This window comes from Bufo bufo, chromosome 1 (genome assembly GCF_905171765.1).
Source record: "Bufo bufo chromosome 1, aBufBuf1.1, whole genome shotgun sequence".
Taxonomy (NCBI): domain Eukaryota; kingdom Metazoa; phylum Chordata; class Amphibia; order Anura; family Bufonidae; genus Bufo; species Bufo bufo.
In genome coordinates, this window is record NC_053389.1 from 233635198 (window position 1) to 233707286 (window position 72089).

The 72089-nt window shown below is 45.0% G+C and overlaps 2 protein-coding genes across 3 annotated transcripts in view; one reads left to right on the plus strand and one right to left on the minus strand.

The window, feature by feature from the left end:
• The first annotated feature begins 18766 nt into the window (after positions 1-18766).
• On the plus strand, positions 18767-50234 carry SLC25A18 (solute carrier family 25 member 18). Of its 2 annotated transcripts, none has more exons than XM_040436811.1 (10): positions 18767-18995; positions 33608-33672; positions 34496-34618; positions 39172-39227; positions 44261-44351; positions 45303-45421; positions 45966-46119; positions 46385-46539; positions 49209-49284; positions 49363-50234. In XM_040436811.1, the coding sequence occupies exons 2-10, from the start codon at positions 33656-33658 to the stop codon at positions 49502-49504; spliced, it is 933 nt and encodes a 310-aa protein (XP_040292745.1). In that variant the 5' UTR covers positions 18767-18995; positions 33608-33655; the 3' UTR covers positions 49505-50234. The 2 variants fall into 2 exon arrangements, with proteins under 2 accessions (XP_040292745.1, XP_040292746.1); XM_040436812.1 differs by lacking the exon at positions 18767-18995 and adding an exon at positions 25133-25287.
• Positions 50235-60869: 10635 nt separating this feature from the next.
• Positions 60870-72089, minus strand: part of ATP6V1E1 (ATPase H+ transporting V1 subunit E1) — a 12021-nt gene continuing 801 nt past the window's right edge. The window contains exons 2-9 of the mRNA XM_040436813.1: positions 66481-66546; positions 65102-65211; positions 64956-65022; positions 64166-64255; positions 64019-64087; positions 63327-63421; positions 61849-61936; positions 60870-61415 (exon numbers count right to left, since the gene is read on the minus strand). Of these exons, the coding sequence (XP_040292747.1) occupies positions 61353-61415; positions 61849-61936; positions 63327-63421; positions 64019-64087; positions 64166-64255; positions 64956-65022; positions 65102-65211; positions 66481-66546 (648 nt within the window). The 3' untranslated portion in view covers positions 60870-61352. The remainder of the gene's footprint in view (positions 61416-61848; positions 61937-63326; positions 63422-64018; positions 64088-64165; positions 64256-64955; positions 65023-65101; positions 65212-66480; positions 66547-72089) is intronic.

Here is a 72089-nt window from a genome sequence, read left to right on the forward strand (position 1 = left end):
TCACAAGACACAATTTTGGATAGCGTATTACCATCCGTTAAAAATGAATCAATTCTAGAAAAAGATTTATGTGCTTGTGAGAAGTAGCTATAGTCGCGTTCATCTGCATGCTGTGACCTCCATACATCAATAAAACCCTCCTTCTGTGTGAGATCAAATAACCCAGAAGGTTTGTTTGGTTTTGAGGGAGCAGAGGAGTCCAATGCTGGCCACATCAGGGAGTTAAAATCCCCCATTAGCACCAGGGAACCCCTCTTAACCTCGGAAACTAAAGTGAACAATTTACGTAAAAATTTCAGAGGACCTCTGTTAGCCGCATACAGTGCTACAATCGTGTGCAGTACATTGTTAAGTTCACAAGTAAGATAACATAGCGCCCACCCTCATCAATAGTGGAGTTTAATAACTGAAACGCCACAATCTTTAATAGCGATAGAGACCCCCCTTTTTTTCTTGTCTATCAATGTGGATGAAAAGATATGTGGAAACCTTTTATGCTTAAGTCTATAGGCGTCAGCTGTGAGAAGATGCGTTTCCTGGACCCCACTATATTTGAGTTGTCCGAGATGGCATCTTTCCAGAACTGAGATCTCTTAAAGGGGCTATTCAGCCCTTTGGGATTGATTGAAGTGAATGTAAGTACCATCTGGAATAGAAAAACATTTCGCTATCAATGATGCCGGTAGATTCAGAGTAATTACCATGAAAAACCTTTCAACCTTAGAAAAGCAAACATTACTGATAATAGGGAGGATAGACCCATTCACGGCTAAACAGACAATAAACCATACAAAACGTAATTAAAGTAAACCAATTTTGCAATAACATGTAGATTGGACGTATTGAAATCACGTCCCTGTAGAGGGTGTAAGAACATAAGAACGGCCGTGAAAGCCTAAAATGCCTTCATTCAGTGCAGTAAGAAATGGAAAAAAAAGGATATAACTTTGGCCATCCAGGCAGCTTAGTTCATGTTGCAGGGAATTGTCCGCCAGGAACAGTCGCCCATTCCTCCTCAATTCTAGCCGGTGAGGATGCTTTGGATCCCGTCGTCGTTGTTGGAGCCAAGTGCCAACTAACCAGTAACGCCATGGCGTCATCTGCACTAGAAGCTAGAAACTTCCTGCCCTTGAAGGAGATGAGTAACTTTGCTGGAAATCCCTATCTGTACGGAATGCCCTGAGAAGGAAGCAATTTGGCGGCTTCCTGGAATTCCCTCCTTTTGGCTAATGTCGCGGTAGATAGATCCGTAAATAGGGAGATTTCCTGGAATCTTTCTGGCAAAGTAGGATTGTCCTGAGCTGCCGCCATCAATTTCTCCTTAACATGATAGAAAGTGATTCGAGCTAAAACGTCACGTGGAACATCGCTCGGCAGCCTCTTGGGTTTAGGGACCCCATGTGCACGGTCAATATACAACTCGTTCTGTGAAATATCAGGTAGCAACGCTGTGAACAAATCTGTGAGGTATTCATGCAATTCCTCTTGCTTGACCACTTCAGGAATACCTCTAAAGCGAATATTGTTTCTGCGAGAGATGTCTTCTAGGTCAATTACTTTAGCTTCCAAAGCTGCTATTTCTTTTTTCTTTTTTCTTTTTTTCTTTTTTCTTTTTTAAATCTTTTTTATTCATCTTAATCAACACTTACAAAATTAGGAACAACAGGATACATACATTCCCACCAGCCACCCACTTCCCTCCCCCCAAAATGCCACCATAACCGGGGGGAAAAAAATTAAAAAAATTAAATGCACATAAGACTTTTCAGTTATTCTTTCACCCATTCCATGCTGCCCAAATCCTGAGCCATTTATCATATGAACCTCTCTGCCTGTACAGAATGGCCTCATAATCTCTGATTTTGTTGACTAAATTCAGCCACTGGTTCACATGAGGAGGAGTAGATGCAAACCAAGACCTGGAGATCAGGAGACGGGCCACAAACAACACCCTAATCAAAAGGCAGTGCTCTGGCTTCTGGCCATTTAGAACGGAGAGATCCCCAAGGATCCATAGCTGAGGCTGGCGAGGGAGCTCCACCTGTAGTCGCCGCACAAGAAACTCGTGTATTGCTCCCCAATAACCATCTAAAAGGGGGCGATCCCAAAACAGATGCAAATAGTCTGAATCCGGGCTTCCACAACGCTATCTTGTAATCCACGCCTCTGAAGCCACAGCGGCGTTACATATATCCTGTGCATAATATTAAACTGAACAACTATGTGATTAAAACTTAAAGAAACCAAACCCATGTTCCTCAATACACTCTCCCAAGCCTCAAAAGATGGGTTAGGATAAGTGAGTCTCCAGGACTTTTGTCCAGGCGAGAGACAATCCATAAAACGTGCCCTGATTAAGTGTTTGTAACAATAAGCTATATTAGCCTTAACGGAATTCTTTTTCCTTATTAGGCTGTGCAGAAAACTCGACGTGTCTATACTTAATAGTGTTGTATCCACAGTACTACAAAGTGCCAATCGTAACTGAAGATATCTAAACTAAACTATTTCTCCTGTGTTTTCCTTCTGCACGATCTCCTCAAGAGAGAGGATCCGACCATCACCAACTACTTGCGCTATGTAGTGAATATTCTTAGACCTCAGTACTGGAAGTCTTTGATTTTGCCATAGTGGAGTGCAAACCAGTGAGGATTTGATAGATAGCCAGCTCCTGACCAATTTCCAGGCCCTGGTAACAAGCTTAACAAAGCTTCCAAACTCCTGCCTCCGACTCATTAGGCATCCTGACTGTAATTAGAGTAAAGAAATCAAGAAAACCAAATTGATCCACAAATTTTTTACATAAGGGGCTGGCCTCCCACTCATTAAAAAAACATAACTGAGACGCAATAAAGTATCCCCTGAAACTCGGAAGGTTCAAACCCCCCCGTTCCAGCAGCATTGAAAAATAATCCAGTTTCAGCCTTACCCGCTTTCTTCCCCATAGCAAATCATTGATCATCTTCTCTATCAATTTAAAGAATTTATCCTCTATCCAAACCGGTGAGTTTCGGAGAACATAAAGCAGTTGGGGAAGAACTATCATTTTCACCAAGGAGACCCTATCTCCTCTCGAGAGTAAACTGATGCCATATTTTAATTTTGGATCTAATCTTCATAATGGCCGGAAGTAAATTAAGCTAAACATAGTCCTGAATATTAGCAGAAACCTTTATCCCCAAGTACTTCATGGAGTCCTCAATCCCCAGGTCCAGAGATAGACTCTCCACTAACAATTGTCTCTTATCTATGGGGAGGAGGGTAGTTTTGGACCAGTTTACCTCCAGGCCCGAGAACCTGGAGTACACTTCTACAATCTCCATAACTTTTGGCAGGGTAGTATTGGTCTGTTGCATAAAAAACTGAATATCGTCTGCATACAAGGAGATCCGATCATGATCTCCCGCCAGTGGCGTAGGGATCGCCATAGCAGTGGCTGGGGGCCCGTCCGGACCGCATTCATTATTATTTTTTTTTATTAACACACACACACAGGCAGCCAGGCAGTGGCGTAACTACCGGGGAAGCAGCTGCTTCAGGGCCCGGCGCCCCGGCAGCGTGTGTGACAGTTTATTTTCAAGTTAGTTAAATATCGATTCTTGTCTTAATGTTCAGGGCCCCTTCACAGCAGCAGTCTTAATGTTCAGGCCCCCTCGCTAATCTTACTGTCTCCTAAAGTCTCCTGATGTGTCTGGGATTCGAACCCACAACCTCCAATGTATCAGTGTATCAGAGGCAAAGCATTTACCCTCACAGCCATAAAGGAGGCATTGCAACTGATTGAAAAACTTCTACTGTTATAGCTGGCTAAGTGTACATTTATAAACATGACAGCTGCCCCAACACACCCAGCACTGCTATATCTCTATATGACAGCTGTCCCAGCACACTCAGCTCTGCTATATCTCTGTATATGAGCAGCTGTCATGTGTATAGATGTACACTTAGCCAGCTATAACAGTAGAAGTCTCATATTTTTTCAGTCAGCAGCAAGGCATCTCTTATGGTCTTGTGGTTAGGTGCTTTGCCTCTGATACAGAAGGTCGTGGGTTCGAATCCCAGCAGAAACTTTTCTGAAATGCAAGCACTGACTCCATATATGGACATACAGGGGGACACAATACAGGGCGGGACACAGGAAGAGGCTGCATCGCATCGCGGACATGGAGGTAAGTAGAACTCTTTTTTTAATACCCGACTGTTACTGCCATGGGGGGAGCGGGGGGGCACGTGATACTGGCACATGGGGGGAGTGGGGTTGGCATCTGATACTGGCACCTGGGGGGGGGGTTGGCACCTGATACTGGCACATGGGGGGGGAGAGGCACCTGATACTGTTGATGGCACTATTTAGGGGAGAGGGATCTGTGGATGGCACTATTTAGGGGAGGGGGATCTGTGGATGGCACTATTTAGGGGAGGGGGATCTGTGGATGGCACGGGGGGGGCCCATACATTTTTTTTGCTATGGGGCCCATGCATTTCTAGCTACGCCCCTGTCTCCCGCAATCCCAAATCCAAGAACCCCTGGGTCCTGTCTGGTCTTTATGGCCAAAGGCTCAAAATAAATGTTAAATAGGAGTGGCGAGAGAGGACATCCTTGACGGGTGCCTCTCTCCAACATCAAAGACCTAGTCAGGGTCCCGTTGATCCTAAGTTTGGCCAGAGGGGATTTGTAGAACAAACGAACCATGGCTATAAACCTTGGGCCGAATCCCATTTTTCCCATCACCTTCCAGAGGAAGCCCCACTCAACCCTGTCGTGGCGTCTAATGACAGGATCCCCAGAAGTTTGGATATTAGCAAACAAACTATGTATATTATAATTGGTACCCCTCCCAGGCATAAACCCATTTTGGTCTGGGTGAATTAGTGATGTAATCACCTTGGAGAGTCTATTAGCCAGGACCTTGGAGAGCAGCTTAATATCAGTATTGAGTAAAGAAATAGGTCTATAAGCACCCATCTCCAAAATATCCTTGTCTTTTTTTGGAATTAAAACTATCAGTGCCTCGTACATGGAGGTCGGGAGGCCTTCTCCCTGCAGCCCCTTTATAAATACTTCTGAGAGATATGGGAGGACTATATACCCATATTTCCTGTAAAAAGCAGCAAAGCTGCTATTTCTTCGTCTTTTTCGTTACTGGCATCCACTAAAACATTGTGCGCCTGGGCGTATTCTGCCATTTTACATTCCAAATGGGACGTTCTGCATCCTACAGCATTAATTTCTTTCTGTAAAGGCAGCAACATTTCTTTAATATCTGCTTGAAGGGATTTCCTCAGGTCTCCCATCAATGCTATTAAAAGAGCTTCCGTTACAGGCTGGCCCCCTCCTGCAGGGCTGTGTGCCTGCCCATGGCTCATGTGCTGCAGCGTTGAAGGAGACCTGCCCCGGACCTCAGTAAAGTACCCCTGGCCCTGGGGGTGCATATGTGTGGGCCCATCATTGCCTGGGTAAGTCTGTGGGGACCCTCCATGTACCTGAAGCAGGTGGGCTTGCTGTAAAGGCCACCAGCAGCCTTGTGAAGCTAGAGACACAGGTTGTGGAGTCGCGCCTGCTGCTGCGGATCCCGCCGCCTTCACTGAGCTGTCGGCGTGCACGCTACTCTTGGCGCCATCTTGAGTGCTGCCTACCGCCGTATAAAACTGTCAGCTTCGCTGACACCACTTTCTTTTTGATCCTGCCCATAGTCTGCAGAGGCAAGGGACCTGCAGGAAAGTCCTGGTGGCCTTAGGGTTAAAGTAAGTTGCTGTGAGCCGCTATTTAGGCTATTCTGGGCCAGAGCTCACTCACCGCCCGTCCAGCTCCATGCGCCGCCGGCCACGCCCCCTTGTCATATTGACTTTAAAACCTGACATTTCCCCAAACTCGATAAGCAGGCTTGGTTTGTACTGTAATTAAACAGATGTGCGCACCATAGGGTAATTCTGCGAGAACCAAAGGATATAAGAATAATAAATTGCAAGGCTCACCTTGTGAGGTTGTGCAAATGTTAGGCACAACTCTAGTAAAAGCTCATCAGAAGGACCTGAACACCTGGAAATGGCGGTCTGCAGCCACGGGATCAAAAGGAATCTTCTTAACGGAGATGCCTGGAATCCCCAAGAAGATAAGTAGTACATAGAAAACAAAGCGTCCCACGGCGCAAAGAACCGTCCACAGATCACCAGGGTCAGGAGTATGATGTTTTATTGCAGCAATACAACGCTTTTCTGGGAATCACTCCCCTTCATCAGGTACAAGGAGCTGATGAAAGAAGATCAAAAACTGGGAAAGAAGATCAAAAACCGCCTGTAACTCGTCCTGTGGTTTTGCTAAAAAAAAGTAATAAATCATCTACAAAAAAGCCTGTTTGAGGGAGAGTTTTCCAATTTGGATATCTGTGTAATCTTGTTTGACAGATAAATCGCCCTTGAAAGAGGTTCTAGCGCTATGTTAAATAGTAAAGGTGAGAGTGGGCAGCCCTGTCTGGTGCCCTTTTGTAGAGTGAAAGGACGGGAAATGAAACCAGGGATGGAAATTCTTGCCATTGGGGAGCTATAAAGGGAGTTGATATATTTTCTAAATTGGCCCTGAAATCCCATGATTTCTTTGATCCATAACCAGTTTACGTTATCGAATGCTTTTTCAGCATCAATTGTGCAGACCTAGAGTGCAGACGTGGGTTTATTTTTATCTCATCTAGTATTGTCAAAACCTTACGAATATTATAAACAGCTGATCTACCTTGTATGAATCCAGTTTGATGACTTGAGATCAATTTGGGTAAAAAGATAGATAATCTGTCATTATCTTTGAGAGATGTTTCATGTAGTTATCTATCAAAGAGATCGGACGATAAGAGGATGCCAGTGTATTATCTATACCTGCTTTAGGGAGGACTTTAATGTATGCTGTGTTAATGTCTGGTGGTATGGGTTGTCCCTTCAATATCATGTTGTACACCTCTGTGAGTGTTTTCGTAATCTTAGGTGCAAGTACCTTTATAGAATTCGTTTGTATATCCATCTGGACCTGGAGCTTTCCTATTTTTTGATTTACTTATTGTTTTCTGAATTTCTTCAGGAGTAATAGGTTGATTTAGTAATTCTAAGTCTTCAGGTGCTATTTTTGATAAGGGGATGTTTTTCAGCCAAGTTTTGCCTGGGGTAAAGCCTCCTGAAGGTGATTTTGTATAAGTTTTCATAAAAGTCTCTCAAAATCTCTATTATTTTTATTGGTTGATGGCATGTAATTCCCTGTGTGTTTTTGAGTGATGATATCAGCGAAGGTGGTTTGGACCCTTTTGCTAGGTTAGCTAGAAGTCTGCCTGATTTTATTTCCAAATTTGAATAGTTGAGCTTCCCTTTTTGTTCCATCTATCTCTTCTCTCCGTCTGATCCATTCGTCATATTCTGTTTTTGAATCTATCCATTTTTGTTTAGTATGTGGTGAGGGATGAAGTGTAAATTATGTATAGGCGTCTCTGAGCGTATTAGTTAAAGCTGTTAATTTCGTGAGAGTCTTTTTTCTCAAGTTTCTTGTGTATGCTAGTATTTTCCCTCTCAATACAGCCTTCCCTGCCCTCTGAGAAGGAAAGGAGATGACAAAGTGAAACCAAAACAAAGAACATCATGCAAGAGGTACAGAAGAACGTCTGCCAGACCTTCTCAGAGAGCTGGCGGTGACAAGTGTCCTATGTTTATATCTATAGCTCTCTGAAGAACTTTCTCATTTGCTAAAAAGTAGTCAAGTCGTGACCATGAATTGTGTGCTACCGAAAAATGTGTGAATTCCCGACCTTCCGGATGAAAGCTACGCCATACATCTCGTAAACCTGTTTCTACCAACAATTTCATCAGTACCTTATCTCTGGATCTAGGTAATATTTTTCTGCTTGTGTTGCTCCGCCTATCTTCTTCATGGGACATCACTGCGTTCATATCTCCCGCTATTATTTGTAATGAAACTTAGTCTCTGTGTATCCTGTCTCTCAGGTCTCCAAAGAAGCTAGTGTTAGTGTTGTTTGGCCCATATACATTATAATTGCTCAGAGTTAGAGTTGAGCGAACACCTGGATGTTCGGGTTCGAGAAGTTCGGCCGAACTTCCCGGAAATGTTCGGGTTCGGGATCCGAACCCGACCCGAACTTCGTCCCGGACCCGAACCCCATTGAAGTCAATGGGGACCCGAACTTTTGGGCACTAAAAAGGCTGTAAAACAGCCCAGGAAAGAGCTAGAGGGCTGCAAAAGGCAGCAACATGTAGGTAAATCCCCTGCAAACAAATGTGGATAGGGAAATGAATTAAAATTAAAATTAAAAAAATAAAAATGAACCAATATCAATTGGACAGAGGTCCCATAGCAGAGAATCTGGCTTCACATCAGCAGAGAATTAGTCTCTTCATGCCATAGCAAAGAATCTGGCTTCATGTCAGCAGAGAATCAGTCTCTTCATGCCATAGCAGAGAATCTGGCTTCATGTCAGCGCAGAATCAGTCTTCATGTCATAGCAGAGAATCAGGCTTCACGTCACCCACCACTGGAACAGGCCACTGTCACACATTTAGGCCCCGGCACCCAGACAGAGGAGAGCGGTCCCGTAACAGAGAATCTGGCCTTATGTCAGCGCAGAATCTGTCTTCATGTCATAGCAGAGAATCAGGCTTCACGTCACCCACCACTGGAACAGGCCACTGTCACACATTTAGGCCCCGGCACCCAGACAGAGGAGAGCGGTCCCGTAACAGAGAATCTGGCCTTATGTCAGCGCAGAATCTGTCTTCATGTCATAGCAGAGAATCAGGCATCACGTCACCCACCACTGGAACAGGCCACTGTCACACATTTAGGCCCAGGCAGAGGAGAGAGGTCCCTTAACAGAGAATCTGGCCTTATGTCAGCGCAGAATCTGTATTCATGTCATAGCAGAGAATCAGGCTTCACGTCACCCACCACTGGAACAGGCCACTGTCACACATTTAGGCCCCGGCACCCAGACAGAGGAGAGAGGTCCCGTAACAGAGAATCTGGCCTTATGTCAGCGCAGAATCTGTATTCATGTCATAGCAGAGAATCAGGCTTCACGTCACCCACCACTGGAACAGGCCACTGTCACACATTTAGGCCCAGGCACCCAGGCAGAGGAGAGAGGTCCCGTAACAGAGAATCTGGCCTTATGTCAGCGCAGAATCTGTATTCATGTCATAGCAGAGAATCAGGCTTCACGTCACCCACCACTGGAACAGGCCACTGTCACACATTTAGGCCCAGGCAGAGGAGAGAGGTCCCGTAACAGAGAATCTGGCCTTATGTCAGCGCAGAATCTGTCTTCATGTCATAGCAGAGAATCAGGCATCACGTCACCCACCACTGGAACAGGCCACTGTCACATATTTAGGCCCAGGCACCAAGTCAGTGGTGTAGTACAGTCGATATGAACCACATGAAGTTTCACCAAATATCCAGTCTGCAGGTTTGCAATAGGGTCATACCAATATACAGGAGCTGCAGCAATGATCACTTGTTAAATATAGTTCCATATATTTATAAGCTGTTAGCAGAGAGTCAGGACATGCTAAATAAACCTCTTCAAATGTGCTATTAGATAACTGAGGAAAGTTTTAACAGACAGAGTCTTTACAGTGGACTCTTCCAGAAAGCCCCCTGTGTATTCTGCTACTTGGTTTGGTCTCCTCAGTGCAGACATTTACTGTGAAGGAGGTAGGATCTCTGTCTAAGTTCTCTAAAGCTAAAGTTCATTTATCTATTGTAAAAAGTTATAATATATACCCATAATAGTTCTGTAGAATGTAAAGAGGTGACTGTATGTTTTTTAGCAGCCTTTAAACCCTGCAGCACATGCTAGGCTGAGTAGATGATGTACAGTTAAAGAGACATGTGTTCTTTCTAAAATGGCTGCAAGACATGCTGTATTCCAGGTCACCCTGCTGCAATATCTTTGTAAATGATTTTCTCTTGTTCATTTTTCTGTATGCTTTGTTATATCCTGTAACATGTATGTGGGAATGTAATATAATGACTGCCTGTTATGATATAGGTGGGCTGGTGACCTGGCTGTATACCACATAGTGGCAGTGTTTCCCTGTTGTATTACAGGCTCCAGCCAAGTGCACTACACCTCAATAAAGCTTTAAACCACAGAAGACCTGAGTGTCGTCCCTTAGAGTCCACTTAGAGTTTATGCCTGGAGGAGCTGGTGACCGAGTGAGTGTGAAAGCTGGAGGTGTCGCAGATGGTGCAAGGAAAAGAGGGTTACATTTGGTGCCGTGACTCGGATGTCATCATTCTGCTCAAAGTGACCAGTGAAGATACCTAAAGTCACCAGTGTGCGAGTTCTGAGGTGATTGTGCCACGGCGGAGCTGCTAGGCGGCAGATTGACCTTATTAGCTGTTTATATCCTCTCAGGAATAGAAGATGAGTGGACGAGCCAGAGCCCGCGGAAGAGCACATGCCAGGGGGCAGCCCAGCCAAGGACAGCCTGGACAGGAGCAAGAGGCTCAAGAACCTAGACGCATTGAAAGACCCCAGCAGCCACCAGCCGAGCCTTTGCTTGTGGGAAGAGGGCGCCAGAGAGGCCCGCCAGTAGTGGAGAGACCTCCGACTGATGTTCTGCAGCTTTCAGCTGGATTTCAGGACATATACCTCGGAGAACGGGGTGGCCGCAGGCGTGACTTCCATGACCTTGGAGTGAACACCCGGCAGACCATTGAATAGAAATGTGAGACCTGTTGTTTTTTTTTGCACTGTGTGACAGGTTAAGGTTTAATCACAGAATCAGACTTCTATCTGCACGGTAGCGTGTGTCTTAGGTTTTTCTGAATGACACTATCAGTACCTTCAATGTAAGATATCCTTTTTGGGATAGATTTCAAGTAGGCCTCAAATACCAGAAACTAGTTATTTTGAGAATGGCAAATTTGGGAATGCTTTTTCAACCCAGAACAAAAAGTCTGCTTTTACGGTCACTACAAATAACTTGACCAGCTAAAACTGTGCAGATTTGGTTGAATAGAGATGTGAGACCTGGTTTTTTTTGCACTGTGTGACAGTTATAGGTTTAATCACAGAATGACACTTCTATCAGCACGCTAGCGTGTGTCTTAGGTTTTTCTGAATGATACTATCAATAACTTCAATGTAAGATTTTCTTTTTGGGATAGATTTCAAGTAGGCCTGAAATACCACAAACTAGTTATTTTCAGAATGGCAAATTTGGGAATGCTTTTTCAACCCAGAACAAAAAGTCTGCTTTTACGGTCACTACAAATAACTTGACCAGCTAAAACTGTGCAGATTTGGTTAAATTGAGACGTGAGACCTGTTTTTTTTTGCGCTGTGTGACAGTTATAGGTTTAATCACAGAATGACACTTCTATCAGCACGCTAGCGTGTGTCTTAGGTTTTTCTGAATGACACTATCAATAACTTCAATGTAAGATTTTCTTTTTGGGATAGATTTCAAGTAGGCCTGAAATACCACAAACTAGTTATTTTCAGAATGGCAAATTTGGGAATGCTTTTTCAACCCAGAACAAAAAGTCTGCTTTGACGGTCACTACAAATAACTTGACCAGCTAAAACTGTGCAGATTTGGTTGAATAGAAATGTCAGGTCTATTTTTTAGGCGCTGGGTGACAGGCTCAACTTGCCCCTGATGTAATATATGGCCAAAAAATAACCACACTGTTGATGGTTAAATGCACTTGGGTGACACAGGCTCAGCCTGCAGCTGATGTAGTATATGGCCAAAAAATAATCAGACTGTTGATGGTTAAATGCACTTGGGTGAAACAGGCTCAGCCTGCAGCTGATGTAGTATATGGCCAAAAAATAACCAGACTGTTGATGGTTAAATGCACTTCGGTGACACAGGCTCAGCCTGCAGCTGATGTAGGATATAGCACAAAATATCCACACTATCGATGGTTAAATACACTTGGTGATAGCTCGTGCTGGCGCACCACAAGTCACAAAATGGCTGCCGATCACCCCAGAAAAAAAGTGATCTAAAAACGCTCTGGGCAGCCTAAAAAAAGTGAGCAAGTCAATAATAGCACTTCAATGATCCACAGCTGCAGATCGATCACAGAATGAAGTCTTTTGGAGGAGTTAATCTGCCTAATCTCGCCCTCACGTCGCAGCTGCAACCTCTCCCTATACTAATCATAGCAGAGTGACGTGCGGCGCTACGTGACTCCAGCTTAAATAGAGGCTGGGTCACATGGTGCACTGGCCAATCACAGCCATGCCAATAGTAGGCATGGCTGTGATGGCCTCTTGGGCCAAGTAGTATGACGCTTGTTGATTGGCTGCTTTGCAGCCTTTCAAAAAGCGCCAAGAAAGCGCCGAACACCGAACCCGAACCCGGACTTTTACGAAAATGTTCGGGTTCGGGTCCGTGTCACGGACACCCCAAAATTCGGTACGAACCCGAACTATACAGTTCGGGTTCGCTCATCCCTACTCAGAGTCTCTGATGGAGATTCTAGGATCAAATGTATCAGCCTCCCCTGTTGGTCCTGTGTAATTGATTTCACCTTGTGTATTAATTTCTTATGTAATAGTATCAACACCCCTCCTTTTGAACCCATAGAAGATGAGCCCTGAATTTCACCCACCCACAATTTCTGCATGCGAAAAAAATCTGACTCTGGTAAGTGTGTTTCTTGGAGCAAGGCTATGTCTGCTTTCAGGTGTTTGAGGTGTTTCCGCACCATTAATCTGTGGTGACTTTAGTCCCTTGACATTCCATGAAATGATCCTTGTCATGGTACCATGTTGTGATGCATAGTGGCTGATCTACAAGCTTTTCTAACGATTTCAAGCATATGTTTAAAACGAGATGTATATAACTCCCTCTTATAACATTTCAACAGAATACATTGAACTAAAAATTTGATTAACATCCTAAACATTTGCAAAAGATATATGATTCGGACATCACTTTTTTCCGACATGAGTTCATAACTTTTCCCAAGAACACACGTATCTACGGTGCTCCTGACTAACCCGCTCTCTTTTGTACTTATATAAATTGGCAAGAAGGCATTTCAAAAACTTATACTTTTGAACTTATTGTTATTTAGACCCCCCCTTTCCCCCCCCCCATTTTGCTGTTTTCTTCATATAATTGCAGCGTCCCACTACACGTGTGTGGGCACTGCTTAAAAGCACTTTTTACTCTAAAATTTGTACTATGCTGCATTATATGACTTTGTACTAATTTATCTGCAAAATCCCTGTTACCAGGCAGATTAGGTGTAATTTATACATCCCACCAATAGATGGGGATAAAACTTCTATATATACCTAGGTCAGGCCTAGTGAGGGGGAGTAGTGAGAAGGAGTTAGAGATTAGAGCAGATCTGAGTAGATCAGATTAGATTAGTGGGAGAGAATGTAGAGTGAAGACTCCACACCACGGATTAGTGAGTGGAGCCAACTTCGCTATGAGGTAGTACTAAGGTGTGAGGCGCAGAAGAGAGTTTTCCTTCTGTGGCCGGACTATATACTTGCATCCCTGACCAGTAGGAGAGAGTCTGCCTCCCTGGAATAGAAACAAGCTTCCTAAGGATTCATCGGTGATAAAAGCCATTATTTAGGGCCACAGACACCTTTGCGCATGGTGGTTGGACTTATAGCTTTTGGCAGCCACACCATACTTCTGGGAAACAGATGAGTTACCTGTCACAATGCTTAGCTTGTAGGAAAAGGACAAGGTATAGGACTGAGCACATCAACAGGAACAAGGTACTCCCTAACCACAGCTCAAAATCAAGCCTAAGAAAGCCTAGGAACAGTGGATCTGCAGAATTAACTCTAATACCAACCAGAGACTGTATTTTGTACTGCTGCAACCAAAGTCATCAACAGTAAAAGTTGTGAGTTGCATCTTACCACTGTCTACCTCATTATTACCACTATTGGTTGTACCACCATTAACGGTACTGGCGTCACGACAAAAATGATCAAGGGACTCAGCCGCAACAAGCACCCTAAGCACCCCTAACATCAAGGGCACCTCAACCACCATCTTGGCTGATGCTTCCTACCACAGAGCGTGCCCCGGAGGATTTCGTGCTGTCCACCTCAACACTGTGCTGCCAGCCCAGGGAGGCTTTCTGCTAACCGTGAGTAAACTGATGAACTGTGTGTTATTATTTGGCCACTCATCGGTCCACCGTGCACCTCACGTGTTGCCCCTGCGACTGGCTGGCTGCATAATCCCCCTAATTTTTTCTCTTTGATCTCTCTTTTAGGACCTATCCCATCAGGCAATATTATGTACCCCCTAATACTACACCAGGTTTAGCGCGATGAAAGTTCAACAATTTTCTTGAGATACAAATTTTTTCTTCTGTTCTATCTGATCCTGTCGTGCTCCATCACCAGCCGATTCGGTCTGTTGTTCCCTTCCTTGCTGGAGTCTGCGTCTCTTATGATCTGTATCCGTACGGCTTGAGCAGCAGATTACGCCATCTTGTAGAGCTTGCTTTGCCTTTTGCGGATCATGGAATAGAGTAGACGTGCCGCCATCGTCAAAAACTTTCAGGGTTGCAGGATATAGCAATGCGAATTTGATTTGTGAGCGATATAGCTCTGAGCAGATAGAGGAAAATTCTCTTCTTCTGCCGCTTGTAGGCTCTAAGAATGGAAGTTTTCTCAGAGAAGTCCAAGTATCGCATAATGACTTGTCTTGGTCTCTGTTGCAGTGCAGGATGAAGTGCAGATACATTTACATCATGTTGTGGGGTCATTTGTGGCGGGCCTATTCTGTGGGCTCTTTCCACTTTGCAAACTGTGGGTATATTGAGTGCCGCTGGAAGCTCTTTCTCACATATGGTCAGTAGATCTTGCATGGGTATGAATTCAGGGACTCCGACCAGGCGCAGGTCGTTGCTCCTGGAACGATTCTTCAAGTCATCGATTTGTCCCCCAGTCTCTTGTTATCCTGTAATAGCTTTGCATGCGTAGCCTAGAGTTGTAGATAGCTATCTTCTAAGGAACTTATTCTGCCTTCTGATGTGGTTATTCTTCGGCCATGTTCTGTAAGCTCCTGTTGAAGCTGCGACAGCGATTCAGATACTGTGGATGACAGTGACTCTTGTAGATCTGGTAATATTCTGGCTGCCACTTCCAATGCCAGCCTTTTGTAGTTCACTGTGATCTCTGAATTCATATCTTCACCATTCATCGATCCATCCTCTGGTGGTGAATGAGGAGACTCGACTGGCGCGAACAGGGGGGCGGGATCCGCCATGCTGTGTGTCTCAGCGGGAGCCTTTGTTGTCTTTTGCTGCCCCTTCTGCTTTGTTTTGCTGCCCATACTGACCAGAAACCGGTCCATAAAGTACAGGGTTGGGAGTGATTGTCGGTGTGCCCAGACCCTGCACTGTAACAAGGCCGGTTCGTCGTGGAGCGTTTGGTAGTTAGTCGGGTATCGCAGAGCTCTACACCGTGCGTCCACTCATGTCGGCGCCGGAACCGGAAGTCCCCGTTATTCTTTCCGTCATAATAGAAGTCTATGGCCTGCATAACGGATCCGTCCCGTTTCCGTTATGCAGGAGAGGTCTCCTGAACAGTTTATGTCACTAGAGAAGGAGACAGCTTGTGTGCAGCTGCCCCTCCACTGAGAACTGAGGACTCCTTAATGTGTATGGATTATATAAGGAAACATATACCGTATATAGCTCCATCCCTCAGTACCTGAGCTCTCAGAATTGTTATGTAATGGGAGCATTGAGTGAGGTTACTGATGTGGGTGTGGTGATCGCCCCCTCCTTCCCAGTCACTGTGGAAGGAACACCTCCTCAGACACAGAGAGCTGTTTACATTATGCTTTGCAGACCCTCAGTTGTACAGAGGACTCTAGCACTTTGTGAATTAACCCTTATTGCCATGTGGTTAAAGAGGACCTACACCTGTTTTGTGTAGCAGTTATACTCTTATACATGGAACTATATGTGGTAGTATTATAGTAGTTATATTCTTGAACATAGGAGGCAGTATTATAGTAGTTATATTTTTGTACATAGGAGGCCGTATTATAGTAGTTATATTCTTGTAAATAGAGGGCAGTATTATAGTAGTTCTTGTACATAGGAGGCCGTATTATAGTACACTGCTCAAAAAAATAAAGGGAACACAAAAATAACACATCCTAGATCTGAATTAATTAAATATTCTTCTGAAATACTTTGTTCTTTACATAGTTGAATGTGCTGACAACAAAATCACACAAAAATTAAAAATGGAAATCAAATTTTTCAACCCATGGAGGTCTGGATTTGGAGTCACACTCAAAATTAAAGTGGAAAAACACACTACAGGCTGATCCAACTTTGATGTAATGTCCTCAAAACAAGTCAAAATGAGGCTCAGTAGTGTGTGTCGCCTCCACTTGCCTGTATGACCTCCCTACAACGCCTGTGCATGCTCCTGATGAGGTGGCGGACGGTCTCCTGAGGGATCTCCTCCCAGACCTGGACTAAAGCATCTGCCAACTCCTGGACAGTCTGTGGTGCAATGTGACGTTGGTGGATAGAGCGAGACATGATGTCCCAGATGTGCTCAATTGGATTCAGGTCTGGGGAACAAGCGGGCCAGTCCATAGCATCAATGCCTTCGTCTTGCAGGAACTGCTGACACACTTCAGCCACATGAAGTCTAGCATTGTCTTGCATTAGGAGGAACCCAGGGCCAACCGCACCAGCATATGGTCTCACAAGGGGTCTGAGGATCTCATCTCGGTACCTAATGGCAGTCAGGCTACCTCTGGCGAGCACATGGAGGGCTGTGCGGCCCTCCAAAGAAATGCCACCCCACACCATTACTGACCCAATGCCAAACCAGTCATGCTGGAGGATGTTGCAGGCAGCAGAACGTTCTCCACGGCGTCTTCAGACTCTGTCACGTCTGTCACATGTGCTCAGTGTGAACCTGCTTTCATCTGTGAAGAGCACAGGGCGCCAGTGGCGAATTTGCCAATCTTGGTGTTCTCTGGCAAATGCCAAACGTCCTGCACGGTGTTGGGCTGTAAGCACAACCCCCACCTGTGGACGTCGGGCCCTCATATCACCCTCATGGAGTCTGTTTCTGACCGTTTGAGCAGACACATGCACATTTGTGGCCTGCTGGAGGTCATTTTGCAGGGCTCTGGCAGTGCTCCTCCTGTTCCTCCTTGCACAAAGGCGGAGGTAGCGGTCCTGCTGCTGGGTTGTTGCCCTCCTACGGCCTCCTCCACGTCTCCTGATGTACTGGCCTGTCTCCTGGTAGCGCCTCCATGCTCTGGACACTACGCTGACAGACACAGCAAACCTTCTTGCCACAGCTCGCATTGATGTGCCATCCTGGATAATCTGCACTACCTGAGCCACTTTTGTGGGTTGTAGACTCCGTCTCATGCTACCACTAGAGTGAAAGCACCGCCAGCATTCAAAAGTGACCAAAACATCAGCCAGGAAGCATAGGAACTGAGAAGTGGTCTGTGATCACCACCTGCAGAACCACTTCTTTATTGGGGGTGTCTTGCAAATTGCCTATAATTTCCACCTGTTGTCTATCCCATTTTCACAACAGCATGTGAAATTGATTGTCACTCAGTGTTGCTTCCTAAGTGGACAGTTTGATTTCACAGAAGTGTGATTGACTTGGAGTTACATTGTGTTGTTTAAGTGTTCCCTTTATTTTTTTGAGCAGTGTAGTTATAGTCTTGCACATTGGATGCAGTATTATAGTAGTTATACTTTTGTGCATAGAAGGCAGTATCATGGTAGTAATATTCTTATATATAGGAGGCAGTATTATGGAAGTTATATTCTTGTACATAGGGACAATATTATAGTAGTTATATTCTTGTACATAGGAGGCAGTATTATAGTAGTTATATTCTTGTATATAGGAGGCATTATTATAGTAGTTATAGTCTTATACATAGGAGGCAGTATTATAGTAGTTATATTCTTGTACATAGAAGGCAGGATTATAGTAGTTATATTGTTGTACATAGGAGGCAGTATTATAGTAGTTATATTCTTGTACATAGGAGACAGTATTATAATAGTTATATTCTTGTACATAGGAGGCAGTATTATAGTAGTTATATTCTTGTACATAGGGGGCAGTATTATAGTAGTTATATTCTTGTACATAGGAGGCAGTATTACAGTGGTTATATTCGTGTACAAAAGAGGCAGTATTACAGTGGTTATATTCATGTACATAGGAGGTAGTATTATAGTAGTTATGTTCTTGTTTATATGGGAAGTGTGAAGGTAACATGTTTAGTTTGTCATGACAACTGAATTGAAAATTTCTGATCAGAATTGTGTGTAGAGCAGTTGTTATTCCCTCTTTGCAGCTTATTTCTCTTGTTAGCTGAGCAACTATATTCAGATATATTTGGAACCATGTATGAGAAAATTTCAGATTAACTGGACAGATTTCCATTGGTCGTAAACAACTGTGCTATTACTCAGGGTGTTTTGTTATCAATTTCTTTATGATTCGGAGTAGTTGTATGAGACATAATGATCTGTGTTCAGCCCCAGTATTTCCACTGTATTAGGAGACTTTAGATTGATCCTTGCCTGTTATGTGACTTTACACTATTTTTGACAAATTCACAAACTACGTAAAGCATTTTGGACATTTACCACGTTGCTGGGTAGTAAAATTACATCTAACTGTAACAAGTCCTTTGAATCCTGCACTGTGTGTGAGTCCTCCTCCTTCTCTTCCTGTCCCTCCCAGAGGCCAAGCCCTGTATCCTGCACAAGAGAATCCCAGCTACTTCTAGTGGAGCAGACAGCTGTCTGAGGTGTGATACCTGGTGAGTGTCCTGGTGCAGCTCTCTAGCCAGCTCTGCTACATGTCCTAACTACCCCCAGACTGTAGAGCACAGGCGTCCTGCTCCACTACTAACTGGAAAGAAGTGAAATTACTTTTATGCAAGAAAATCTATCACTGCAGTAACACAAGCCCAGAAAAGTAAGTCAGTCATCTCTTTGTAAAATACCGTTTTTTCATTTGCTTATGACAGAAGTTGCAGAGAGAAGCTAAACTGAGCAGAATCATATATTGCTAGAAATTGAAATGAGAGGAGAGAGCGCATCTGCTGCTGTGACCAGAGGATTGTCAGCCCCATAGATCAGCCCTGGTTTTGCTCTAACTTGTGGTGGTCTTATTTAGAAGTCAGTTGCAATTTTACTATTGGCCTTTGTTGGGTCTGTTTTGATTGAGAAATACTGTGAATGGAATCTGAACGAAGTGTAAATGGTTTCAGCATCCGCGCCATTCTTGTGTATGTAACTGGCTGTTGAGACAGTGGATAGAATTTGGAGACCATTTGGACCCTTCACCACCTAATGAAGCCCGTCATGGTGATGTCACTTAATGTGACACTCTTGGCTGGGTAAAGTGAGGGGAACTTCAAACATATTCACTCACTCTTATTGTTCCATCTGATGCATGTCACAAAAGAGTCTCATCTTAATCGTGACATGTATCAGATGGAACAATATGAGTGATGCACGTTGGACGCAAAAAATCACTCTAATCGTATCTGCGCATAACGTTTAATTTGTATTTATAAAAGTTACGTACTCCTTCACTCTTGGTTAAGCACGTAGTTAAAAGGAAACACAATTGTGGATTGAATACCAGTAAAGCTAGTTATAGAGTTGAGCCTAATCCTCTGAATGGGGGATGGACTTGGAGATAATGAGCCATCTTATTAGTCTTCTTATCAGGTCGGGTAAATCATTAATGACAAATGGGCCCTTTTGATGTACGTTAAAAAAAAGGTTTGTTAAAGATGCAGGCCCAAAGCCTAAGGCTACACTTCTGAGAGACCCTACATGTCCCCTCCTGGTTCCTGTGAGGTGCTTACACACCAATATCTACATCTTGCCTGATCTGAGCATGGTGGATATGTGTGAACGTTGATGTGGATGCTGACACACAACATCTAACAAAAATGAGAACAGAGCATGTTGTCATCAGAATATTTCCTGTACCACATCTCAACGTGAAGGGTCTAGCATTGTTCTGGGGACAGTTTGGGGGAGACCACTGTGTGACTCTGCAGTTACTATGGCGGCACAGCTAGTCTAGTAAACTTATGCCTGAGAACCCTTATTGTCTGATGATGGCAGTGGACATTTACTTCAACGATATTCAGTGAAGGACAGGGTATGCTTATGCTTTTATTTGGCTTGGTACCATGTTGTGTAGCTGTGTAATCATTAAAATGAGGGGAACGTTGCCAGCAGTGAGCACAGAGACAACAGTGCAGAGATCTGAACTATCAAACAATGGCATTGAGCAATGTAATTCCAGGCAAATCCACATAAAAGTAAATGATCCTGTAATGACACGACTGCTCTGTCCTAGAACATTGGGAGGTGTCCCATATTCCTCCAGAAACGTAGCCTGCAGACAAAACTGGGTTAACGTTTTCAGGTCTTTGCTACCACTGACTCACAAAGTCCTCAGGCCTGGCCTAGATTTAGGTTGATGCTGCAGCCAAATTGTCTCCATGGCGATGGGCACAGCACCAAAGGTCACCATGGCAGCAGGTTTTGTTCAGGGATAAGCGTTTGACCCTGAAGAATCTAATAGGGGGCGACACATAGTGGGGGACACTGCAGATTAACCCCTTAATGTATTCTCTTTGAGGATCTCAGGTGAAGGTTTAGTTATCTAAATAACGAATAATTGGAGTATGAAACTTACTAGTAAACTTTTTTTCCCTCATGTTTTCGGCTTCTGGATGTAAATGAATAATGTGTGATACAAGAGATGTCAACCTGGGAGAGCCCTGACGTGGTGGCACAAGTAGGAGTGGCCTATTGGCTGACACAATAGTACATGGCTATTCTGCCATTTTGAATACAATAGTGGTGGTGCTATACCAAGCTCACTACGTGGATACAGCACCAGAACCAAGTATGGCACATGCACACATGGACAAAAATGTTGGTACCCTTCTGTTAAAGGAAAAAACACAATGGTCACTGAAATAACTTGAAACTGACAAAAGTAATAATAAGTAAATATTTGAAAATCAGCCATTGCTTTTGAATTGTGGTTCAAACTAGTAAAACTGGCCTGGACAAAAATGATGGTACCCCTAGAAAATATTTGGGCTTGTTTTACGGTCACAGGATATGGCACCTTGCGGTCATTGAGTTGACCATGAACTCTGTATGCCAAAGTATTCTAGAGTCAAATGTGAGGCCATCTACCCAACAGCTTGGCTGAAAATGGATCATGCAATAGTACGCTGCTCCCAAGCACACCAGCAAATTTATCACAGAATAGCTGGAAAAGAAAAGAATCAAGGTGTTGCAAAGGCCCAGTCAAAGTCCAGACCTTAACCCAACTGAAATGCTGTGGTGGGACTTTAAGAGAACTCTCCACAAACCTCAATGAACTAAAGCAACATTGTAAAGAAGAATGGGCCAGAATTCCTCCAGAACTATGTGAGAGACTGATAATCATGCAGAAAACTATTTCATCAAGCAATTGCTGATAAAGGTGGTTCTACAAACTATTGATTCATGTGGTGTTTCACATACGGTTTTTCAATTTATAGCTTTTCCATTTTGACTTCATTGTTGTTAAATAATAATATGGTGGAATCTGGTGTGTGTGTTGCTCATTTGAGGTCATATTTATCTCATTTTAAAACCTTCTAAGGACTAGATGTTTTATATAATATGTAAATCACATGATGTATAAAACCATATTATTCAAAAAAGGTGTACTTTGTTTTATTCATGACTGTATATACAGCACCAGAACTAAGCCCATGTGTAAATACAGCCCCAGGACCAAGCTTAGCATATAAATAGAGCACCAGGACAAAGCTCAGCACCTAAATACAGCTCCAGAACCAAGTTGAGAACATATATACAGGGCCAGAACAAAGCACAGTACATAAATACAGCCCCAGAACCATGCTAACTAAGCAGCTAATGATAGTGTCCCCTATAGACAGTAACTCATACTCTTTGCCCCTTTATGTAGTGCCACACACTCTGAGCCCTTTATATACAAGGTGGTACAAAACACCCCAATTTCTGGCTAAAATAGGTCTTGTGGGGTCAGATTTTTTGTCAAACAATCAATTCTGCTATTAATAAAGTGTGTTCTACCAGTTTACAACTGGCTCCTGAGCACAACTTCCATTGGCTTCCTAGGGGAGGTCTTTCTCCAGGGGCTAGGGATTTGGCCATCCATCTCCTTACGGAGCACGGATCCTCCTACCTTGAGCATGTGGATAGAGAAAGTGCAGTAGATTTGTAGAATGGAGGAACTAGTGGGTTGGGAAAACTAAAGGGCCGTCTTCTTGATAATCTGGTCTCCCTGGCCGCCTTCCTTTTTTTTTTTACTTTCAGATTTTTATTCGGTTTTCCAGTACAAATCAATGAGATGCTGTTCAAACATTACATTGAGTTTAAACGAAAGCATTCAGCGCTCTTGTGGTTTGTACAATCTATAATGATGCGATAGTAAAACGATCAATATTGTTACCGGTTAATAGAACAATGTGATCCTTAAGAAAATAGTAAACATAGTAACGTGCGTGGAAGCACGACAACTAAAGAACAATACCAGTGATCGTGATATGCCAGAGCCGCCCATCTAACTCTCCCCCAAACACTCTTCAATAGTTTTCCCGGAGATAGGTAGTCCTGTAATACATATTCACAAGACTATCTTTGGAATGTGGGAAGCACAAGAGGATGTACACCATAATTCCCATCTTTGTACCACCTGCGATCTATTTTTATGTGAAGCGGCATATATGCATTCATGTTGCATATATTTATTAACTAGGGCCACCAATTCCAAGAGACTCTGGGTGATAGGCAATTTCCAGTAAGTAGCAATTAGCTTTTGTGCCGCTGTTAGTATCCCTGCCACTACCCACCGGTATGTGTATGGGAGGGTCTCAAACCCAATGGAGAGTATAGCTAGTGCCGGTGACAGGGGGAGGGGAAAGCCAGCCACTTTAGATAAAAGGTCATACTCTTCCTTCCAGAAGGGAGATATGGTAGGACAATTCCACTACATGTGTGACGGCGTTCCCCTTTCTCCACATCCCCGCCAGCAATATAGGCTGTATGTAGGAATAATGTGTGCTATACGGGCCAGGGTTAGATACCAACGAAGTTGGATTTTACGATTTTGCTCTGCATGGTAATGCAATTGGATCCAGCCACCGCCCAATAGAAAGCATCTCGCCATTCATAAATGGTCCATTCATATCCAAGTTCCTCCACCCACTTCACCATAAAGCATGACTTGTCCTCTAGGTGTGGACCTAGGGCTTGGTACGCAATAGAGAGGCCTTTTCCTGCATGTCTATGAGCGTTGAATTGCCTGCTAAGTGGGGAGGCTTCACTCCCTGTCTGTCTTCTGAGTATTTAATGAAACCCTCTGAAAGTGGAATGTGATTGAAGATTACAATTATTGTCACCCTTTGCCTCCTTCCTTTCTCTATGATAATTTATACAGTGAAGGGCAACCTACCTCCATGATTAACGTACAAGGGCTTCTCCCAATGTGCACTGCATCTTTTGCTTGTTGACTGTTTTTCCTTTTATCGTTATATATGTTTACTGGAAGAGTGCCTCTTTGCTCATTCCTGTCAACAAATGTAGTGGATATGCAAGGATGATATCCCGGAATGCATAGGCCTGTGTACCACCACTGCGGTTGACAACCTGTAACTGGTATTTCCTGCTTTTCAATAAATAAATAAAAACGTATTGGCAAAAAAAATTATGATGTAGGATCCTTTGTTTATATAATAAAGTAATCCGCAGCACTCCTGGATGATGAAAAAGCATAATAACTATATTCATGCATGTGAACTAATGCCATGTTTCAGTTCTTTGCAGGACCATTATCAAGGTTTGAACATGGTCCTGTGAGAGGACTGGAAATTCGCATCTAATCACGAGTGAATAAAGTTATTATCCAGGAGTGCTGCAGATTCCATATATATATATATATATATATATATATATATATATATATATATATATATAGTGTGTGTATATATATTATATCTTAAAAAATATATTTACGGTAGTTTTTTTTGCCCTCTCAGGGTGACTCCTGGGAGAGTTGACAGCTCTGTGATTCTGTCTGCTGAGCTGCTGTATATAAGCCTATCATATGTGATACTGTCTGTTGAGCTTCTTTTTCTAAGCCTCCTGTGTGATACTGTTTGCTAAACTGATGCATATAAGACTGTCACATATAATGCTGCCTGTTGAGCGAGTGTATCTAAGTGTATCATGTGTGATACCGTCTGTTGAGTTGTGTAGCTAAGACTGGGACTACACTGCAGTCTTGGTCACTGTGTAGCAGTGCAATGTAGAAGAAGAGGCAGCATTCAACAATTTGAATAACGGTGCTTTTAATCTAAAACAAAGCAGTAAAACAACCCAGAAATGTGATGTTTCAGTTCTACCTTTAGCCTTCCTCAAGGTATAGCCGAAACATCGCACTCCTGGGTTGCATGTACTGCCTTGTCTTCAATTAAAAGCACCGCTATTCAAATCGTTGGATGCTGCCTCTTCTTCTACGTTGGATTTATGGATCAACTTTGGGATATGGCTCTGGAGGCGTGCATCTAGGTTCTCAGGACTTTATCCTTAGTGGGTCCTGTATTTTCTTAATTATATACGTGTAGCAGTGCAGCCATTGAAGTGAATGGGGCCAAAGCGTGACTTGCAAAATGTGAACCCAGAATCCCCAAAAATCCACCATTGTTGATTCTTTTTTTTTTTTTTTTGTGATTCTGCGGCAAGTTGCCGAGATCCCATTCACTCCAATGGTTCCACTGCCACACAGCGATATTTGGTTGCACATCAGGTGTTGTAGCCAAGATTGCTGTATAGGCACATTAGGCTTTCATGTGTCAGTGTTTGCCAAGCTCTACCTTGACAACCACTAGTGTAACAGTGTGATCTTATGATGTGTCCTGTCGTACTGGGTTATAGGTACAAAGGTTCACAGTGGTGATGAATTTAGGGATGGAGCGGTCACGAGATATTTAGCAGGTATATAACCTTAGTATTGGGGACATTGGCAGCTATCTCTTCAGTTGGCTTCTCTTGTAAAGGGATGAAAGGGCCACACTGTGTATACAACATTGTTTGCAGTGATCACATGTGCTCACTCGTGGTTAGACATTGTGAGAATAGAAGATTTCACTGGCATCCCAGACACTGAGGAGCTCACACAATTATTTCACTTTGAGGTAAGTCTGTGACTGCACCATATTAGGTTTTATAAGTAAGTGTCGTGACTGCCGCTATGACCGCCCCAGCTTTCTGAGGTACTAGTTATGTGGTAGTATAGGACCTGGCAACATATGACTGCATATCTTGTTACAATTACTATACAGGTATCTGAGTGACAACCCATGTGGGAGATGCCATGGAAACCATATTGGCTGTTCTAGAAATTGATGTAACTTAGGCTACATGCACACGACCGTGCCATTTTTTGCGGTCCGCAAAAAACGGAAGCCGCCTGTGTGCCTTCCGCAATTTGCGGAACGGAACGGGCGGCCATTGATATAAGTGCCTATTCTTGTCCGTTTTGCGGACAAGAATAGGACATGTTATATTTTTTTGGCGGGGCCGCGGAACGGAGCAACGGATGCGGACAGCACACTGAGTGCTGTCCGCATCTTTTGCGGCCCCATTGAAGTGAATGGGTCCGCAGACCAAGCCGCCAAAACGGCGGCTCGGATGCGGACCCAAACAACGGCCGTGTGCATGAGGCCGAAGTAGAATTTGTTAACAATTTGGGGGCAAAAAGGTAAAAACATTTTCCATTGCAAATATGAAACAGATATTCTAGGCTGCAAGGTTGTGTAGGATGTTCAGTGCAATAGTCTCCAACCTGTAGCTCTCCAGCAAGACTACATGGCCTCCTGTCTGCGGCTGTCAGGGCCTGCTGGGGATTGTAGTTTCATAACAGCTGGAAAGCCACAGATTGGAGACTATTTCACTAGTGAAACATATTTTTGTAGATGTAATACTCCTACCTGTCTGTCATTTTTATTATTGTCAAATACAGGTAATATAGCGTCACCTGCCGGCAGTGATGGAGTACTGCACACCAGGAAAACATCATAAATCACCACTAGGTGACATGAATGCTCAAAATGACAAAAAAAATGGTACTCATAGAGAAGAAAATAACATACCAAGGAGGAGTTGTTGAAATCAAATTAAACTTTCTATGTATGATGATATATGTAAGTGATTAGAATATTAGAGCGAAATGATATGTTTATTGGGGAAAACTGTACAATAGAAAGGAGGCTGTAGTGTCCTGTTGTGCCACCTCCAGCCTGGATACAAGATGAGATATATTTGGGCATGGAGGCATACAGGTTCTGTATGTTATCCTGTGGCACTTTTGCTCTGTAGATCCTGCACACTTGTTCGCTGCCAAAGCTGGTGTTCAGCTGTTCCCAAAAATGCTTGATTGGCAATAAATCTGGCCACCAGACAGGCCAAGGAAGTGTTATCTGGAGGAGACAATCCTGGGAAACCCTTGCTGTGTGTGGACGAACATTATCCTGCTAAAAAAATGCCAGCTGGAAGCCCTGCCATGAGAGAGAACACATGTGGCTGCAGGATGTTCAGTCCTAAACATATCACTGAGCGGTTAGTGTCCCTCGTATCGCTACTAGAGGTGACCGCCTGTCATATGCGCTGCCTCCTTGTTGGGGTAGTGTGTCGCTCCACACCAAAGGCAGGATTGAAGAGCAAACCACAAGGCCTCAATACTGTGACCTGACCGTCACTGGATCACAAAAATAACCTGGATTTGATGATACTGTTCCAGTCCGTAACAGTCCAGGTTTCTTGTTCATGACACAATTGCAAGTAAAGGTGACGGTGGCTGGGGCGTGGCCAGCCGTGGTCATGAACGGTCGTGTCTGAGTGAGCTCCGCTTATGAACAGCTCTAACAGCTATCATCCTGAGCAGTATTTTGCCGCCATCATTCCTCAGCCCAAGGAGAAAAGATCGGGGAGACTCAGAGGACGAAGCATGTCCAAAAACAAACCCCCTATTACTGCTGAAAAGCTCAAGGCGTTCGCCAGAACGAGCGACCAAGATGGCGCCGACTCTGTCTCAAGGGCCTCCTCGTCGGACGCCGAAAATGCAATGCCGAGAGATCCAGAACAGGAGGAAGAACCCACACTGGCACAGGTCACTAACAAATTTCTGCACGCTATCACTACTTGCAGATCCACATTGTCGGGCAAGTTGGAAGAAGTTAAGGTGGACCTGGGATTGCTCTGGCAAGATATGCATAATCTGAGAAACCGAGTTAAAGAGGCAGAAACCAAGGTCTCCGAGCTGGAAGATTGCACTGCTCCTCTGCCTGTGCCAATCACCGCCCTGGAGGCAAAGGTTAATTTCTGGCAGCAAAAATGCGACGACTACGAGAACCGCCAGAGAAGAAATAACCTGCGAATAATCGGGTTACCTGAACGGGCCGAAGGATCGCATCCTAGTGAATTTGTCTCGAAATGGCTGGTGGACACCTTCCCAGGAGCTAAATTTTCTCCAGCATTTGCCGTTGAGCGAGCGCATCGGGTTCCTGCCAAACTGTTTTCCCCAGGCACTCCACCCAGGCCGCTTCTTGCCAGGCTCCTAAATTCCAATGACTGGGATCTGTTATTGCAGCTGGCCAGGAAGCAGCAAGAAATACGCTATGACAATACTATAGTTATGGTATTCCCGGATTTTTCTGCTGATTTACAGAAAAGGAGGGCCACTTTTATTGGAGTCAAAAGACGTCTCAAAGAACTGAAATTCACATATTCTATGGCGTACCCCGCCAGATTGCGCGTCGTTGATGGGGAACATACCAGGTTCTTTAACACCCCGGCGGAGGCCGTTACCTGGCTGGATGGCAGAAGAGTACAGAACAGACCCTGAGTTCTTCTCATATAAAATCCGACTTTACTTATCCTATTTGCTGGAACTTTGAATTTACTCCGAAAGTCTGTCTGTGGGTCATCTCCACAGTGTGGTTCTGCATAACCTTTTAGTGTATTCAGCGGCGGTATGTTTAACATCGCCCCCTTTTTTTAATTTACTCATGTGCTTAGCTTTGGGCTATTTAGTCCTGTTTCTTTATGTCATCTTATTACCTTTTGTGTATTCAGCAGGGGACTATTCAGTCTTCCTTACCTACCATATTTTTGCATTTAACCATTTACTTAACACCTGGTTATTTAGCCTTGCTCCCAATTGTTATTCCGTGACCATCTGTGTATTAATGGTGGGAGGCCTGGCCTTTTTTCTCTTTGCTATAATACCTTATGATTATGTGTGTACTCAGCAATGGAATGCCGCTTATATAAGTTACCTCAGGCTCACCCTTGTACTCAGCAGCGGGACGCTCATCCCAGTTTTGATAAAGCTTTCCCAGAGTTACTTGTGTATTCGCTGGCGGGATACTTGACCTAACCTTTTCCTCTTATACCTCCTCTTTTTCGCTCATGTTCCCTTCTCCCTCCCCTTCACTCACCCCTTTCCCTCTACCCTGTCTGCCCTTTTCCTAATACAGGTACTTTCTGGTCCGGCAGTGACTCCACATGGTTAAAACCTATACCATAATATATGGAATCTGGGCCTTAACTCAGAGCTAACCTCAAAGGCGGCTATATTCCCCCAAATAGAGCTAGAGTTCCAACATAGACCTCTTGGTTAGTGCGGACACTGATGTTGGTTATCTGCACTCCCCGTACAGCTTTTTAGCCACGACTGTTAGATCTCTAAACTGTTACCAGTTAGCATCTGCTTAGAGTTTTAATCAAGTTGTACTTATGTGCGATAGTTTGTCAGTTTTATTTTCTCAACGTTTGGGCGAATTATGATTACTATTCAGATAAGAATATCTTGCTATATGCACTCGTACATGTCTCAACTTCCACAATTAGATATGATGACCTATGCGGTAGGATGTATCACACGTTACATACCTCTATCTCACATTGCTGGTTGGTTTACTCATTATTAGGATTCTTTTTAATCAATGCTATGGCTGAAATACGTATTCTGTCATGGAATGTTAGAGGTTTGGGTTCCCCATGGAAAAGATCGATGGCTTTTTCACACATCAGGCGTTATAACCCTCACATTTTGTGTATCCAGGAAACGCATCTCATTCCAGACCATTCTAGCAGACTACAAAATCCTTGGGTCCAGTGGGCGAAACATGCTTGTCACGCTACACACTCCAGAGGCGTCTCCCTTTTGGTACACAAGTCTGTCAGATGGGAGGTGGAGAGTTTGGTTGTGGACCCGGAAGGACGATACATTTTTGTCTCAGCCTTTATTAATTGCATACATTACGTTATTATAGCTGTATATCCCCCCACCAGCTAATATGGGGATACTCAACCAAGCAGCCGCGTTCGCTGCAGCGCATCCACAAGCCCTGACTCTATGTATGGGTGACTGTAATATGGTACTTGACCCCTTGTTGGATAGATTTACACAGAGGGCTCCGACAGACCACCCTGTCGCTCCCACTCCACTGGCGGGCTTGGTGGGGGAGATGGGATGGGTGGATGTATGGAGACACAGACACCCGCATGACCGCGTCTATTCCTGCCATTCCTCTTCCCACCAGACTCTGTCCCGCATTGACTATGTATTCAGCAATTCATCACTATATAATTGCATCTCCCAGGTCGAATATGGGGCTAGAGGTATTTCTGACCACTCCCCTTTATACTTAGTTGTTGCTGCAACTACAATAAGTCCCTTTGTTAGTATGAGAATCCACCCTTTTTGGTTGACCCTGTTGACGCCACATGATCGAATTCCTGATCAATTATCAGTGTTCCTGGCTTGTCAGGACCCCTCCTAGAATCCTCTTTTACTTTGGGAGACACTGAAGGCTTATCTCAGAGGTTGTCTGAAATCTTCTATAGCATACGTTAAAAGAGCTTCTGCCTGACAGGAGTCTGATATGGCGCGGGACTGCGTCAGACTGGAGGTTGCATATGTCGCTAACCCTTCTGACTCTAACAAGCATGCATGGCTTTCCCAGGGCCGCCAGTACCTCAACCTCCTGAAAGAAAAGGCTCAACGTAAACTTTTTTTCACTAAGCAATCATATTTTGAATTAGGTAATCAGTCTAGTAAATTATTAGCACACATAGTACACCAAAACCAACGTTCTCCTGCGGTGTTGAAAATCTATAGTACCACAGGATCCACGCTGATCGAAACAGAGGCGATTGCTCACCGCTTTCATGAGTTTTATCAAAATCTCTATAGATCTCCCTTACAGGTCCCCATAAGTGAAATAGAGGAATACCTTTCTGCATTGGCTTTACCAGGATGTGGGCTCTCTGGACGCCGCTATTTCATCTGAGGAAATTAAATTGGCAATCTCATCTATGTCCAATGGGAAATCCCCAGGGACTGATGGCATCCCTTTGGAAGTGTATACCAAATATATGGACCAACTTATAGAGCCCCTCAAACAGATGTATGCCAAGGCGCTTTCCGAAGACTCCCTACCCGCGTTATTGTATGATGCTACTATAATTGTTATCTTAAAACCGGACACAAATCCGCTAGAATGTGGATAGACCAATATCTATGCTTAATATTGATTATAAGATTTTAGCAAAAATACTTGCGAACAGATTGAATAAGTGTATCCTGAGTGTCATCCACCCTGATCAATCTGGCTTTATGCTGGGGAAATCGACATCGGAAAACATTAGAAGAGTCCAGGTCCTGGCACAAATAGGTACCACACAAAGATGGGCCTTTGCGCCTCTTGACGCAGCTAAGGCTTTTGATTCGGTTGAATGGCCATTTCTTCTGAAAACTCTCCGAAGATTTGGTTTTGGCCCGGTCTTTATCAAATGGGTATCCATTTTGTATAAAAATCCCAGGTCTAATGTTAACGTGAATGGTATCCCCTCCTCTTACTTCACTCTCGGTAGGGGTGCCCATTATCACCCCTATTATTTGCGCTGGCCATTGAACCGTTGGCAATTAGTATAAGACAAGATGAAGTGTTTAGTGGCATTGTCCTGGGAGACAGGGAGGACAGAGTGGATCTGTACGCAGATGATATAGTATTATTTATGTCTAATGTGGAGGACACTTTCCCTCAGGCAATGCGACTAATTAACGATTTTGGCAGATATTCTGGTCCTTGTATAAACTGGTCGAAATCTTTCTTTCCTTTTATACAAGGTCCATGATAGAACCACTTTTTATGAGCTGCCTACCGTTCAACATTTTAAATACTTAGGAATTACAATCACCAAAGACTCAGGAACTTTTCATTCCTTAAATACACTTCCTTTGTTGACATATTGCAGAGATAAGTTCAAACTTTGGGGATCACTCCCACTCTCAGTTGCGGGCCGCATAAACCTCATAAAGAAGATAGTGCTACCCAAATGCCTACATATTTTGGAACATGCCCCCCATACTGTCTCTATCAGATTTTTTCAGCAGCTTAACTCCCTATTCTCACCATTTTTTGGGGGATCAGGAAGTGGTCGCAGAGTGGCCATCCAAGTATGGACAGCAGCAAAGGAATTATGTGAGTACTCAGATGTAATGGAGGGGCTTCCACTATGGGATAACCCTCTCTTTCCTGATTTATTCTCATTTCATGATGCCCTTTTTTGGAGAAGTCACAATATTTGCCACATAGAGGATATCTATCAAAACAAAGTAGTCATGTCTTTTACCGATCTCCAGACTAGACTCCAACTACCTCATAATACATTTTATCACTACCTACAGCTCAGGCATGCTCTCAACACTCAATTCCCGGGGGGTCCTTCCATATCTAAATTTCCCCTAATAGGAGTCCTAAAGTCACAGGGCCCTAAGGGACTCATTTCTTTCATATACACTCATCTGATAAATACCCAAATTAATTCAACTCAATTGCCTGTGATACATAAATGGCAAAACCTGATCCCTGACTTAACAGAGGATGATATACCTGAGGTCTTGGAATCATCTTGGAATCAGCTATGTATGTTTCCCCGGCAATAAATAATAGACTCATACAGGTGTGCATTGTTCATCAAAGCTATTTATCCCCAGTTATGTTAAATAAAATGGGGAGATTGAATCACACTAGATGCCATAGAGGCACCAAGAAGAACGCAGATTTTTGTCATCTCATATGGGCTTGCCCTTACATGGAGACATTCTGGATAGAAGTCACCAACTTCCTTTCTGGACTGATCCATATACCGGTCCCCATGGACCCTAAGCTGTGTCTACTAAATGTACTAGACGATGAGATATATACCCACTATACCAAAACCTTCCTTCGGGAAACACTATTTTTGGCAAGAAAGGCGATAGTTCTAAGGTGGATGGGGGATCGTGCTCCCTCAATTTCTCAATGGAAAGGTTTAATTAACACAATTATCCCGTACGAAAATATTGTTTATAAGCATAGGAGGTGTGAACCTAAGTTTGAAAAAGTTTGGGGGGCCTGGTGTTCTTCTCCAAATACATTGTCTATGTCTTTTATACAAACCCAATTACCTTCAGGTTCATAGATCAATAGATTTAGGCAGCAACCTTTATTATATACTTGCCCAGTAATTGGGCTTCTTGCCTACACTCTGATGTAAATGTGCTGATGCATTTGTAAACCTGCTGCTTATGTATACAATTGAATGTCACTATATTCTGGCTTATTGGTTCAATAATTCATGACAATAGTCGGATTGAATGTCATTTATATCTATTTTTTTATTGACATGTACTGATCACCAATGTACAACGGTAACATTTTTTGTCTGTTACTTACATGACAATCTCAATGTCTGTCATATCTACTTGTTCAATAAAACGAGTTAAGAAACAAAAGGTGACGGTGGCTGGCTGCCAATGGCAGGACACGTAGTCCGTGCAGTGACATCAAATTTCCTTCTGCTAAGCTCCTGGAAATGGTCTGGGCAGGAACAGGGGTGTGTAATGAAGGTGCCACCTGTGTCTGGACAGTGGACAACGAAACTGTGGCGGCTGTTCATGCTTGTCCGTGGTCAAAAAGATCCTTTCTACTGGAGGTCTGTCTGGGTTGTCTGGAGCCTGTTCACCGTGTGTGCCTGCTTCTACATAACCACTGCTGCCAACACCTCCTAACAGCTTGGTCGGAATGGCCAAGATGGCAAGCATTTGTCAAACCAACCATCCTGCTTCTCTCAATCCATCAGTCCAATCATGTGCCTCCTCTCAAAGTCTGTCATCTGGGCACAATGTCTTTGAATGCATCATAGAGGCATATCATTAGTCAGCTTTGTCTCACCAAGAGGTACACTCCCCAAAAGTAGCCACTGAGAGCCTTTTGATAGGGCAGCCGGGGAAGCACTTTTATGCCCTCTTGTGGCAACACCCAGCTGCTAATCAGACCACACACCTGAGACATAACTACATATAGAGTTTTGCAATAATCCAACATTTCTATCTGGGTGTATTATTTTTTTGGGCAATGAGTGAAAATTCCCGCACAGTATTATAACTGCTCTCCCTCTCTGCAGGCCAACTACCAGAACTGGAGCTGACGGAGACAACCACAAAACAGAAATATGCCTGAAAAGATCAGGTAAGTGATAACATTCTACATACTGTATGTTAAGAGGAAAATGTGATATTTCTAATTCTCTCTCTTGAATCTGAGACTCTAATAGGGTCCAGTTCGCTAACATAAAAATAGGGAAGTAAAAAAAGGGGTCAGTCAGCACATCCCAAAGCACCACTTTATTGCAAATGCTATACTAGCAAGTTAGAGATACTTGGCAAATTGTTTTGTACAAAATTATTTGAGCCCGTCTGCCGAACGTCAAGGCAATCTCTAGTTAGACGGGTTCCTAACACTATATACCTGTTATGTGCCATGGCGGCTAACATACAATTCAGAAAGTGTAGGTTCCACTCACATGCTGGGCTCACCTGAATTTCTGTCATTTTCGGTGCCAAAATGGCCTCCATTGAATCCAGGGAAAGCATTTACCAGCATGCACGCTGGGCCCACTCCACACCACCCCCGGCGCAACATGGTCACCGAGGACTGCAATGAGAGTCCACACACTATCTCTCTCCTGGTGCCATATGGCTTCAGTGAGTAAGGGGGAGTGGGCTAAGCTATATACTAACACTAATTAAAATCAACCTGTGAGACAAACGAGCTGGTCAGGAGTGCACGACTAAAGAGGCAGCCACGCCTCCAGCAAACTGTGAAGTAAAAAAAGGGGGTCAGTCAGCACATCCCAAAGCACCACATTATTGCAAATGCTATACTAGCAAATAAAAATAGGGCACTGGGATTGTGTAATGGGGGCCAGAGATATGGATCACATATGGGGGAGGGGTAGTCAGGATAATGTTTCTTATGTCTATCTGGTGATATTGGAATTTCTCTGTTTCAGCTTACCCGCTAAACTTATCAATGGAGGAATAGCCGGATTGGTGGGAGTCACCTGTGTTTTTCCCATAGATCTTGCCAAGACCCGATTACAGAACCAGCAGGGTCAGGTGATCTACAGAGGCATGTAAGTAATACATCCCTGATATCCATACCATGACTTGGCTTGTTACCATGGAAACACATGGTTTTGACTAGTAGCTTTTTATTTTTTTACTCAAAATGGTTATTGCTTCTTTTTTTTATTTTGGAGGTGTTTTATTACTTTAGACTGGAAAAAAAAAGTTGTAATATTCTATCTCACTTGAATGAGCACTAAAGTCACTACATTTTATAACAGGCCCATTAAGTTGCAGAATCTGTGGCGGTCCTGCGACCAAAGCTAGATTTGAGAAGCAGTGCAATCAAACATTCCTCGTTTTAGCTTTAGTTCACATCTTCTCTGACTCACACACTGGCAAACATGTAAAATTTCCTTCAGTGGAATTCAGTGTCTGCCCATCCTCCACCTCCCAGTAATGATTCATGCTTTACCACATCCAAAATGTTACAAAATCTGTTTATTATTAGAGCGCCTGGTGGCCGCACCCCTCCGGCGGACTCTGCTAGCAATCAGTGCTTTGTATGCATCAGGAAGCTGGATACAGTTATGTCCTTGCTGGCATGTATGATCAAACAAAACACAGATAAATGGAGGTCATTATCAGCATATGGGACATGTGCATAAATTCAATAGTATTCAACTGTTACCACGTGTGCAAACGAATGAAAAAAATGGCGTGGTGTTAAACAGGCAGGAAGTGCGCAAACCCACATGCAGTTGTGCATATATAAACAGGGGAGCAAATCCTGCACTTGTGGCCCGTTGCTAATGACGATCCCCAGCAAAAATGCATACAGTGGAGGATGCCTGCGGCGGACCACAAGTACCACAATAGATATCCTACACAAGATAGCAATTAGGTGGATGTGATAATCAATATAACAATATAATAATAGCAAAGACAGGTGCACTCTGTGGACTTACTAAACCCTCAAACTGATGATAAAATTGAGAGATTAGCAAACATGTCCTACTAGGAGGACATGTCTGAGCCTGAGAACAGTGCCAAGGTATCTCAAGTAGTCCTCCTAGTAAGACATGTTGGCTAATCTCTCAATTTTATCATCAGTTTGAGGGTTTAGTAAGTCTGCAGAGTGCACCTACAGTACAGACCAAAAGTTTGAACACACCTTCTCATTCAAAGAGTTTTCTTTATTTTCATGACTATGAAAATTGTAGATTCACACTGAAGGCATCAAAACTATGAATTAACACATGTGGAATTATTTACATAACAAACAAGTGTGAAACAACTGAAAATATGTAATATTCTAGGTTCTTCAAAGTAGCCACCTTTTTGCTTTGATTACTGCTTTGCACACTCTTGGCATTCTCTTGATGAGCTTCAGAGTAGTCCCCTGAAATGGTTTTCACTTCACAGGTGTGCCCTGTCAGGTTTAATAAGTGGGATTTCTTGCCTTATAAATGGGGCTGGGACCATCAGTTGCATTGAGGAGAAGTCAGGTGGATACACAGCTGATAGTCCTACTGAATAGACTGTTAGAATTTGTATTATGGCAAGAAAAAAGCAGCTAAGTAAAGAAAAACGAGTGGCCATCATTACTTTAAGAAATGAAGGTCAGTCAGTCAGCCGAAAAATTGGGGAAACTTTCAAAGTAAGGGCTATTTGACCATGAAGGAGAGTGATGGGGTGCTGCGCCAGATGACCTGGCCTCCACAGTCACCGGACCTGAACCCAATCGAGATGGTTTGGGGTGAGCTGGACCGCAGAGTGAAGGCAAAAGGGCCAACAAGTGCATCTCTGGGAACTCCTTCAAGACTATTGGAAGACCATTTCAGGGGACTACCTCTTGAAGCTCATCAAGAGAATGCCAAGAGTGTGCAAAGCAGTAATCAAAGCAAAAGGTGGCTACTTTGAAGAACCTAGAATACAAATATAGACATATTTTCAGTTGTTTCACACTTGTTTGTTATGTATATAATTCCACATGTGTCAATTCATAGTTTTGATGCCTTCATAGTCATGAAAATAAAGAAAACTCTTCGAATGAGAAGGTGTGTCCACACTTTTGGTCTGTACTGTATCTGGTGCACTAAACACAGCGCCTGCGCACTTGGCTCTGACGGAAGCCAATAGCCACCAACACAAAGGGTATTTAAACTTGCAGCGGGAAACCATCTGCGCCGCAGGTCAGTAATATCCATTGGCCTTTCATCATTTTTTGCCACCGTGCTTTTCATATTGGTCCCCTGATGAACCAGCATATTTAATAGGGGAAACATGTCGGGACATTGGATAACTAGAGATCAGATACTGCATTGGACAACTGAATGAAAGTATTGGCATCATTGTGATTGGGAACTATTGGACAGATTGGGACTCCTAGTAAGGATACAGCCACCGATACGCGGGGCGATTACTCCGCTTTTAGGCAGGGACAGTACAGATATTTAGGGATAGATTCCCTGATGCCTACAAGCGGACTTTGTGCATCGGTTTATATGCCCCTCCCTAACCACCCGGAGGATTCCAGACCACAAATTTCTGCAGCAAGTATCTAAGTCTCTGCAGCAAGTATCCAAGTAATCTTCATTGAGTGATCTGGTAAATGCAATCCCTTTACCACAGGGGTCTTCAGTATCGTAAGTAACCACACATATGGTAACAGTTGAATACTATTGAATTTATGCACATGTCCCATATGCTGATAATGACCTCCATTTATCTATGTTTTGTTTAATTTATTTTTGTATGTGGGGATATACTTATATTATATTTTTTAAGACATCACTAATAAATGTTAAGTTTTAAGGGTAATAACATTATTCTTTTTACACTTACCCAGTTTCTATACTATACAATACCAGTGAGAGCGTGTATGATCAAACATGTAGGAGGTTAGTCTGAGGAAGAACATACAAGAGTATAAGTGCAGCACAGGAGAAGCCAGGAATTGTGTGATGAGGGAAGTAATGTGTGAAGTTGCAGCATAGGAGAAGTCTTGAGGAAAGCATTCAGAAGTTAAGCAGATGTCTGTACATCATGGGCAGATCAGAAGATATACCCGAGGCAGGGGCAGACTTAAAGTGGCCATAGAAAAAAAGAATAATAAAAGTAGCCCCATGTTGTCGGCAGGTCCAAACTGAAAGAAGGTGGCTCAGAGCCACAATGTTAATCAGACGTCAGCTCATTACTCAGAACAGACACCTAGTCAGACCTCAGTTCAGACCCCCAATGTTAATAAGACCCCTAATCAAACTCCTTATGTTTATAAGTCCCCCAAACAGACCTCAGATCAGACCCCCAATCTTAATAAGACCCCTATTCAGACCTCAGATCAGACCCCAAATGTTTATGACCCCCAAGCAGACCTCAGGACAGACTCCCGGTGTTAGGGTCCATTCACACGTCCGTATGTGTTTTGTGGATCCGCAAAACACGGACACCGGCAATGTGCGTTCCGCATTTTGCGTACCACACATTGCCAGCACTCTCATAGAAAATGCCTTTTCTTGTCCGCAATTGCGGACAAGAATAGGACATGTTCTATTCCCAACAGACCTCAGATCAGACTTCCAATGTTTAAAGACCCCCCTCCAATCAGACCACCATGTTAATCAGACCTCAGATCAGAGACAAAAAAATAATAATCAACCTACCTCTCCTGCTCCGGATGCCACCGCCGCTGCTCCTGAGATCCTGCTGCGCTGTGCTTGTGATAGTTGACAAGAGTCCCGAATTTGCAGGGACTGTCCTTAATTTTCAGAGACAGTCCCTGCAAATTTGGGGAGTCCTGAGCCAATACCAAGCAGGGCTTATGCAAGCCTCACTCATAAATTGATGTTCCCAACAAGTTGGGGGCATTTCCTTACATATCCCGACTTTACCAACTACAGTGTTGGTAAGTATGCTAACAAATAACATCTTTCCCATACAGCAGTAGTAAACCTACAATGGAATCCCTATCTATATATTGCAGGAGTTATATCTCTCTGTGCTGTTACAGATGGACTATATTTTGTATCTAATTGTAAAAGTGGTTGTCTGGGTTGAGAGCTGGGCAAGGGAGAGCATCAGAACATGAAATGCTCCGATGCTCATGTTAGAGGGGCGAAAATGGGGATATGTCTGGGTTCAACTCTTATAACCTGGACAACCCCTTTAATGGTGTAGTGCAGCCAAAAAGAAATAGGCAAAATTATTTAAGCAAATGTTTTTTTATGGATATTGAGTTTAAAAAAATACCCTTTTCTGGCACACATCTCTCATTAAAATCAAAACAATACCAGGAAATACCAGTCTGTGAGTTGTGACATACTGTACAGATGTAGTAGAGTTAACACTCTATGCTTTCTGAGATGTGTTATCTAAACTAAGCAAACACCTTCAATTGCTTTTCAATGGCTTTTGTTTCAAGATAACACAATGATTTAAGAAATTTGAGTTAAGAGTTTGAGTGCTAACCCTGCTACATCTGGTATGTAGTTAATTCTGTGTAACAAGACAAGGTGACAACTATTGGTGTCCACATTACTATGCCCAAAAGAATTTCCACCTAACTTTTTACAGGCCCTGAATGGCATATACTAAGGCATCTCTGTGTATTTGTCCTCAGGTTTGATTGCCTGATAAAGACTGTGCGCTCAGAAGGATTTTTCGGAATGTACAGAGGTAAGGACTTAAAAACATCCCACGCACTGCTACTAAAAGATCTAATTATACAGAAAAATCCCAGGATGCCTTGCAGAAAAGAATAACAGTAACCCATCCAGGGCATTCTTCAGCAGAGAAAAATGCCTGTCTGAGCCTGAACTGGTGCAGCAGACAGATTACCAAACTGCACTGTAGTTAGATTTTCATTCATAAGGAGCAGTATTATAATAGTTATATTCTTGTACATATGAGGGAGTATTATAGTAGTTATATTCTTGTACATATGAGGGAGTATTATAGTAGTTATATTCTTGTACATAAGGTCAGTATTATAGTAGTTATATTCTTGTACATAGGAGGCAGTATAATAGTAGTTATATTCTTGTACCTAGGAGGCAGTATTATAGTAGTTATATTCTTGTACATAGGAGGTAGTATTATAGTAGTTATATTCTTGTACATAGAGGCAGTATTACAGTAGTTATATTCTTGTACCTAGGAGGCAGTATTATAGTAGTTATATTCTTGTACATAGGAGGTAGTATTATAGTAGTTATATTCTTGTACATAGAGGCAGTATTATAGTAGTTATATTCTTGTACATAGGGGGCAGTATTATAGTAGTTATATTCTTGTACATAGAGGCAGTATTACAGTAGTTATATTCTTGTACATAGGAGGCAGTATTATAGTAGTTATATTCTTGTACATAGGAGGCAGTATTATAGTAGGTATATTCTTGTACATAGGAGGCAGTATTATAGTAGTTATATTCTTGTACATAGGAGGCAGTATTATAGTAGTTATATTCTTGTACATAGAAGGCAGCATTATAGTAGTTATATTCTTTGTCAAATTTATTTTTATTGAGCAGAAGAAATAGATGCATAAAGGATCCGACTCCTTGAAGTATCTGCACAATATGAAAAATAGTGTATACAACACAAGTATACGTGATACAAAGGCACATGCAATGCATAATGGAATATCATGTTATACAACAATATATGTATTGACCATAACATCCGATGTATGCACAATAAGGCTATTGGTCCAAGAACAATCGTCATACCTAGTTAAAGGCACATAATGTACAAAGCATCTAAACTTAGTATAAATAGGGATAACCGTAATATTCTTGTACCTATGGGGCAGCATCATATCAGCTAAATTCTTGTACATATGAGGTAGTACTGTAGCAGGAACAATCCTAACCAACTTTCTTTTCATTGAAAGGACTTGGAACACCTTTCAGGTGCTAGTCAACCCAATCAGGCCAGCAAGAAAGCCTATTAGTCATTCCAACAGTATGACACAATAGCACGTAGAAATACTATATGTGGTGCCCGCATTAGTGCTAATAATTAAACAAGAGAGTAAGAATAAAAGAAAACAAGGAAGGAGATATAGTGTACAGGGAGAAGAGAGGGAGGGGGGGGGTATGGACCTTCTACTCTTTAGTTGAACTTTCTATAGTTTTTCCAAGATAACCAGATCTTGAGAAAGTGGGGGCGTGTATAAGTTTCCCAATGAGCCAGCTCCTCAAATCTGTAGATCTGATCAACCTTGTCTCTCCACATCAATATAGATGGAGGTTCAGTATTTTTCCACAGCAGCGGGATAAGCAATCTCGCCGCTGTGATAAGCATAGTGGGGAGGTCAGATCCAGAAGGAGTAAGCGAGTCATTGGGACACCAAAGAAGGATTTGTTTAGGATCCAATTTAACCTTAGTAGCACAGACTTCATTTATCAGCTGTTCAATGTGTGTCCAGAACAAACTGATTTTCTCACAATACCACCAAATGTGTGAAAGCGAACCTATACCCTTTCCACATCTCCAACACATGCTCAAAATCTCAGGCTTAAGCCTATGCAGAAATTTGGGGGACTTGTACCATCTGGTAAGTAGCTTATACGAATTCTCCTGAATTCTGATACATCGACTAAAATCGTGGGAGTGGGAGAGGATAAATGCTTTTTCTGGGTCCGACAGGCGGATAGAGAGTTCTACCTCCCAAGAATTAAGAAAGTGCAGTTCAGGGAGGGAGGATGAAAGCAATCCCTTGTAAGGGTGTTATTCTAGCGCCTCTCCGATGTTCACCCTTTAACCCCTAAACAGGGATGTGGACGACCAGACTGCTACATCTTTCGATGGTCCCGGCAGTTGACTCGAACTCGGAACACAGGCAGGATTAGGAAAAGCACAAACCCACAGGCACTGTCTGGACAGGAACTAAGACTAAAATACAAGTCTCTAGAACAAGAGGAGAAACACCAGACTGGATGACAAAACATGAACAGCGACCAAACAAGCAGGGAACACTGCAGGGAAAAGTCAGACATGACAACGGACACAGGTCAGACATATAGACAGGCAACGACTAGAGAGAGAACAGAGCAACAAAAGCAGATACAGGGACTATTACTGTTGCTCAGTAAAGGGGCGGGATACACAGACAGAACAGAGAGCTGAGCTCATCAGCCAAAAACACCTACAGGTGCTCACAAACAGAAGAATTAACCTCTACATGGAACACAAAAGAAACAGCAAGCAAGGGCAATTAACCCCTGACCTGTTGAACAGAAAGAAGAGACATACACGAGGGTCATGTTCACACCACAAAGCATCTGGGGCTAGTACGCACAACACCGAAACTAATATGCACTGCAACACCTACACATGGCCCTAGATACATATCCACCAGTATATGGCAACCAGCCAACACAGAAACAATAGGACACCACAAGTATACGTGGCCAGTACGCACGAGACAGAGGCAGATGTGCACCGCCACACGACACATGGCCCTAGATACACACCACCACACAATGCAACACATGAACATATGTTGTGGCAGAAAGTATTATAGTAAAGTAACGAACGCCAGCTTCTGCTCGGACCTCCGAGGCACGGATGGTGCAGGACTGCACTCCGACAGCGATAAATATAAGCGATTTTCAGTCACCGGTATTGGTAAAATCCATTAAATTTTATTTTTTCTCCATTAAAAGCAGTTACAAAAGATAAATACAAAACAGGCCTCACATCTCCCTGACGCGTTTCGGGTACACGCTTATAGCACCGTTAATGATAGTCTCTATGAATACAAATGCACGTCACACTTTTCAGATTTTTATTTATAAAAAAATTGGAAAATCATGTATCATTTTCTTTTAACTTCAAACATATTTGCTACTTTATGTTGGTCTATCGCATAAAATAGCAATAAAAGTTTGCATTTAAGTTTGCAGGTGTAATGTGAAAAAAATTAGAAACGTTTAAGGGGTATAAATACTTTTTCGCAAGGCACTGTAGGGAACAGTATGATTGTAGTTATATTCTTAAATATAGGAGGTAGCTTTGTAGTAGTTATATTCTAGTACATAGGAGGCAGTTTTATAGCAGTTACATTCTTGTACATAGGGGCAGTATTATAGAAGTTATATTCTTGTGCATGGGGATTGTACATGGGAGACAGTATTATAGTAATTATATTCTCATATATATACTACTCGCAAAAAAAGTTTGGGATATTTGGCTTTTGGGTGAAATTTATGGAAAAGGTAAAAGGTTCACGCTACAGTGATATTATATCATGAAAGTAGGTCATTTAAGTAGAAGCATGCCATGGTGATTTATTCATCTCAAACAATTTATTGAAAAAAAAAGCCAACACCAGTGGTGGGTATACCCCCACAAAAATGTCAATGTCTCAATAACTTGTTATGTGGCCTTGAGCATCAATTACAGCTTGACAACAACGTCTCATGCTGTTCACAAGTCGCCTTATTGTCTGCTGAGGCATGGCATCCCACTCTTCTTGACGGGAGTCCCTCAGGTCATTGAAGTTCTGGGGTACAGAGTTACGAGCCTCTACATAGCGACTCAGCTGATCCCATAGGTTTTCAATGGGATTCAGGTCTGGAAGAAAGTGCAGGCCACTCCATTTGAGGTACCCCAGTCTTCAGCAGCCGTTCCCTAATGATGCGACCTCGATGAGCTGGAGCATTGTCGTCCATGAAGATGAAATTAGGCCTGAGTTGTTCATACAGAGGCACAATGACTGGCTTACTGATGTTAATCAAGTAGTATGGGCTTGTCACTGTATCATTCACAAAGTGTAGGGCCGTTCTGTATTAACTAGACACACCTGCCCACACTGTAACCCCACCACCAAAGGTTTGTCAGTGGCTGATGGATAGCGCTCTCCTTGACGTCTCCAACATCCTTGGCGTCCATAATTTCTGCTCAGCGTGAATCCACTTTCATCAGTGAACAGCATTGAGATCCACTGGTCCCTTATACAGCATAGATGCTCCCTGGCCCATGCAAGACGATGACGCCTGTGCCTGGTGGTGTGGTCAGGTACCCTTGCAGGTCATCTAGCACGCAGACCATTCTGATGTGAACAGTTTCTGATAGTCTGACATGACACTTGGGTGCCTCTTACCTACCTTAAATGTGCCTGGAGTTGTGTGGCATTCATCATCCAGTTCCACAGGGAATTGTTCACAATGAAGCGGTTATCAGTGTGGGCTGTGACCAAAGGATGTCCACTTCTATGCCTTTCCATTACTCTTCCAGTATCTCTGTATCTCTGTTGCAACCTGCTGATGATACTCTGTGACACTCTAAGCTCAATGGCCACCTCGCAATGGCGAGATACTGTTGATCAGTTGTTCGGTGTCGTCTTGGTCTCATGATGTCAAAATGTGAACAGCATAATGAGGAGGACTGTTTAAATACCAATTCTAATTGAACCAGGAAATGTATTGGGTGACTCATGGATCAAACACCTGTTGTGAATTTTGCCGTTAAGCTCCTTGTTAGAGAACGGCAGGTTGTGTAAAAAGTACTGAAACATTGAACAGTTGGACATGTTCATTGAAACGTTTACACAAGGGCACATTACGTTCACCTGTAAAGGATAGAGTGCATTATAGGTTCATCCTGAAATTTCACTCACAAGCCAGTTATCCCTAACTTTTTGTGAGTAGTATATTTTAGTCTTGGTGCCTAGTACATAATACTTTGCTCCATCTTTTACAGGGGCTGCTGTAAATCTCACCTTGGTCACTCCAGAGAAGGCCATCAAACTGGCAGCCAATGACTTCTTCCGAAATATTTTGTCCCAGGAGGGGTAGGTCATTCCAATATGAGTGTATTCTAGGCAGGAACACTGTGATAAAGTTCCTGCAAATCAGGCCTCTTTCACACTTGCGTTGTCCGGATCCGTTGTGTACTCCATTTGCCGGAGGTGCCCGCCGGATCCGTAACAACGCAAGTGAACTGAAAGCATTTGAAGACGGATCCGTCTTCAAAATGCGTTCAGTGTTACTATGGCAGCCAGGATGCTATTAAAGTCCTGGTTGCCATAGTAGTAGTGGGGAGCGGGGGAGCATTATACTTACCGTCCGTGCGGCTCCCGGGGCGCTCCAGAATGACGTCAGAGCGCACCATGCGCATGGATGACGTAATCCATGCGATCACGTCATCCATGCGCGTGGGGCGCCCTGACGTCACTCTGAAGCGCCCCTAGGAGCCGCACAGACGGTAAGTATACTGCTCCCCCGCTCCCCACTACACTTTACCATGGCAACCAGGACTTTAGCGTCCTTGCAGCCATGGTAACCATTCAGAAAAAGCTAAACGTCGGTAATGCGCCGAAACGACGTTTAGCTTAAGGCCGGATCCGGATTAATGCCTTTCAATGGGCATTAATTCCGGATCCGGCCTTGCGGCAAGTGTTCAGGATTTTTGGCCGGAGCAAAAAGCACAGCATGCTGCGGTATTTTCTCCGGCCAAAAAACGTTCCGGTCCGGAACTGAAGGCATCCTGATGCATCCTGAACGGATTTCTCTCCATTCAGAATGCATGGGGATAATCCTGATCAGGATTCTTCCGGCATAGAGCCCCGACGACGGAACTCTATGCCGGAAGAAAAGAACGCAAGTGTGAAAGAGCCCTTAAGGAGATGTCTTTGTTAACTTGTCTTGACTATGGTATAGATCCTATATGAACAAGGTCCTGTGGACGCTATAATGTTTCCCGTTGTATTTGAAAAGATTAGTTTCTTAGTTTCTGGTTGCAGCAAGGAGCTTACCCTCATTCGGGAGATGTTGGCTGGCTGTGGTGCAGGAACTTGCCAGGTGGTCGTAACGTCACCCATGGAGATGTTGAAAATCCAACTGCAGGATGCAGGACGCCTGGGTAATTTGGGGAGGTATGGGAGGCAGTTCTGTGATGCTGCCTGTACAAATTAGGCAGCCACTAAAATATTTTGTAGAGTGGAACCCATGAATAATGCACCAGTCACTGACATTTTTGGCTTAGGCTAATGTTATAATGTCAGCCACATGACCTTGAGTTTTACTATGTGTTATCATTGTGCAGTGCCCTAATTTATGCTTTGCTTGTGGGCTGCAAGAGAATGTAATGCCACTAGGTGGCATGGATTTTACCATTACTTACTTTTAATTAGAGAATTCCACAACTTACTCTTACTGTAAAGAATCCTTCCTATCATTTCTTCGATTCTGAGATTTTATTTTGTTTCTGTTGTCGGTCTTTAAAGGCTATTACAGAACTGCAGCCTTTTGATTGCAAATGAAGCAACTGTTGCTTAGCCTTTATTAAAAGTCTCCTATCATTTTGTGTATACAGCTACAATGCAGACCCATGTGTTTACCAATATAAAAATTTGTTACAAAATGCTAAATCATATTTTTATTTTGTTATTGGTTTTTTTCTTTAGCGACACAGAAAATTGTAGCAGGAGAGGGAGCAGCCGCCTCCATTCCTCACCCGACAACCCCTCAGAGACCGTCCGCCCTACTGATAGCAAGAGACCTGCTCCGTACCCAGGGAATTTCAGGCGTCTATAAGGGTTTGGGGGCCACACTGCTCAGGCAAGAATTAATATAAAGCTACTTAAATACATTATCCTGACACTTTGCACCGTAAAGCAAAAATCTTTTCCAGATTTTTGGTAATTTAACTGATAACCCAGCTTTTCACACAGGTCCATCATATCCAGCACTGATAGCCTTTGCGTTAGTGTCAGCGGTCTAACATTAGGTTGCCAAACAGGAGAGCATGCCAAGTTATCAGAATTTTTCTGTATGAATTTGCATGTGTTCACATTCTTCTATGATCCTGGCTCTATCCTCGCAGGGATGTTCCATTCTCCATCATCTATTTCCCCCTTTTCGCCAACATTAACAAGCTTGGCCAAAAGACTTCCCAGGAGAAGGCTCCATTTTACCATTCGTTCCTGGCTGGATGCATTGCTGGCGCAATGGCAGCTGTAGCAGTGACCCCTCTGGATGGTAAGACTTCTAATACTCTCTTCTGATCAATCTACTTATGTGAACTGGGGGAAATATTTGCCTGCAAATCTAGGGGGTACTGAGTGATTCCACATCTTATAAGGCCATATGTGGCATATGCATATTAAAGGTGATTGATCAGAAGCACTGGATTTTTTGCTGCCTTCCATCACTACGATTCTACATGCGATCCTGGCCGGGGAGGTTCAAGTCACAGGTGTATTATGCTTATCCTGATGACTACCCCCCAGTGAAGTGAGTGTTATTTGTGTGAAACTGCCTTAAGGGGCACTTCACATTTTTATCATTTCTTACTATACTATTTATATTATTTTTATTATGTCTATATGGTTTTAGTCGGTCCCTTCTCTATAGCTGTGTGTACTCAGGGTCTTCTATCCGGAGTACCCATTATCTTCACTCCACGCTATTGCTCTATGATATATTTTGTGCAACATAGTAGTTATCACTGCGAGTGGTGCTTTTTATTCCAATTCCATGTTTATTTTCCAACTGCACTTTGACACGGGGTTTGGCGCTCTTTTTCCCTCATTTTGTCTTTGGGGTCTATACTGCAAGTGTTTGACTTTGTTCAACACTGTAGATATATCACCCTGCACACGCATATACTAGTTGAGATAGCCAGCTCGGCTCTAGGTGGGGGGCGGCGCCTCAGCCCCGCTCGTATCTAATTGGGCACCAGTATAGGGAGGAGTGTCCTCTCTGAAGCCTTCTTTTTCTTTTCTTTGTGTGTTTGTTATTATGGGAGTTAGTTATTTTATATGGACTATACAATAAAGGCTACGTTTTAGTGCAGGTGGTACCCTGTGATTACTCAATTTATACATACCATTCGTGTTTATCTCCCCTCTGATGGGGTATTTTCTTAGCTGTGACTACAAGAACTTTTTGTGGAAGTCTTTGAATTGTCACTGTACTTTGGGAAAGCTTTCAATATGTCATAGCGACATATCAACATTTTTGATTCTAGTCCATTGCTAGAACGAGGAGAGAGAAGTGTTCACATATAGTCCTCACTGTAGAAGCGAGACAGACTCATTAGGAAGTTTATTGGCTCGTCTTGATTCCATCTTCTACAGTGAGAAAAGACAGAGCTTAAACCCCACCAATCAAAACTTTTGATATGACACTATGACATTGTGAGGAATATGGATTATTATTTTATGTCAGCCATGTTCCCACATCAGCTGTCAGATAGCAGAGGTAGTGAACTCCACAGGGGGGGGCCCTGCTTCAAACCCCAACCAAATGGCAAAGAACCTCTAGCAGGCAACCATTGTTTACAATTTCTCACCTCCAGTCAGCCAGCCAGGAACCCAGCTAATGGAACAGGAAAAACCTATCTGCAGGGGTCTAGGCCATCCCCCAGTTCAATGAACATTATCAGACATCATGGAACCGGCGATTCATAAGAAATTATGAATCGCCCGTCCAGCACAGACATAAACCAGATGCATATTTGTGTCCCTGTGGCCACGAAGAACAGGTCATAGTTTGGTGGTGGGATGCTAGGGAGGGGAGATATACATATCTCCCCACAGAAACCAAATAACTGTACCATGCTTGGACTCTACTGGTAGCCGGAACCCAGACGGATCCATTGGTCCCAGAACCACCTCCCTGAGACATTCTGGTCTGGAGCTATGAGCCCTAATCGGTTTTGTGGCTCATGTGCTGCCAGCCCAGCAGAGGGGGAGTGGACCTCTCCCAGAGGCCGGCTACAGGTTAAAAGGCTTGTGCCAGCAAGCAGGCGGGTTTTTTCTCTGAAGGGGGGGTCACATCGTGCCATGTGTTTAGAGGGACCTTCAACTTGCTGACATCACTGCCCCCCACGTGACTCCAGCTAAGAACTCATCACAACCCACAGGACTCATATACCTGGTAAACTGAATTATTGTTCTGCTTAACCCTGTTGTACCACGCCATCTGTATTTGTAACCTCAGACCACTGTGTATATTTTCTGTGTGTATAGTGTTATTTCTAGTGAGCCCTTAAGGCGATTAAATATATAATTTAATCTTGTGCTGTCTTGTGTCTCGATCACGAATCCTCACGTCCGTGTTTCGGCCTAATTATACGCTACTGCAGGTTGGTTTCTCACCCTATATAATACCGTTAGCGGATCGGGCTTATATTAAACGAGAAGCTGGTGACAGTATACCCGGACTGAGAAAGCACTGTTTCACTGGAGCAGTGACAAGGCTCTCTCAGCTTGTTGCCTCTCTGTGCCCACGTGCACAGGAGGTGTCTGTGTAAACTGTATCAAGCTGACCTTACCTGCTCCTCCAGGAGGGCGTAACGTCATGCGTTGGTAACCAGTGATCATACCGTATCTCGCTGGCTCTACGTATTTGACGTCCGACGTCAGTCTGAGTACGGTATTCGTCACAGACATATCAAAGGTTCTCCAAAAGTACAGCGCCACATTAATTTAAGCTCAGACCACTTCTTATTCCTAAACCTAAAGAGCTTCTTTGCTTGTGAGGTGCTAACTTCCGAATGTTTTCAGGCACCCACAACTCCTGTGGTACTTGGGAGAATGAGTTTATAGACTCCCACCTTTTGATGTCTATGATCACTTTGGGTGGACTATGCCTTAAATAATCTACTTGAGGTTTGAATTCATTAACTGTGTGTCTTGGTTTAGTGCTGAAGACTCGGATCCAGACATTGAAGAAAGGCCTTGGGGAAGACACATATAATGGGATTGCTGACTGCGCCAGGTGAGCATATAGTGACGATTACCAGTTATCTGAAAACAGACTCTGAGTTGATCACTGGGTTTTCTTTACCTCTAACAGGAAGATTTGGCGGAATGAGGGTCCCACAGCTTTCATGAAGGGGGCCTGGTGCCGGGCTCTGGTCATCGCTCCTCTCTTTGGAATAGCCCAAGTTGTATATTTTATCGGTATCGGAGAATATGTCCTTGGTTATTTTAAGTAAGAACAAGGAGAAAAGCAGCTGGATAGGTGGCAACAAAGGATCCGAAGACCTCAAAAACAACTTGATGCAAAATCATCACTAACTTTTCTGGAAAAGAAGAATCTTTACTCCCCCCAAAACTGAATTTTCCTCTGGGAACCACTGTGAGAACACAACATAACTGAAACCGTAGCCATCTTGGTTGTTACCTAGCTTCCCTACAACTGGAGGAACAGAATGTTTAACAACTTGACAGAAGATAGTGCCTCCGGGACTTATATGGCAAGATAGGGGAAATGTTCTTTAAACCAACCCCGACAGAATCACCCATGAGTCACCATACACAGGCATGTGATCTGTGGGGTTCGGTTCTTGTATGATTCAGAGCTGCAGTAATTGCATACTGGAGGCTAGTGGTGCTCAGTAAAGAGATCTGCTGGCTGGGGGCACAGGAATGATCAGGCTAAAGGAGTTGTCCTATCTCACTGTTTCCACGACCAGATGAGACTAAGTGCCGGCCCCAAATGACTCGGGTTACAGAAACGGGCAGGTGCTCTGCTGTTTCTGCAAGTGCCACTGTAGTGAATTGGAGGTTTGCAAGCAACGTAGCAGAACAAGCCCACACAACTATTTCCATAACCCTAGCCACCTGGGGTCAGCACTTAGTCCTATCCCGCCATAGAAAAGATGAGATATGGGAAAACCCCTTTAAATCTCTATTACAGGGCACACTTTGTTTTACTTATCCTGAGTTGCATTATCTCTTATGCCGCAGTCATAATTCTGAGGCTGCTCAGATCTCATTGCTGTCCCCTGCTGGTTCAGTGTCTGTACACCACATACTCCGCTGCACTGGGGGAGATGAAACAGAAAAAACTTGGGGGCACATTTATTAAGACTGCGGTTTTAGAAGCCAGTCTTAATAAGCCGTATACCTGGCTGTGAATATGCCACAGTTGTGTAGAGGCGCAGACCTCTTCATAACTACGGCGGATCCACCTTTGCTTCTAAATGTAAGACAACTTCCTAGCTGGCTTACATTTAGACAATTTTCCACTCCTAAAACAGGCGTAGAAAATGGTAAATGAGACGGGCCTCCTGTCCACTTTCTTTAGACCTGGCGTGAGCAGGGAAAAGTCACAGATTGTGGCACAAAGGACCTTTTGCACAGCAATCTGCGCCAGAAATACACCTAATTTAGGCGTATTTCTGTTTAATAAATGACCTCCTTGGTTCATCTAGTCTGTCCTTAGATATCTATCTTAAAAAAGGAAATAATATGTTTCTTCTAGGTTTCACAGTGTTGATTTCCTAACAACATCTGCTGGAAGTTTGTTCCATCATCTACTACTATTTCAGTAAAATAATATTTTCTGATATAATTTCTGATCTTCTCCCCAACTGGTACTGAATATCTGATGAAGAAAGAGCAGTGCATTATGGGCTGTTATAGCTCCAAGCTACATCCAGTAAAACTGTAGGTGCCACTCTGGATTTGACTGTAGTATAAAGCTAGGGTTAAACAGCAGCATCATATCTAATGATTGTCAATGGTGTCGCAATGTGAGATATGCCATATTGCGACAGTCGCAGAAATCCAGGCCTGATGGATTTTGTGTCACAAGTCATATGCAACTTTTTTACTCTGTCGACTTTAATGTAACTTGCTTGTGACACGTCACTGTGTATCCCTAGCCTACTACAGAATAAGTGGAGCAAAGACTGGTGATTACGACCCAGTAAACGTCACGCTTTTTATTTTTATAGCTGATATGTCAACTTATAATATGTTGCTCTTACACAGGGCGATATAATATCTGCAGGTCCATACTGCTAGCAGTTAATCACTGACCCAGTGGGCGATAGCTTGTGTTCTGCTCGTGAATACAGCCAGGCTCAGACTATGGGACTATCTTCTTTCAGCACTGCTAGTATCAACAATAATAATAAATGTTATTGCTTTATAAGTGATTTATTCCTGTAATGTCTTTATACAAATGAAAAGCAGCCAATGTCTTAGGCCTCATGCACACGACCTTATTTTGCATCCATGTTCTATCTAAATTTTTTCCAGACTGCACACAGACCCGTACATTTCTATGGGTCCACAAAAAAAAAAAAGAAAACAGAACACACATGGATGTCACTGTTACTCATGTGCCTGTTCTGCAAAGAGATAATAGGATTTTTTGTGCTTACCTGTAAAATCCTTTTCTCGCTGAGTTCATTGGGGGACACAGAAGACCATGGGGTATAGCTGCTGCGACTAGGAGGCAACAATAAGCAAAAAAAATTGTTAGCTCCTCCTCTCAGCTATATCCCTCCTGCAGACACTGAGCTAATCAGTTTGTACAAAAGCAGTAGGAGCAGCCAGGAGAAGCCAACAATAAAAAGGAAGAAAACCGGAGATGGGTCATCATCAAGAACCAGAAGGACCCATCTAGGAGAACCAGCAATGTACATACAGGGTGGGTGCTGTGTCCCCCAATGAACTCAGCAAGAAGAGGATTTTACAGGTAAGCACAAAAAATCCTATTTTTTCTCGCTCGTATCATTGGGAGACACAGAAGACCATGGGACGTTAAAGAGCAGTACCATGGGGAGGGAACAAGAACAGAACGAATCCAAGGCCAGTCATAAGGCCCCGCACAGAAATGCGGGGGAAAGACACACCAGGAACCCTGAAAAGGGACCAGAAGACCCATTCCCCGGAAGGCCAGCCAGAGAGCGGCTGAATACGCAGAGGCTCTGACTGGGCAGAAGAAAGAACAGTCCAGGGAATATAACTCATGGCTTAGGAGACTTCAGAAGAAGTGGAGAGCACACAAAATATCCACAAGGTGGATCTTAATGCATGTGCAATGTTTCAGCTGAGTAGCCATTTTCCTACGGCTACTCCAATGGCTTTTAAAGTCCTGCCTCTCCATACCAAGGGGGTGAGTTGGGCCAAGCCCTCAGAAGGCGCTCACGCACTTATGCTGCATCTCTGGGAGTAAGCAGAAGGTGGCCTGACATGAAGTCCCCCCCCCCTCAGGTGGAGGTAAGCAAGCCTCCTTGGGGAATATTCACATGGGAAAACCTGAGGAGGGGGAGGGAGGAGGAATGGGGACTGAGAGAATACTCACCCGTCTGGTGTTTTCTGCCCCCCTGGCTCCAGCCGGGTCACCAGCTTTGGTGTGTTACCTTGTGAGAAATATGGATTAAAGGGGTTCTGCACTTTGTTTAAACTGATGATCTATCTTCTGGATAGATCATCAGCATCTGATCGGCGGGGGTCCGACACCCGGGACCCCCGCCGATCAGCTGTTTGAGAAGGCAGCGGCGCTCCAAGAGAGCCACGGCCTTCTCACTGTTTACCGCTGGCCCAGTGACGTCATAACTAGTATCAACTTGCCTGGGCGTGGCTAAGCTCTGTTCACTTGAATGGAGCTTAGCCCCGCCCAGGCAAGTTGATATTAGTCGTGACGTCACTGGGCCAGCGGTAAACAGTGAGAAGGCCATGGCGCTGCTATAGCGCCGCTGCCTTCTCAAACAGCTGATCGGCGGGGGTCCTGGGTGTCGGACCCCCGCCGATCAGATGCTGATGATCTATCCAGAGTGCAGAACCCCTTTAATATTTACTGTCAGCAATGTTCCCACACCAACCATCTGCTGAAAGGTAGCAGAGGTAGTGAGCTCCACAGGGAGGGGGGGGGGGGCCTGCTTCAAAGCCAGCCAGATGGCAGAGAGCCTCTAGCAGTCCACCTTTGTTTACAATTTCTCACCTCCATTCAGCTAGCTAATGGAACAGGAAAAACCTCTCTGCAGGGGTCTAGGCCATTCCCCAGTTCAATCAAATTTAGCAGACCCCATAGAACCAGCGGTTCATAAGGAATTATGAATCGCCTGTCCATCACAGGCATAAACCTGGTACATATTTGTGTCCCTGTGGCCACGATGAACAGGCCCGTGGTCATAGCTTGGCGGTGGGATGCCAGGGAGGGGAGATACACATATTTCCCCACAGAAACCAAATAACGGTACCATGCTTGGACTCTACTTGTAGCCGGAACTGGCGGGTCTGGCTCTACGTAGTTGACGTCCGACGTCAGTCGGGGTTCGGTATTCGTCACATACAAGCGGGCACGAGGGGTGGTAGCCCTCAAATATTGGTGGCAGCAAAGTTGGATCAAGATACTAGTGTGTGCGAGTGTGGGACCCATACTCCCAGACACTAAAGACTACCAGCAGTAGCTTTTGCCGCTGGAGTCTTAATATCAGCTCAACACTAGACAGTCTGAGTGCAAATACAATAAGGTGTGTGTGTGCATCAGCTTGCAGTCTGTGTCAGTGATCATCCGTGGCAATGATGGCCAGTATCACAAGGAGCAAAGCTAAGGAGATGGCCGATGCTATGAATAGTGGCGGGGAGGACGCAGTACAGATGAGGGGCCCAGAGAAGGTGGAAGGCAACTTTATTCAAGGCGAGGGGGAGCATAGCTAAAGTTCCCAAGGAGCCAGTTGCCGGCGGTGAGGCCCGCGGTGGGCCTCACTCCACCTGCCCGTCTCCCCAGCCAGTCAGGCTCGGCTGCCTCCTACAAGCTGCCTGGGACAGTCTCCAGGCAGCCTCTGAGCTCCTCCTGGCGGTGACAGAGCATCGGGAGAAAGCAGAAGCTGCAGAGCGAGAACATTGCTAGCAAGCAGAGCGTGAGCACCAGCTACAAGTGCTCCAGCTCCAACTCTAGCAGCCCTCCCCAGCCCAATGTCGGTCTGCCATCAGTACCAGCTGCCGGAGAACCGGTGGGTCCGATTCCTAACGCCACGTCTCAGGGGAAAAGCCCTCGAAATCTTCGGGGACCTGCCTAGCGAGACCATCCTGAGCTATCAAGCAGGCTCTAGTCCGGCAGTACAACTTGACCCCTGAGACATACCCGAAAATGCTCAGGAGTTTGCAGCGGGGTTCTACCCAGAGCTGGGCCGATCACATGCGGGCCTTGCTGAAAGCGGTCGACCAATGGACCACGGGATTGGAACTCTCCACCGTCCAACAGCTGAAGGAGCTCTTGGCCACAGAGCAGTTCTTGTGGAATTGCCTGGAGCACCTCCGGGACCGGAAGCCAAAGGGGGCCTCTGCAACAGCAGCCCTGGCCGACAAGTACACTAACAACAGGACTTCAGAGACTGTCAGCTGGAGAGGGGGTAAGACACATGTTGCACCTGCTACCCCTGCCCCTAGACCCAAGTGGGCACTGGCCCTGGCCCTGGCTTTACTTTCCACGTCGGTGGGGGAACACCGACTTTGCCACCTATGTAAGCAACCAGGACACTTCAAGGCCATGTGTCCACAGCGCCCGAGGGACCCGTCCCAGTCATCGACCCGGAAACCGTCCACTGTGTTGTGTGTGTGTGTGTGTGTGTGTGTGGGTGTGTGTGGGTGGGTGGGGGTGGTGGGTAGTGTTGAGCGAACTTGTGTTTTAAGTTCGGCGTCTAAAGTTCGGGTTATCGAAGAATCGCATTATGGATTCCGCTACCACGGACCATAACACGATTCTTCGATAACACAAACCCAAACTTTAGACGCCGAACTTAAAACACAAGTTCGCTCAACACTAGTGGTGGGAGGTCGCTGGAAAATTTTCAACCAGTCACCGTGGGCCAGGCCGTGGCCATGGGACTTAGAGACACCGGCGCTGAGATCACTCTGGTATGGCCTGAACTGGTGGCACCCCATGATTTATTGCCCGGGAGATCCCTTACTGTCTCCGGGATTGGAGGAGTAGAATCGGCGCTGCCCGTCGCCAAGGTCTATTTGGACTGGGGCGTCGGTCGAGGAGTGAGGGAGGTGGGGGTATCCTCAAATATCCCTGCCAGTGTTTTGCTGGGGACGGACCTGGGGCGGCTTGTGTCTAAGTACGTGGCCGCTGACACCCCGAGGTCCGATCCCCCAGAATGTGATGCCATGTCCACCCCTGTTGATACTGTTAATGTTCATAACATGCCTGTTCATGGGTTTGTGGGATGAAATGTGTGCCTCTCCCCTCAGTGGGGAGAGGGTCATTCACGACAGCTGTGCTGAGGCCCCAGGGTGTGGCCAGCAAGCATGCTGGAACCTGTTGTCCTCAGGTGTGGTGACTGAGGGTGCAGACAGCTGCGGAGGAGGAGGATGCAAATGAGGTCAGTGCTGTCCCAGGAGAAGTAGGGCTCCCAGGTAAAGCCTCAGTGCAGGGTTCCTCCACAACTGGGATGTCAGAGCGCCAGGTTAGTCCGTCTGGACTGGTGACTTGGTTGGAAGCCGAGGGGAAGCAGGCACTACCAGCAGTGGCAGCGGCCATAGCTGCCGTCACGCGCAGTGGGGAGTGCTAAAGCCCTAGGGGCCCCTCAGGGTTCTGATGGCTTTCCCCTTTTGACCAAGTAGCTGCCGAGTTAGATGGAGGCCAGGAGACAGGTCCTGGGGACCTGACAGAGGACATGGCAGTCTCATCCATTCTGGCCACGTCTGGTGAGGGGTTTCAGGTGGCGTTAGTGGCTGACGCCAGCCTGAATGCTCTTAAGGAGCAAGCGGCACAGCCCCCCTCGAACTCGGACCTCGAGCGGATGGTCTGGGACCAAAGACGGCTGTACCCGGGTCACGGTCCAGCAGGGCTCACCGGAGGAGTGGTCTAGGGACCGGCAGGTAGTAGAACTGACAGGGGACGTGGAAGTCTCGTCTATTCTGACCACGTCCCACTAGGGTTTTCAGGCGGCGTTAGGGGCTAGCGCCAGCTTGAAAGCTCTCACTGAGAAGTTGGCACGTCCTCCCTTGGACTCAGACCTCCAGAGAGCGGTCTGGAACCAAGGACTGTTGTGCCGGGAAACTGTCCAGTAGGGCTCACCGGAGGCGTGGCCTAGGGACTGACAATTTGTGGTACCTTATCCGTTCAGGGCGGAGTCCACAGAGATGCCATTGGGCATGGAGTATGCCCCTGCCACTTCTAAGCGGATGGTCAAGCTGCTTAAGGAACTCGAAGGGTACACGACCGCCTGCATGTCATTGCCGTCTTCGGTCCTACATGGGAGGATCCCCGAGAGCATCTGGCGAAGATTCTCGGGCAGATCTGCCAGGCAGGCTTGATCCTTATGCCAGGAAAGTGCCAGCTGGCCAGAGGCGGGAAGAGGAGGGGCTGGCTACAGTTTAAAAGGCTTGTGCCAGCAAGCGGGTGTGTCCTTTCTCTGAAGGTGGGTCACATCGTGCCATGTGTTTAGAGGGACCTGCAACCTGCTGACATCACTGCCCTGCATGTGACTACAGCAAAGGACTAATCACAACCCAAAAGGACTCCATCCATCTGGTAAACTGACTTTCGCTCTGTTTAATCCTGTTTGTACCATATTACCTGTATTTGTAACCTCAGACCACTGTATATATTCTTTGTGTGTATAGTGTTAGTTATAGTGAGCCCTTGAGGCGATAAAATATATAATTTATTATTGTGCTGTCTTGTATCTCGATCACGAAGGTCCATGTTTTGGCCTAGTAATACGCTACAGCCGGTTGGTTCCTTACCCTATATAATCCCGTTAGCGGACCGGGTTTATTTCAAACAAGAAACTGGTGGCAGTCTTCCCGGGCTGAGAACGTGCTGTTTCACTGGGGCAGTGAAAAGGCTCTCTCAGCGTGTTCCCTCTCTGTGCCCGTGTGGACAGGAGGAGTCTGTGAAAACAGTACCAAGACTGACCTTACCCGCTCCTCCAGGAGGGGGTAACGTCACGCCTTGGTAACCCGTGACCATACCGTATTTTGCTGTCTCTACGTAGTTGACATCAGCCGGGTTATGGTATTAGTCACATACGAGGGGTGGTATCCCTCACACCCCTTGGTGAGGGTAGCTACACCGGTAACAGAGGGGACAGCAGAGGCCAGGCCTGGTGACCCGAAAGCTGGCTGGATACAGAGGCTTTAGGAACCTCTGGTCCTCTTTGCCTTCTGGAGAGCGGGAACGAGCAGCGGGCTTTGGGACCCCCTGGACTCCTGTCTCTTGGGTGGGAACACAGGCAGCTTGGAGACTGCCATCAGCCCAGCTAAAGGACAGAAAAAGAGAAAAAATAAAATAAAATCAGCAGACCTGCAAAGCAGGGAGGTCTGCCTCCTACAGACACTAAGCTAAAACTGATTAGCTCAGTGTCTGCAGGAGGGATATGGCTGAGAGGTGGAGCTAACACTTTTTTTTGCTTAGTGTCTCCTCCTAGTGGCAGCAGCTATACCCATGGTCTTCTGTATCCCCCAATGATACGAGCGAGAAAGTCCTATTCTTGGCCACAAAATGCCAACCACTGACCCATTTAATCAATGGGTTTGCAAAATGATGGATGCAACACAGTCGTCACGATATCGCCCGTGTTTTGTGGGCCACAAAATGGATATGATTGTGTGCATGAGGCATCATCACTGTGCCACGAAAACTCCTGTAACTTTCTAATCTGCTCCGCTGTGTGACACTCCCAGAAGGAGTAAGTGAAGTGGAGAGTTGGCCATGTGCGCATTTGGCTTTCTATTAATTGCAGTTTATTGTAGTAGTTAAAACATTTGGCTGTTTGAAAATGTCACATAAACTACAATGGAGAGAGATACACTTTCTGAAGTGCCAACTGGGAAGAAGAGGACTCCATTCTTCCTGTATGTTTAAGTCCAGAAATTGGAGCCAGCCGGCAGGCTTTTGATGTCATAGAATGTAATACCTCTTTAGGTTTTTGCAGCCCTCAGGGAAAAAAAAAAAAAAACATTGTGCACGCTGAACTCCAAATTAGAAACTTCCTGTACTGTGAAATGTACTTGCGGGGCAATAGCACCATCTAGTGAAAGCTAGAAGTTACTGCAGTTGTCTGATTATCCGTTCACTTAGGTAAACAAGTATTTGTTTTGTAGCAGCGCCATCGTGTGGGTGGTCTGAGGTTACTGCAGTTTTTTGAATCAGTTGCCAAAGTTGAATATCCAGTTGCATGTCAAGGTCACCACCTAGTGGCAGAAGTTACTGACTCCATCTGACTATCCATTGCCTTAGGGCGCATACACAAGAATGTATTATTTTTGTCCGCATTTGATCAGCATTTTTGTCGGTCAGATGCGGACCCATTCACTTCAACAGGGCCGCAAAAGATGTGGCCAGCTCAAAGTATGTCCATTCTGTGGCATCCGCAAAAATATAGACTATGTCCTATTATTGTCCGCATTACAGACAAGGATAAGACTGTTCTATTATGGGCTGACGTTCCATTAAATGCGGAAAGCACATGGCTGGTATCCGTGTTTTGCAGATCCGCAATTTATGGACTGCAAAAACAGCTACAGCCGTGTGCATTAGCCCTTTTGCAGCCCCCCATAGAAATGAACGGGTCTGCACCCGTTCCCCAAAATTACGGAATGGATGTGGACTCATTTATACGGTGGTCTGAATAAGCACTAAGTCATCAATATCTTTGCACTGCACAACCCCCTGTAACTAGAGACTGGTTTTCAGGCCTTTTATACAACTGTAATTCTGACTTTACACAGTAACCAGCAAATGGCTAGGAACCTAGGACTTATTCACACGAACATATGCTGCCCATTGCCGTCTTGCGGACCGCTTTGCGAATCCGCAATACACGGGCAACGTTCCGTGTGCATTCCGCATCACAGCTGCAAACCCATTCACTTCAATGGGTCCGCAAATCCGGAGATGCAGAACGGAACACTACGGAGTGCTTTCTGGGGTTCCGTGCCTCCGCAAAAAGAATAGAACTTGCTCTATCTTTTTGTGGAAATGAACTGATCCGTTCCGTTTTGGGCCGCTTGTGAGAAAGCAGCCTTACCTGCTAACATCAGTTCAATGATCTTTTCGTTAGCTCAGGGGGAAGTGTTAACAGGGACAAGGCCGTTAATATCACTCTGAATTAGAAGAGCCAACTGGTCACTTTAAGAGAGGGAGGGGATGGGGCTTGGAATCATTGTCTTCTGTTAAGCATTGTTACCTCCAAAGGAGAAAAAAACTTTTAAAAAAAAGCTTCACTGGCAAGGACGTTGCCGCTTGTAGGACTGCACCTAACTCAACCATTTATCAGGTCATCAAGCAGAGAGGTTAATTGCTGTGAAGAAGGGTTCAGGGCACCCTAAAAACTCCTGCAATTGCCAGGCCCATCTCCTAAAAGGGATTCAACTACGGGATCAGCTCACCACCAGGGCAGAGTTTGCTCAGGAATGGCAGCAGGCAGGTGCGAGTGCACAGTGAGGCAAAGGCTTTTGGAGGATAGTCTGGTGTCAAGAAGGGCAGCAAAAACATCAAGGACAGACTGACATTCTGCAGGAAGTACAGGGAGAAGACTGGGGTCTAGTTAGTTATTTTCTCTGATAAAGCCCCTTCAGACTGTTGAGCACTACCAAGAGTCCTGTGTCATGCCAACAGTAAAGCTTCCTCGTCTCACTCACAATTCTTCCTAAGAACACTGCCATGAAACCAGAACTTTTGGCCATAACTGTAGATTTAGGTTTATGACATACAGGTAAATACATAAACACAATATAGATATCAGCATCACGACAGCCTCATTGTGAACCCCCTTAAGGCCAGCCATGCTGTTTCCCTGTCACCCATATATTTAAAGGGATTCTGTCATGACATTTGAGGCCTATAACCTAAACATATGGCCAGGTCCGTACTAATAACCTGAATCCGAAACGGTCCTTATTAAATGTGCCTGTGGCTCTATTAGCACATAAAACAGGTTTTTATAACCTGTCATTCACCTACCTAAGGTGCCCAAGGGGACGTCGCTTCATACAGTGTGCCCGGCTGCAGCCATCTCAGTCTGGTGCCTGGTGCCCAGCGCCGCCCTCCCTTTCTAGAGCTGCCTCCCTCAGCCAGATCCCGCACGTGCGCACTAGGTATAACCTGATGCGCCCGTGCAGACTCCTTGCAGCAGCCTCGTTGAGCGAAGTGCGCATGCGCCGGCCGGCGCACTTCGCTCAAACCTGCCTTGACTGCCCTATTGCAGCCATCCTCTCACAGCCGCACGGGACCTGGCTGAGGGAGGTGGCGCTGAGGTGAGGAAGGCGGCTCTATAGAAAGGGAGGGCGGCGATTTCTAGTGGGAAGGTGGTGCTGGGCACCAGACGGAGATGGCTGCAGCCGGGCACCCTGTATGAAGCGACGTCCCCTTGGACACCTTAGGTAGGTGAATGACAGGTTATAAAAACCTGTTTTATGTGCTAATAGAGCCACAGGCACATTTAATAAGGACCGTTTCGGATTCAGGGTATTAGTACGGACCTGGCCATATGTTTAGGTTATAGGCCTCAAATGTCATGACAGAATCCCTTTAAGCCCATTTATATTTACAAAAAAAAAAAAAAAAAAAAAAAAAAGAAGAGGCTAAGACTTTTTTTTTTTTTCTCCTTTTTTACTGTAATAAATAAAAGACAACTTCACAATGGCTGCCATGGTCATACAGGAGACTCATACCAAACACAGGTCTGGGCTGGGGCGGAATGATGGTGGTAGCAGTGTGCGGCAGTGGGCTGCAGAAATTCTTCCTTTCTGACACAAGAATACACCTGATGCTCCCAGGTCTATCATGTCTATCTATTAGAGACCCTATAAAGATCATTCTGAGTAGAGCAGACCTAAAGATTCTGCTACTGAGCCGTCAGTCTCAGTGGTAGTGAAGAAATAGGCACCGTTACTGTGAAGGCTCATAGACCAGCCCAGCACCCGAAGCCTCCATCCTCACCACTACCCCAGACCCCTCTGCCTTCAACTCCTAAGACACATATCTAGCACATAAAGAAGGGCAACAGATGGGATGACAACACTGGAACGTAAAGTATTCAGAATATTTTCTCTTCTCTGTACAGCAGTATGGCAGTGGCGAGGATGCGCTCAGTCCATGAACTTGCGGTTTGTGTTGGCTCCAAATAAAGCAACTCTAATTTCTGGCATCATCTAAAAGGGAGGAAAAAAAAAAGTGCATGTATAGATCTATAGTGGACAAAAGTAGAATTTACAGTGAATATATATATTTTCTCACACACACACACACACGACAGAACCAATCCCCTATAGAGTGCACAATGAACTCTAGTGTTGTCCACAAGGCGGCAATATTCTAGCAGTTATACCGTTTACACAGTGGGCATTATAGTATTTCTACACCTGTCCACAGGGATTGGAACAGAATAGGGGTACAGCCACATTGTGAAAATACTGCATATTTGTTGTGGATTTTGCTGCAGATTTGCCATGGATTTTATCCTATGCATTGCAAATGGTGAAATCCACAGCAGAAATTGACAGGTAGCGGATTTAAAATCTGCACCGCAGGTTACTTTCTGCATTTTTTTATGCAGTGTGCGGATGAGATGATACCAGGCCTCACCTGCTGAGCCATCAGGTCCAATCGGCTCTCCAGAGTATTCGCTACTTTGATCTTTCCATCTCCATTATAGACTTCGATCCCTCCAGAGCTATGGGAAACAGATTCAACCATTTCTATGGTTAGTACCCAGGACCATTGTAAAGCCTGTATTAGACAGGCATGTCAGCAAGCGATTGCCGGGAGTGAATGCTTCCCTCCAGACAATCGCTTGCTAGCTAGCGGAGGAGGGCGCTGTTATTACATGCAGCGATTTCCTCCGCAGCATGGGGAGGAGCAGTCGCTGTCATCGCTCGTCCCCATACTGGCGGCAGATCGCTATTAGACAGCACAATCTGCCTCCTGCAATAAATAAATCTGAATTTCCCAATGAATAAGCGTTCATCAGGCAATCAGTGGCAGTATTACACTGCAAGATGCAAACACTGGTTAGCGATTATCAGTCAGTGTAATACAGCCTTAAGAGGGATTCTGTCACCAGGTTTCACCCCTGTCAACTAAACATATGCTGATGTTCAGGGCCTCATCAGGATTCCTAATGTGGGCTTCTAAATGTCATCTGTGGGCTTATTTAGCTAAAAAACTGCTTTTACTAACCTGTCAGTCAAACAAATAAGGTGCCCAAGGGGATGTTAATGGGTGCAAGATGCCCGCCGCACCCACCGCCGTTCATGCCCAGCGCCGCCTTTCCGGACTTCTGCGCTGCCTCCTAATCCTCTGTGCAGCCTCTCGCTCTCCCTCCCTCCCCCCTCCTTCTGCTGTAAGATCTCGCGCATACAGGGGTTGAGCGAAGAGCCGGCGCACGCGCACTTCGCTGTAAGAAGCCAAATGGAGAAGTCCGTACGGGCAGAGCCCTGTGCGCAAGCGTGAGATTTTACAGCAGAAGGAGGGGGGAGGGAGGGAGAGCGAGAGGCGGCACAGAGGATTAGGAGGCGGCGCAGAAGTCCGTAAAAGCGGCGCTGGGCACGGCGGGCACCTTGCACCCATTAACATCCCCTTGGGCACCTTATTTGTTTGACTGGCAGGTTAGTAAAAGCTGTTTTTGAGCTAAATAAGCCCACAGATGACATTTATAAGCCCACATTAGGAATCATGAAGACGCCCTGAACATCAGCATATGTTTAGCTGACAGGGGTCAAACCTGGTGACAGAATCCCTTTAAGGCCTTGCTCACACAATACTTTTTGATGCTGATTCAGAGTCGGAATGTCAGAATCACCAGGAAAAACTGCTTAAAATTTGTCTCTCATTGTTTAATAGAAGGCATTAACCAGCGTTTGTTTTTTCAATGAGCCGGGAACAAAAAATAAATAAATCCTTGTCGGAAAGACTGAGGCCACGGGAGGTAGCCACACTAATAATCCTGCGTACAGAACGCGTGGCAGAAGCCCTTTCGCTTTCCACTGCAAGTTCCCATTGGATTTTTCCGACAAGTATTTTGCCTGCGTGAATATATGGTACTCTGCAAAGTGGTTACTTACATCTCTGGGACGAGGTGGTTATCCTGGTCAACTATCACCTGTATCTCTCGCTTTGTGGCGGCCTTGTATATGGGGATACACTTCTGTACAGAAGCCTGGAATAAAGAGGGCAGAAATTAAAAGGGGCTTTCCGAGAGGTCATCCTCAGAATAGGTCATCAGTATCTTATTGGTGTGGGTCCGACACCCGAGACCACCACCGATCAGCAGTTTGAGAGAAGGCACCGGCGCTCCGGCGAGTTCTGCGGCCTTCTCCCTGCATACCAAGAACAGAGCTGTACATTGTATTACCTTCACGATAAACCACCCCTTATGTCTAACTTTACACCAACTTAGGTAACTTTGTGGAATTTTCGGTGCAATTTTCGGTGCAATTTTTTGGCGCCCATTACCACATTAAGCCACACCCCTTATATACGGTTGCACTTCCTTCATAGGTCTAAAACTGACGGTGCCATACAGCATAACTACACCAAATTTTGACACATTTTACAACCAGCTCTAGACACAACCATAATAGTAAGTCTTCCCTAATAAATCTGTAGTCAGCTCCCCCTAGTGGTGGCTGCAGGCAGCTAGAATGCTTTAACTACCTCTATCCAGGAGATTTGGAGCTATGTAACGGAGAATCCCTTTACAGATATATTGTATAATATAGTTATGCAGAATGATTTTTTTTATCCTCTGACTTACCTTGACGAGGGGCAGGTCCTGCTTACGACACCGGATCACCACTTTAGATTCCAGTAGCTGGTAGAGACCCTGCAGGGAGGAGAGAAGATGGCGGTTATAAGAAAGAAGGCATGAATGTGGTTCTGATTTATTCTGACTGATCTCTACCTGCAGGATGAGACCGTCCAGAAGAGCTTGGTACCGTGCTGATTCCTTCACCACCCGCGCCAACCTCTGCTTAGCCTCATTCAGTAAATCCTAGTAGGAAGAAAAATAGGGATTTTGCATTTCATACCTCGCTGAACCACCCACTGCTGCACCACTTACCTGGTACACGCTGGTCTCCACTTCCTCGGCTCAGCTCAATGAGCAGGAAACGTCAGAAGATGCCTGCACCTTGAGCTGGGACCAGAGTGTGGAGACCTGGCTTTCACTTTCATTTGGGTTTCTTGAATTGCTACTTCTTTCCCTGCATTTGGCTACCCTTTAAGGCTCCATTCACACGTCCGCAAAAATTGCAGACCCATTTATTTCTATGGGGCAGCACATTGTGCTGCCCGGACAAGGAATTGCGGACCCCCACTTCCGTTCCGCAAAAAAATAGAACATGTCCTATTCTTGTCCGCAATTGCATATTCTATTAGTGTCGGCAATGTGCGGAACGCACAGTGCCGCTGTCCGTGTTTTGCAGATCCGTGGATCCGCAAAACACATTGCGCACGTGTGAATGGAGCCTAATAGTCATATGCTCTGCAATCCCTGTGCTGCGATAGGATAATATTAGTGAAAGGCGAGTCCTGTAGTGAATATATGGATTTTAATGGAGCCACACCCTCCGTAAGGCCAAGGTGTCCACCGTGAGAAGAAACCAGTCTATCGGATCCCCAGGAATCCTAGCAGTAGCTGCAGCTGATCTTTTCTAGCAACTGTTGTAGTAAAAGTAGGGTCTGATACTCACTGAGATGAGGTCGTCTCGAGCCTTCAGGACCTTCAGTCTGGCCTGGTTCATCAGGTTAGACATCTGACTGTAGGGGCAGAAGTGAGCACAAGTCAGAGGACGCTAATCACACAGGTACACACATGCTCCTGTAGTCAGCAGCTTACATCTTCTTCTGCTGCTCAATCTGCTTCTCCTTCTTCTCATAATACTCCATGATCTTCAGCCTCTGAGTCTGCACTAGACGACCCTTCTCAATGTTAAATTCCTCCTCCGCCTGACAGAAGAATGAAAACACAAGAGCGACTGTTATTTTCCCCAAACTGGAAAAGAGGGGAGCAGGTGAAATTCAATTGAATAGGAACCCTGATAAAATAGATTACCTCTCATGCATACAATAGACCTGCAGACATCAGATAATAACCAGATACGGTTTATAAACATGAATTCTAGGAGTTCCCCTTTAAGAGAAATGAAAAGTAAGACAACCCTTCAGTGGGTCACTGCACACTGTACTAGAGTTCACCCGAGGGGGTTAATTGCCGGGGATCGCAGCTCATGTCATAGAGGGCAGGTGCCGGGTATGTGATACCGCTGCCGACACTTAAATTAATGTGTTAATTATAATCATTGGTGGCACAGTGGACACAGGCCCCCCCCCCCCTTCATTGTTATATTGATTGGTGGCAGTGGCCACAGGGTTCCTCCCTTCCCTCCTCCTCATTGGTGGCAGTGGCAGTTGTGATCGGAGTCCCAGCAGTGTAATCCTGGGGCTCTGATCAGTTACCATGGCAGCCAGGACGCTACTGAAGCCCTGGCTGCCATGGTAATTTCCCTGCTGCTGTCTGTACTATGCACAGGGCAGCAGGGAGAGTGTGAAGTCCTGTTTACCCTAATAGAGCTCCATCAGGGTGATTAGGAAAAGGGACGAAAAGATCCCAGGTTCTAGCCCCTAATGGGGGAAATAGTAAGTTAAAAAAAAAAAAAAAAAAAATCATAAGTTTAAATCGCCCCCTTTCCCAATTTTACATATAAAATATATAAACAATAAAAAATAAACACATATTCCATATCGCCATGCCCGAAAAAGTGCAAATTAGTAAGACATATCTCCTATGTCAGGGCTGGCCAACCTGTGGCTCTCCAGCTGTTGTAAAACTACAACTCCCACCATGCCCTGCTGTAGGTTGATAGCTGTAGGCAGACTGGACATGCTGGGAGTTGTAGTTTTGCAACAGCTGGAGAGCCGCAGGTTGGCCATCCCTGTCCTATGTGGTGAACTTCATAACAGGAAAAAAAAAAAAAAAGCACGATTCGCCATTTTTTGTCACCGGGTCCCCCCAAAAAATAGGATAGGACTGTTCTATTATGGGGCGGACGTTCCATAAAATGCGGAATGCACGCGGCTTTTTTGGAGTTTTATTTTTTTTGCGTGGTATCAAATGGTATCGAGTATCTCAATACTTTTTTATTGTATCGAAATCAAATCAAAATTTTGGTATCGTGACAACCCTAGACTGTACCAGCATCATTCTGTTCCATTTACCTTGGCGTCAATCTCCTCTGCTTTCTCATTGGCTTCTTGTTCGATGAAAGCCATCATGTGCTTGATCTACGAGACAGGAAGGGAATTTTTAACAGGGTTTTCCAAGTGTTCTATACTTATGACCTATGCACAGGATCGGTCATCAATATGTGATCGGTGGGGGTCCAGCTCAATAGTCTGAAGAGGCCACGGTGCTCCGTTCAATGCTGTGGCCTCCTCGCCGCTCACCAAGCACAGTGCTGTCCATTGGATAGTGGCTGTACTTGGTATTGCAGCTCAGCCATATTCACGTGAATAGGACCGAGCTGCACTTAGGCCACGTGACTGAAGAACATGACATCATTAGCCTAGAGAGAGGGATGGAGCACTCACTGGAGCATCTTCAAACAGCTGATCACTGGGGGTGCAAGAGGTTTGACCCTGACCAATCAGAAACTGATATCCTGGGGATAGGATATCAATATACGAGTCCCAGAAAACCCATTTAAAGTAGCACCCCCACTAAAATGTATTATTCTCTGACCTGTTAGAAAGGAATATGATGTAATCTGTAGTGAAGTTAATATTAGGCTACTTTCACATCTGCACTTTCCCTTTCTGCTATTGAGATCCGCCATAGGATCTCAATAGTGGGGGGAAAACGCTTCAATTTTGTCCCCATTCATTGTCAATAAATGGGGACACTGAACGAAACAGAATGCATTCCGTTCCATTTGGTTGCGTCCCCATCGTTGCAAGCAGCGGTTTTCTGTCCATGATGTGTTGTGAAGCAAGACGGATCCGTCCTAACACACAATGTAAGTCAATGGAGTGCATGACGGATCCGTCTTGGCTATTTTAAAGATAATACAACCGGATCCGTTTATAACGGACGCAGACGGTTGTATTATCAGAACGTCAGTGGTTTTGCTGATCCATGACGGATCCAGCAAAAAACGCTGGTGTGAAAGTAGCCTTACCTGTGTCTGCATTTACAAGTTATCCCCTCTCTTCTGTTCCTCAGCTGTGTGATGTGGCCAACACTCTGCCTCTCCAAATAACACAGCATCTTATGTGTGGACAGGAAGTCAGTTTCTCTATGTAGTCCTATAGTATCCTCAATGTCAGTCTCATAGGAATAAATAAAGAAGTAACCGACTTCCTGTCCTTTATGACACAGCTGAGGATCAGAAGGGAGGTTATAACGCACAAATACAGTCATTGATAAGATTATCTTCATATTACATCATGCACCTTTCTAACAGGTCAGAGAATAAACATTGTGATGGAAGTGCTACATTAAAAGGGCATCTGCCAGCAGATTTGTACCCATCACACTCTGACCTGTTACATGAGCGCTTGGCCGCTGAAGGCATCTGCGTCGATCCCATGTTCATATGTGGCCGCATTGCTGAGAAAAATGATATTTTAACATATGCAAATGAGCCTCTAGGAGCAACAGGGGTGTTTCCTTTACTCCTAAAGGCTTTGCTCTCTCTGCTACTGCCCCCCCCCCCCCATTGCTCCTAGAAGCTCATTTGCATATGTTAAAATATAATTTTTATCAGCAATGTGGACACATATGAACACGGGGCCAACTCAGATCCCGTCAGCTGCCAAGCGCACATGTAACAGGTCAGCCAGTGTCACAGGTACAAATCTGCTGACCGATGCCCTTTAAAGTAGGTTTTGCAGGAATCTTTGTTACCTTAATTTGTAAGTGGATCCAATACAATTAGACAACCAATAATAATTGGATATGTGACACTAAATCAATAAACACCAAAATCAAGACACATATAATATAATGACATATTTTATTGCACAAATTTTACAATACACAAAGCAAATATACAAAAATTAGCAGCAATGTTAGAGGTGTTATTACACTAGATGTTCCCCCTGAACCCACAAGGTCAGAAATGACACAACAGGGACATATATCGTCACAAATGTCTCATCTGAGACTTTGGTGGTATATTCTAGCACTATGTCAGATAGGTGCAGGACCAGCATCCATCTCCAGAATGAGCCCCCAAAAGTGAAAGAGTGCACCACTCAGAACTGGTGTGCTCCCCACGGAGTTCTGAAAAGAGTGCTCGGCTATTCTCAGAAGTTCCATAGAGATGAATGGTGAGCACACTGTGCAAGCGCAGCCACTGCTGCATTCCCTTCTATGCCAGCGCTTGGCAATCCCATAGAAATGAATGGCAGGTGGCCACGCATGCATGGCTGCTCTCCGCTCACTTCTGGGTTTCCCGTTCTGGAGATGGGTGGCGTCTTCTAGCCACAGCCTCCAATGTCTCAGATGAGACAGCACACTGAAGTCTAACACTTCTGTCTTGAGATGTTACTACACCACCTCCTTATTGGCGTCAGATTGCCACAATTTTTTGCAACTTTTTAAAAAGGTCCCATTTGATAGATCTAGCTGAAATCAGCTCGACAGGCTAATCACAACCACTTACTAAAACTGATATTCTGTAAAATAGTGCAAAATCTATGAGGACTTCTAGGTTTCTCCTGCCTTTAGGAGATATTCCAGACTGGTGGTCTGCTTTCTGCACCCCCACCGATCAGCTGTGGTGCTAGTGTGAGCGGCATTGTAGTTACAGCTTCCTCTCCCATTCACTTGAATGGGACAAACAGCTGTCATTACCCTGCCTCTCCACTAGACGGCGAGCGGGTAATCACTGAAGAGGACACGGCTCTCACCACCGCCACAGGCCCATCAAAAAGGGGTGTTCCCATATGGCTAATATATACCATGAATGTCTGATGGGTTCGGATCCCAGGTGGGAATACCCCTTTAATCCGCTCTCAGGTAAGGAATTCCTCTAAAGAGAGAAAGCGACAGATTTCCAGGCAGATAAAGCGACAGTTCTTCCTGAAACAACTGTCATGTGTGGAATTACTTTATAAGCCGTTTCCTAGGACTGCTGTCCTACCATCACAGTCTCTATCACTGGGTGCAGTCAGGGCAGCAAGAAGAAAAACACGTCCCCCAAAGAAGTGACTGATAATACACAGGGGAATTGTTATACATGCAAGTCCCTCAAAGTTTCTTTGTAGCTCAACGTAGGGACCTTCAAGTAGTGGCACAGTGCTGAGAAATGTATCACTTCCCCGTACCTCATAGCGAAGGGGTTGGAGGTAGGGGGGATGGTATATACATGGGACTGTACATTGAGAGGGGGCCGAATAAAGAGGAGAGAAGGTATTTACATGGGACTGTCTGTTGGAGAGATGGTATTTACATGGGACTGTCTGTTGGAGGGGGTTCAAATGGGACTGTCTGTTGGAGGGGACTGAACTGAGAGGAGGGGGGGTTATTTACATGGGACTGTCTGTTGGAGGGGGCTGAACAGAGAGAAGAGATGGTATTTAGACTAGTAATTGTTCCCCTACATAAATATCCACCTCTTCGTGCATGTTCACACCCCCGCTTATTTATTTCTGTTGTTGTTCTGTTAGATGGAAGCGCCGGATCAGGCACATGATTGACCTGAACAGACTCCACTGACTAAGGGCCCATTCACACGTCCATAGGTGTTTTTGCGGATCCGCAAAACACAGACACCGGAAGTGTGCAGACCGCACATCACCCGCACTATAATATAAAATGCCTTTTCTTGTCCGCAATTGCGGACAAGAATAGGACATGTTCTATATATTTTTTTTCAGGAACGGAATTGGGGACCCGCGGATGCGGACAGCACGTAGTGTGCTGTCCGCATTTGTTCCGGCCCCATTGAAAATGAATGGGTCTGCACCCGTTCCGCAAAATGCAGACGGACTTAACTTGCAGACGTGTGAGTGGACCCTAATGGGATCCGTTCAGTTTCCAGACAAGTCCTGCATGCAAGGCTTCTTTTTTTTTCCCCAGTCTTTTTGACAGAATCCGGGACAGAGGCCCCGAACTGAGCCTCCAGCACAGATGTGAACAAGTCCTTAACATTATGTAGGCCGACGTATTATATATTTGAATTACTGCAACTGTCGTACTCCTCTTTGGCTGAAAATAGTCCTAAAAAAATGGTAAGAGGAGAATTATTAAATCGATCTGTGACTGGACGACAGATACTTAGGAAATAGATTCATTGTGTACTTTCAAACACTGCAGAATCGATGTCTAGCACTGCTCATCCTGAGCTGCCTGGTTCATAAACACAATGACTAGAGTACAGTTAAGACTGACACAGTCTGAGATTGGGATACACAATAGAGATGTACAAGCCGCCCTGGCTCTGTGGGAAGCTCGGTGACAACCTTTACGCTGCGGGTGCTTGTAGCGGGTGCCCTGTGGTCACTGAGCTGTCCTGCTCTGGAGGTGATGATATGTACACAGGACACGGCGCAGTTCTGTGTACATCAGGTACAAGCCGCGTTTTCATCTAAACAAACTGTCAGCCTAATCCTGCAGGAACTGCCCCCAGCCCAGCACTGGCCGCCAACAGCCCACACCAGAGGCAGCAATGTCATCGTTTACAGTCAACAACCCCTCCCCAGTAAATACAAGTCCTTGAGTTGTCCTAGGACCTTTCTTAGCTCCGTGTCTAGGAAAGCTGGGTGACACTGCAGCCATTATGGCAGATCTGTCCATTAGCACTACCTATTGAAAGCCCAGCTGCAAGAAATAAGGTGACAACATATTAGCAGTCACCCAGCTTTCCCAGGAATAGATGGAGCTAAGAAAGAGCTGAATGGAGTGTTTGACCCGAACGACTCCTGGATTTCCACACACCATTGGGCAGAGGGTGATGGGAATAGTAGTTCCTGTATTTGTGGCTGCGCAGCATGTGACTGGAGACATCAGGTGACACCAGATACAATGAAGTCTTAGAGGAGAAGCTCATTCATCGTGGGGAGGGGGGGGGGGGGGGGTGAGCATTAGGCCTCAGCTACACTGACTTTGCATAGAACTATAGGTGCATTCCAAAGGCATACATTCAGGTACATGCAATCTTGTGGGCTGCAGTGGTCCTTCAACAGTTAAAATCTATCAGTCGCGCTACAAAAAGTGGCAGCGTGGCCCAGGCCTTATTATGGGGGACAAGGGCGCTCAGCATGACAAGGGGGCAAAACAACACCCCAGATGGAGGCACAGGGGCCCCTCCACACCAGGGGATACAGACCCCTTACATCACACACAGGGGCCACGTATCAATCTACACCAAGGGGTACATCACCCACAGAGCCTAGTACTGGGGCCCCATCTACACCAGGGGGTACATCACCCACAGAGCTTAGTACTGGGGCCCCCCTACCCATCTACACCAAGGGGTACATCACCCACAGAGCCTAGTTCTGGGGCCCCATCTACACCAGGGGGTACATCACCCACAGGGGCCCCCTACCCATCTACACCAAGGGGTACATCACCCACAGAGCCTAGTACTGGGGCCCCATCTACACCAGGGGGTAGATCACCCACAGGGGCCCCCTACCCATCTACACCAAGGGGTACATCACCCACAGAGCCTAGTTCTGGGGCCCTATACCCATCTACACCAGGGGGTACATCACCCACAGAGCTTAGTACTGGGGTCCCCTACCCATCTACACCAAGGGGTACATCACCCACAGAGCCTAGTACTGGGGCCCCATCTACACCAGGGGGTACATCACCC

What these genes read in the sequence shown, in the direction of transcription:
- SLC25A18 (XM_040436811.1), top strand. An exon ending in CAGGTGATCTACAGAGGCAT is followed by an intron (nt 34,619 to 39,171) that starts GTAAGTAATACA and finishes ATTTGTCCTCAG; the next exon opens with GTTTGATTGCCTGATAAAGA. An exon ending in AGCAGTGACCCCTCTGGATG is followed by an intron (nt 46,540 to 49,208) that starts GTAAGACTTCTA and finishes GTCTTGGTTTAG; the next exon opens with TGCTGAAGACTCGGATCCAG.